Below are 72,089 nucleotides of genomic sequence, written 5' to 3' on the forward strand. Positions count from 1 at the left end.
AAAATTTTAATAAATACTTTTTTTAATTTATATTTATTTATTTATAGTTGCAGTAACATTGGGTTATAAAAAATTTTAATAAATACTTTTAAGTTTATAGTCATTCATTATTTAAAGCTTAAAATAAATCCATAGCAAAATCAATCTACTCTGAGTCACCAAAGAATCATACAAAATTCCATTTCTTCGCATCCTGCCATGACATCTAAACTCTTGCTGCATAGTTTCCCTGCCTTGGAAAATACAAAGGAGACAGTTTTCCTCACTGGGTTGGATCAGTTACACATCCTCCAGGAATTATAGAAAGGGCATATTACTATCATGGTCAGAAATGAAGACCTGAACCATCCATGCTAAGATGTAAAAATAGTTTACGGTTATTTTCTTCCATGTGGAAGCCTTCATGGAGAAATCATGGAAATGACAATGCGGCTATGCATTTTGAGAGTTACTTACCAGGACGGTAAGTCATCTTATGATATAGTAAACTATCATTATTTTACTTCACTGTTATTTTTATCTAATTAAGTCAGTTAACCTCCTGTTCTCTCACATAGTGATTAAAACTTTGAAGCTGCATGTTATTACATTAGACAAGATCAAGCTGCCAATCTTGTGATCTGCCTGCGCCCTGCCCCCTTTCGCAGGCAGAGAGCCTATGCTGGGCAGTGAGGACGACAGTCTGGATCCAGACCTACCCATGAAACAGTGGGCATCTTGCTTATCCTCTCTGTGCCTCTGATCTCTGAAATGAGGATAACAATGTTATTCACTTCACAAGGTGGTAGCAAGGACTTAATGAGTTAAGGTCGGTAAAGCTCAGCGCCCTGCCCTGCACGCTTTGCGCGTTGCATCAGCGTTTACAGACATCCTCCTCGGCTCCACGCTCCAGAGGCACTCGGCTTCTTTAATTCCTCAAATGCCGTGAGCACTCTCTTGCCCTCGGACTCTACATGGGAGCTCTCCTTCACAGCGCTTCCCACAGTAAGTAATCATTTTCACACGTGTGACTATGTGCTTTGTGTCCGCCTTCCCCCAGGTGTAACTTCCATGCCATCAGGGACTCAGTTTGTCCCCCACTGCGTCCCTGGAAACTATGTCATCGTTCACAGCAGATGCTCAACAGATGTGTTAGACACTGAGTCTAAATAAAGAAAATACCCAGGAGAAGAAAAAGCATCTAAATGTTTAAAACCATCGTCGGAAGGTGGGTTTCTTAAGTCTGCATGTTTCAAGTCTGTTCCTTGTCTGCTGTATCATATTACCACATCAAATCGCAATTGAGCTTAAAACCTTAGAGGTATGCTTTTACACGTTTCCCTTCAAAGTGCTTCTTCAGAAACCATATTGCAGAAGTTAATCACGTCTTTTAGAAAACTGCATAAACGTATGATAGAAACTCTGAGATTACTTATTTCTTCTTTGGAAGTGTAGATACAATGAATGAAGAGCTCATCAAATCGAATCCATCAGTAGTATATACAGTGCTCTCAGAACAAAACGTCTGAGCAGACGATGCAGGACTTTGAAATTCACTGTTTGTCCCTTTAGGAAGTAGAAACAAAACTGCAATAGGTTCAGTGTGCCCTGATGATACCATTATTTGGGGTTAGAGAATGCCATTTGTAATGAGGATGTACTTGCAGAACAAGAAAATGATGTCCTGTGGGGAGCATGTGTTTGATTTTTCACATTACTCGTGTATTATTACTCTCTTCCTATAAGGAAATTAGTACCCTCAGAAGGCAATGACCAGATGGCTAACATTATAAAAAACACTTTCAATCGCTCTGGGAGAAGGATTTATACAACAATATTATTCAAACCATCATTCAAAATACACTTAGAGGGTCTTATAAACCTTCAGGCCACAAAGAAAGCAAGTAAGTTTGACAATGGTTCTGTTTGAAGTGAGTTAGAAACCTCAAGCTGAGTGGCTGCACTTTGCTTTTCCTCAGTTCATTCAAATATACAACCTCGTGATGGCTTTTCCTTTAGATTCTTACCTTACTTCCTTGCTACTCAAAGTGTGGTCTGCAGCCCAGAAGCATTGGTGTCACCTGGGAGCTCGTTAGGAATGCAGACTAGAAGACCACACCTCCATGCCCTGAATCAAAATCCGCATTTTAACAAGATCCCCCGGTGATTTGCATGCTCTTTAAATTTTGAGAAGCACTACTGTAAACAGTTTTACTAAAAGCAATGAGAATGAAGTGGAGAATTTCAAGGCAAAGAAGAAACGCACACTTCTATGAACAGCTAATTTTTGACAAGGGAGCCAAGAGCACACAATGGAGAAAGGAATAAATGGTGTTGGGAAAACTGGACAGCCACATGCAAAGAATGAAAGTAGACAATTATCTTACACCATGCACAAAAATCAACTCCAAATGGATTAAAGACTTGACTGTAAGACCTGAAACCATAAACTTCTAGAAGAAAATATAGGCAATATGCACTTCGACATTGGTCTTCACAGCATATTTTCAAATACCATGTCTAACTGGGCAAGGGAAACAATAGAAAAAATAAACAAATGGGACTACATCAAACGAAAAAGCTTCTGCACAGCAAAAGAAACCATCAACAAAATGAGAAGACAATCTAACAATGAAGGAAGATATTTGCAAACCATATATCTGATAAGGGGTTAATATCCAAAATATATTAAAATTCATACATCTCAACAACGAAAAAACTAACAACCTAATTAAAATATGGGCAAAAGATCTGAACAGACATTTTTCCAAAGAAGATATACAGATGGCCAACAGGCACATGAAGAGATGTTCAACGTCATTAACTATCAGGGAAATACAAATCAAAACTATAATGAGATATCGCCTCATGCCTATCAGAATGGCTATAATTAACAATATAGGAAATAAGTGTTGGAGAGGATGTGGAGAAAAGGGAACTCTCATATACTGCTGGTGGGAGTGCAAACTGGTGCAGCCATTATGGAAAACAGTATGCAGAGTCCTCAGAAAATTAAGAATAGATTTACCATACGAGCCAGCTATTCCACTGCTGAGTATTTATCCAAAGAACATGAAAACAAGAATATGTAAAGATATATGCACCCATTATGAAAACAAGAATAAGTAAAGATATATGCATCCATATGTTCATTGCAGCATTATTCACAATTGCCAAGACCTGGAAGCAACATGGGTACCCATCAAGGGATGAATGGGTAAAGAAGATGTGGTATATACACAGTGGAATACTACTTAGCCATAAAAAAGGATGAAATCTGGCCATTTGTGACAACATGGATGGATCTTGAGTGTATTATGCTAAGCAAAATAAGTCAGGAGGAGAAAGTCAAATACCATGTGATCTCACTCATAAATAGAAGATAAAAACAATAAACAAACACATAAAGACAGAGATTGGATTGGTGGTTACCAGAGGGGAAGGGGGGAGGGGGGGAGGACAAAAGCAGTAACTAGGCTCATGTGTGTGGTGATGGATTGTAATTAGTCTTTGGGTGGTGAACATGATGTAATCTATACAGAAATCGAAATCTAATGATGTACCCCTGAAATTTTTAGACTGTTATAAACCTATGTCACTGAAGAAATGCAGTGTTTATGAAAATGGTGTATTTGTTAAACAAAGTGCAGGAGATGGTGATTCAGCAACTGGGGGGAGTAGAGTCAGAAAGACTTCACCACCAGCTCTGCCTCTCACCAGCTGTGTGGGTCAAACACGTCTCCCCAACTCACACCTTCTGGACCCACCTTCTTACTCCAGACATTGCTGTGGTAACCAGCATTGCCTATCTGTAACCTGACAACACCTCACCTCAGCTGCTCCAGGTGGCTATCACTTTACACCCAATAGAGATTCCTCTGGGACCCATTTAGTCATTCTTAAATGTCTACACCCATTGAAGTGAGAATTCTCCCCACACAGGACAACCCTTGACCAACCCTGAACTATAGCTGCAGTCAATTCTGAGGTGGATTCTACAGGGCCCCTCCGAGTGTTCCCAGCCAGATAAGCCCCAGTAGCCAGCAGCAATGATTAGCTGCTTCTAGGAACTGTGGCTTTCTTCTACCCAATAGGATATGCAAAGGTGATGGGATTGTGTTACTTATATACAACTCCGTCTTGCTAACGGACTCACTCTAGAGATCCTCTTTCCTTAATTAGCTCTGAAGAAGTAAGTGGCCATGTTAGGAGACCAACATAGCAAGGAGCTGAGGGTAGCCTCTAGGAATTGAGCATGGCCTCTGGCCAGCAGCCAGAAAAAGCCAGGGCCCTCAATCGTACAGCTGCAAGGAATTAAATTCCATCAATAAACTGAGTGAGCTTGAAAGGAATCTTTCCCAGTTGAGCCTCTAGATGAGAATGTATCCTGCCCAACACCTCGATTGCAGCCTCATGAGACCCCGAGGAGAGGACTCAGCTAGGCTGTGCCTAGTGTTTTAACCACAGAAACAGTGAGATCAGAAATGTGTGCTGCTTTAAGCCACTAAGCTCATTGTAATTTCTTATGCAGCCATAGAAAACTAGCACACCCCCCATCAGACTGCGAGTTCCATGAGGTTAGGGTCTGTGTCTATATATCCAATGACTAATAGAGTATGTGGCACACAACAGTTGTTCCATAAATATATGTTATATGTATAAACCTGTATCCTTGGGTTTCCTGAAATGGAATTCATAGTGCTTATATCTAAAAGTGTATCCTGCCATCATTAATATAGTACTGGAAACAATAACCATATATTAAATCTCTAACATCAGGCTACATATGCACAGATTATAACACAAACTATGTAGTCAAAAAGGACATAAACCCAGAAATTTTTACTTTCGGTACCCCTAAGTGTCTGACCAAGATTTGCCCCAATATTTTGTCTTTAAGCTTTAATGCTTCAGGCCCCAATCATACAGAGACAAATACTGTTAACATACATTTCCTTCTAGCCTTTTTTCCTATGCCTTTTAAAAAACAGTTGAGAGCCTACTAGACGTAAAATTGCTCTCTGGGTTATTTCACTTAGCATCCTATCATAAGTGTGTTTTTGTCATTATAAAATTAGCTATTTCCAAAGACACATTTGAAACACTTGGCTGTGCATGGTTTCAACAATGTTCTCCCAGCGTTCTCTGCCTGATATTGTCTCATATAAACAGCCCATCACTCCGTGTGTGGCACACCTGACCTCTGCTTTGGTGTAGCCAACTAGACCCAGAATCCTAATTTCAGTCATATCTCTTCCCCTCATCAGAGGGGCTGCCTCAGTGTTCCAGATGAAATCCCAACAGGTTGAACAAAACATCCCAACACTCTGGATTATAATAAACTCGAATCCTCTTCTAACATAAAATTCCTTGCCAAGGCCTGTTACAACTACTGCAACAAACTCATTGATGCTAAGTTGTTATATATGTACATAAACATTGGTAATTTGGCCATGGACAGTCACTTCCTGGATGAATTTTTCATTTTCTTGCTGCATTGCCTTAATCGCACTCATTATGGATTTCCCATACAGATGCCATGTAAAACATGGGCCAATAACTAGCTGGAGTTGGGCTCAGAAACCCCCTGCTTATATTTTTATCTCATTACTTGGTGCCCTCTTAAAAGACTACTGACAAAAAGTGATTAAATATGCTGGGTGGGGTGCACATAAAAGAGTAACGAAGTCACAAAGAGTTATTAGTTACTTGTAAAACAATCAGACTCAGTAGGCATTTGGATGGTCGAATCTACTTACTTACTTTTCTTTACTTAAGGGTTTATAACCCTTTCTGACCCAAGAGAATCTACTTTCTTATGAAAGATCAGCAGGAAGAGAAATCATCCAACATTCTTCACGAATAAAATTTTATGGTTGTTTGTTGTTGTTGTTGTTACTATTTCTTTTGGTTCTAAATGGCCAGGAATATCTTTTCTCAAATACCTCGAGGGTCGGGGGACAGCAATTGGTGGGTTGGTTGGATGGTTTGCTTTTATTAAAACCCACTCCTCTTACTTGATTTCCTACAAACATCGGGAATAAATAATATACTTTAAAATGAATATCAAGTCATCATTCCCAAGTCTAGTTGAATCCAACTCTTCATCTGCTCCACAGCTGCACACACACAGTTGAATGTGTCTAGAGAAAAAAACGTATACCTGTATTGGTTGATTTCACTTTAAATTCATGACCACCAAGTTCCAACAAGGTCCATCCCTCCATTTGAGCACTAGATCCAGTTCCATCTCTCCTGCTCAAAGATAGCACTCCCACAATCCCTCCCTCCTACATCATTAATTTTCCCATCTGCACTTGTCATGCCGTATTTCTGTCATCTTATGTTAAAAAAAAAAGCACTCATTATCCCACTTACTCCTCCTGCTATGGCCCCATTTCAACACCTTAAAACAGATAACTATACTTGCGCTGTCCAATTTCTCTCTTCCTGTTCTCACTTAAACCCACCTCAGATCACACTTTTGCCAGACCTCTCCCTCAAAACTGTTCTTGCCAAGCTCTCCAATGATCTCCACAATGTAAATGCTTGTTCCTCGTCTTACTCAACTTTGCAACCTTTGACAATGGTTGAGCGTTATTTCCTCCTTGAAATACTTTCCTCATTGACTTTCAGGACCCCACATCTGCCCAAATGATTCTTCTCAGTCCTTGGGCTGCTTCCTCCTCATCTCTCAGCCTTTTAATATTGGAGCGCTCCTATGCTTACCTGCCTAGAACTCTGCTTTCCTAACTACTTTATGTCTAAATCCATATCCATCTACATCTGTCTATCTATCATGATTTCTGTTCAAGTCAAAATAGGGTAGGTCATGCTGTGGTAACAACCCACCCCTAAATCTCAGTAGCTTAATAAAATGTTCTCATTCATGTTACCACGATTGTGGGTTGCCTGGGGGCTCTTCCCCACATTGTCCTCTCTCTGGGACACACGCAGATGGAGCAGCTACCATTTGGAGCATTGCCGGTTGCTGTGGCAAATTGTGTGTTGATTGCTAGCTTCTACCCAGAAGTAACACATATAATTTCCGCTCTAATTTAATTCACAGAGCAAGTCGTATGACCACCATGAACGGAAAAGTACAGTCCTAACGTGAAACCATATTAGAAGGAGAAATGGAAATATTTGGTGAACAGCACTAATGATTACCAAAACTCCCAAGTTTGTATCTTCTGCCTAGGCTTTCCACTAAACTCTAGATTCATATATCCAACCCTCCACTCAACATCTCCACTTAGATATCTAATTGAAACTTCAAACTAAGCATCTTCAAAACTGAGCTCCTAATCTTCTTCTCACTCCAAACCACACCTTCTCTTCCCACAGTTTTCCCATCTCAGTTCATGGCAACTCCATGAACTCCATATATAAGTGCCATACAGGTTTACTGCTGTATCCCCAAAACCAAACACAATGTGTGGCAAAAAGTAGGTTGAACAAATGAAATAATGAATAAATCTTGTATTTTTTGTCTCAGCTCACTTTCTGATTTCTTTACATCTTTTAAAAGTGGTAAAATACTGTGAGTAGCTCACTCAAAAAAACATTCTGACTAATTGAATATTGTGGCTCTTGAACACTCTCATAGCCTTTGAACATCCAGGACCTCTAACTATAATCAAATATTGTGTTGACTTCCTCCCTCTCCTGCCCCACAATTAGCCCGCATCAGGGGAAAATGCTATATTAGTGGTTCTCTGACATTCTGCTAGCCTTATAACTGAGCTGAAGCCTTCGTTACCTGCATCTCCTCTCCCTCTTCATTCATGTGTCCATTCTCTTTCCATATATGTATACAAACCTTTCAGGGAGCCACAGAATATGTCACACTTTTTCTAACAGGTTATCCTGTGATCCTCGTTAGACATGTCCAAGGCTACTTACTACAAGGCAGGTTTTTCCCATTTCAGTGCTAATTGTACTTGCTTTTGCACTTCACCCATTTTTTTCTTGTCAAGCCGCTCAAGTCCTCTTCTCCTTACTCATTAGACAAATGCCATTCCAGGTGTGAAAGTTCGCTTCCTGAAGCATACCTGATTTTTTTAATGAACTCTGCAATTTATGTTATTTTCTGGATCTGACTGACGTACCAGGTGAGACAGTTGTCAGCTGTAAACTGACAGTTGCAAACCCAGGGGAGCTTAAATCAAGACTCTAAATAAGGAAATACAACAGCCCAAACTAAAGGTGCTATTCCCAAATATATATCTAGGTATTTGCTTCTCTTTTTCTAAGTAAGACTGGATTATATCTAAATTCTATCCTTCTACGGTATCTTCTTCATAGGTTTGCTGTGGTAATTAAATCAGTAAATATATGTAAAGTGCTTACAATAGTACCTGGCATGTAGCTAACTAAATTTAAGTATGCGTTTCTCTTATTATTATCTTCTTTGCTTTAGGATTAATAATTATTTAATAGCTCAAGTGGATATACTGTCTTAAATTATAATCGGAAGTACAATATTCACATGCTGTTATCAACATTTTAAATCTTTGGTTGATTAAAAAAATAATAATATAAGATTTAAGTAAATTAAATTCACAGTGAAACTGTAATTAAACATGTTAGGCAACCTGGGTATATCAATGTAGCCTGTGAGACAGGAAAATAATTAGGTGCCAAGGACCAAACAGATCCAATAATTCTGCTCTGTGTTGGAGTGAGCTCATAACAGAAGAAAACCAGGAGAGGTGGTGCTGAGTCACCCAATAAAAACAAGCAAAAGAAAGTTGCCCCACCTGAGTCGGGGAGAGTCAGAAGCAGCAGTTTTAGCCCCAAAACTGATTGGCTGAACAACCTGAATGCAGTCAGGGAGGAGTATTTCACTCAAATGGGGACAAAGATGACCTCCCCAAATTTCTTAGTTATCATAGTGTGAAAGCATTCATTTTGCAATGTCAGTCAACCAGAAAATATGACTTTTCTCTTAGATGTGCCTCCAGACACGATTCCAGCCATGACTGGAGAAAGCTCCGATTCCCTCCAGACTGGGGATGTGGCCAACTCATTTACCCACACTGCACTCTGGCCATCCGAACGTGGGCTCCAGGAGGCAACAGCTCTTCATTTTAACTGAGTTCCCTAGTTCTGCCTCTTTCTCAATATTCGTATCTTCTGTCTTTATTCTCCCTAGAAACCTTTTGAGTCCAAGAAAAATTATTCTGTAACTCTATCCCTCCCACTGGCCCATCCATCAGAGAACAGTACATTATGATGTTGATAGGTAAGGTGCCTTGGTTCAAAAGTCATACGCAGGCACTTGCTTTCGGGAAAGCTAGAGGAAAATGGGCCAAAATTCTGAGAGTGAAAGGGCAGAAACAAAAAAGGAGAACTTGGAGGAAGATGTGATTCTAAAAAGAGTGCAGAAAAAAAAATTCTTGGCCCTCTTATGTACGTAAAGCTACATATGCTGCAACCCATACATTGACCAAAATTCCTATTCAGACCTCAAGTGGACCATTTGTCACTGTTTCCCCACTAAAAGTGCTTTTGATGTTCATTTCCACTGGATGTGATGCTAGCTATTGCTACCATCAAAAACCCTACAACAGTGGGTATAAGCTTTCCTTGGGTAATGGGTTTCTTTGAGATGTTTATGAGAATGAGGGACTTCTAGTATGTGTATTTGCTTAATCTGCACATATGTATATATGCTTAGGCTTTGCTGGCAATTAATTTCGAGGATTTCATAGACTTCTCCCAGTAACGTCTTCCAGGTGAAGAAGAGGGCCCCTCACAGCTCTCCCACCCTAAGTCCTAAGTCAATTGGTTTAGTCTGATCATCAGTGGGTTTTTGTGAACCAGTGACTATATTTACAGCCAAATATCAACAATTCACGGACATTTTCTTTGCCTTCTTTACATAGAAATACTCTATAGAAAGTCAACTTTTAATTACCTCACATGACTGATGTTTTAACTTGTAGTTTGATCACCAAACACCTCCTTCATTCAAGCATTTTATTGATTTTACTCTCCTTACATTGCTTTACATATAATATTTTATGGTTACTGCCATCAGGACACTTCGCACACTTTAACCAACTCTCCCTTATAACACTCCGGAGAGCCAGATAGGCTTATTATCTCTTGATGGGTAATCAAGCCAGAATAGAACACTTAAATAGCTTTCCCAGTGTGGTAGTGAAAGTTGATATCAATGCTAAACTGATGACTCCCTGCCCTGGAGTCACCGTACTACACCTTTCCCCTTTATGAAAGTTAGCAATATTTCCAATTTGCTGATTTGGGGAATGATTAGAATTGTCAACTAATACAAAGTATTTGTATAACATCTGAAAAAGAATTATTTTTGAACAAAAATCTTCATCAAGCCTGATGTCCCAAATTTAGGATGTTAAATTCACACAAACTGCCTCCATTTTACCATCAATAATCTATTGATATCAATTCCACCGTAATTGTTGCAATTGTCATTAGCTGGTTTATGCTTTAAGATCAGAGTGGCCCCTAGTGGTGCGCTTTTCTGCTAGGCTTCAAGTTTTCAACAGGTACAAGTTGAAAACTCATTAAGCATTCATTATGAGGAAAACCTGTTGAATGAGAAAGCTGACTACCAGCACCTCCCTAAACCTATGTCTAGGAAATCAATTCTTTTGGAATTTGAAATCTCATATTTTGAAAATGTGTAACACAAAAATGTTGTTGACAGAATAGAAGCTTGTTGCTAATACTATTTACTGACAATGAAAGTTCTAAAAGGAGATGTAAAGGTGAGATGCATCTTCCCAAAGAATCAGGGATTATAAAAGCCATGCTAATAATATGGTAATGGCCATCCCAAGACAATAACTCAAGAGTTAACTGTCTGCAAACAGTCACCTGTGTAAGCAGTACCTTGACTTTAAGGTTCTTAAACATGCAAGCATGGAGACGAGGGAGCTAATCACGCTAATGAACTCACTGTGCCTTATAGCAAATTAATTTTAAGTAAAGGAACAGGCATCCAGAGAAAAAGGCCAAAATCTCAATTAGTTAATCCGAACAGAATATAAATACTCTCAGAACTCATTTGCCCTTTAGAATGAAAGCGTAGAGCCGGGATGGCGGGAGCGGCCATCACTCTGCTCTCACAGGCTGGAATTGTCATTCATGGCACTGTTTTTAAGTTCTGCATTCCCATGGGAGTGGTCGCTATATTTGGGCAGAAGGATGTGACAAGTTGATGCAAATTATCCTCAACCAGCCCCACCCTCAGAGAACTAATATAACCCAGGACTGGGACAAGTTCTATTAGCTCAGATGCTGCTTAAAAAGCGTTTCTGGCCAGAAAGCTTTGTAGGCTAGATCATGTTCAGGACTGTCAGCTTTAATTTCTAGTCATAAGTGTGGATGAGAGTCCTCTGAATACCTGACATTATTTTGCAAAGCCTGTACCACCATTTTAATAAATGCTGATACTATTTTCAATGTTGAGGAAGCAAAAGGATAAAACGTGATTCAGTCCTTCCTCCTAGAGGATCTAGTTCTTAAATCTATCCATTCCTTTGTCAGACTCGGCAGCCTCTTCTTCCACAGGCTTGAGCCTCCATGTTTACAAAAACACTCAGGTGCGACTAGCCTAAAGGCCGTGTTTCCTTTCCAGCTGCCATCCTCAATGCAGCCTTCCTTTCACAGGGTTCTTTAAAGGCTGTTCTACATACAGGGCTTCCGTTCTCACTCACACACCTTAAAATTCCCGTCATAACCAGTCACCACCACCCCACATTCATTAAAAAAAAATATCAGACTTCTCAAACTACTTTTCTTCTGAAATCTCTCAAGGGTCACCAATGACCTCACCAAATCCAGCAGCTCTTTCTCACCAGTTACTTTCCAAGGCCGGTCTGCTCTCTTTGGCATTATTGACTACCTCCTCCTTCTCAAAACACTTTCTCCTCTGGGATTCCAGGACACTGCATTTCTCTCATTGTCCTCCTCCCTGTGCAATTCTGGGGATGTATATTCTCTATCTGAATACAATCTACTTCTATTACGTGAAGCAGCACACTAGACTTGACCACAGTGAAGTATTTCTTTTCTTTAGTAAAAGAAAATGAGATATTGCAAGGGCTACAGGATTCCCAGGGGGAGGGAAAACAGTGAACTTTTTGGCCAATCACACTTTTCTTTGTGTGATCTCTGTAAGCACACCCCGTTCTGAGTAGCTGGGCGTGTGCTTTAAATAGAAACATGAAGATGCGGAGGACACAAGAGTGGCCTGGCCTTCTGAGACCGTATGGGTATGGCCTACATCCCTCCTGAGGCTCCAGCAGACCCACCAGCAAGGATGGCCTTGGGCGGACCACATTGATTCACAGCCTCTTTCAACAACCTAAACTATTTGTTTTTAACATTATCATCTGCTGTGTCTAAGACTTCTACTCAACAGGGTTTTTAGTTTTTCAGTTTTAAACTGTGACACCATAAGGAAATGTTCTGACAGTTTTTGAAATTATCAAATATCAGTTTGACCAAAAGTGCATACTATAACTAAATGTATTCTTCATATTATTACAATTATAAATGATCAGTCCTTTATTTAGATGTTCAAGTAATCAGGGGACACCTCTTTTTTTTTTAATCACTACGAGGAAGCTTGTTGAAAACATCAGTTTGATTTTGCTCGATCCTGTTAGCCAGATATGGCAGAACTCAAACTCAGAGGACCTTTAAATTAAATGCGTGAGCTGATTATGGAAATAAGACACTCTGCACAGTGCACTGAAGGCTTCTGTTTAGTGTTGTTTCATTGTGTTTTGTTTTTAGTAACGGGGGCTGATTAAGCCTTAAAATGATAGTCCTAAAGAATCCCCATGGAACATTCTTGGGAGACCCAGAAGAGATGAGACTTCGATTGAAAGGGAAGAGCTCTGATGGCCATCTAGAGTAAGGGAGAAAGGGAAGGGAAGCATATCCCGAACCCATTCACTGTTTGCCTGCATGCCTCTCCTCTTCAGTACTCTTTTAAGATGCTTAGCTGATATCACTCACTTCCTGTATTGTTTCCTCTGTAATAACTTGTATTATTCCTTGACGTAAACTTTTACAATCTCATTTGGAGAATGGGGTACAAGTAGGTAATAAAAACTGAAATTCTTCCTCTTCCACAAATGTCTTGTGTAATTCTAATAATTGCTATCACTTCTGAACACTCACTCCGCATCAGGCACGGTGTGAAGCACTCTGTAGACATCAACTCACGTGATCCTTACAATAGCCCTCTGTGGTACTATTGTCCTCAGTTGACCACCGAGAAAACTGAGACTTGGAGAGGTGAAGAAACTTGCCTAGGAAGTCAGGAAGTAGCAGAGCCAAGACTCCAATGCACATCTTTTTTACTCTAAAAGAACATTCTTTTCACATCTAAATTAATCTAGTTTCACCATATCTTTGATGTAGGAATGCTGGACATTGAGGTGAATGCTTATTCTTAGTGCATTAATCCAGATGGGGAATTTTAAATGCTCCCCAGTCCAGGATGTGTATCCCAGCGTGGTAAGTACCCAGGAGAGGAAGTTAAGACCGCTAAAAATGACAGCTGAGGACAAACCTACAGGTGACTTCTCTCCGTCGACAGAAGGTGGCCACCACTATTATAAGATGTGAGTTGAGTTGCCATGGTAATCAGAGAAGGCTGACTTGGAAGAGAACGGGAAGCAACGTTATATTGTGGAGAGACGTTTTATCTGTGTAACATTCTGTGAATGCCTTTTCCTGTAAGTGGGACATGAAATGTGTTGCCTACTCCCGTAATGCCACCAACACCATGAGATAAATCCAGCTTTTATAATCCTGCAGACCACGTCAGCCCCATCTTCAATTCTGGGGAGTCCCACTAACACCAGGAAAGACAAAAACATTAATTCACATCTTGTTTAGGTCAAACTTGATTCTAATGAGTCTCTTCAGGTAAATCTCACGTTGAGATTTATATATATGTGTGTAAATTTTCTTTTCTCAAATGTGCACTTCTCTGTCACAAGCAAGTCTACCAGAAGCCTCTTGAGAACCTAGCTTAGTAGATTATACAATTATTAAAGGTTGACCTTTTCTGTGGAGTTTAATGAACCGGAAATTGCATTTTTAACCTTGGCTGATGTGTGATCAGATGTCAGTCATCATTTCTTTAATCTGTCTCAACTAGACTATAAATTAAGTGGATCCAAAATCGAATTTATTAGACCAGCAGAGGGGTGAAAATAGCCAGTGGCTATGGAGAAAGACTTCAGAGAAGACCTACTCTGAAGTCACCTTAAACAGATGGCAGTGACAGGAAGAATGACACTGCTCTACAGACACAGTCATGAGAACTATTGGGGGAGGGGAATTCCCATGTGGAGGCTTGAAGCTGCCGTCACTTGAACAGAGTGTAGACAAGCCTGGTGAAGACTACCACACACCAGGCACAAGGCACGCAGTGTGAAATGCATATTTTCAAGCCAAATTATACCTGAAGCAAGTCCAACGTTTAGCTTAAAACTTACTTTTTACAATTTACTGTTTTTCCATTGTACAATTTTCAACATAAAAATTTTGTACATCTCCTTTAATCAATTGACTGTTTCTATTTTAAGCGGAATCTATTCGCTGCATAGAATTTCATGCACTAGAAAAAGTAACTATCCTCCCAAATTTGATGTAAACAAACATCTCTATAATGCCTTTGTTTCCTCCACAGCATTTTTTCTATTTTCCTAATTAAGAACATTGTTCAGCTTATAAAAGATTTTCCAGTGTACAAACTTCTGACCTCACCTTTCCCACAAGCTTCCGAAAACATTGCAGGTGAGACTTGTATAGACTGAGGCTTCTTGTGTGCATTGTCAGAATAATGAGTAAGTTCATTCAATCCTGCAAAATAACTGGTCAGGTCTGAGAGGAGGAAAATAATCAGTTTAACAAACTGGACACTCATTCTGCTCTGGACACTGTGCAAGGTGTTCCATTGACTCAAGAACACACAGAAGCCTGCCTCTAACCTCAAGGACCTTAGAGTCCTGGGCTAGGAGCAAAACATGTGCAAATGAATATAAGGGGTGCCATTTGGGGTTAAGCCAAGAAGACAAACTAACCCCTTTTTGTCAGAAAGTTTATGAAACATGTTTTCTCAAATAAAGTCATCATATTTACTGGTTGATTTTAAAGGAAAGAATGAAGTTTACATATATCTAGATCTGTATGTATTTGTATTAATATGTATATGTATATATATATATGAAAAGAGTAGAGGAGAGAGACATTTTATAGTATGTCAATATGTGATTTTTTTTAAAAAAACGCCTCATTTTTTTACACATTTACACACACATAGACACGTACTCAAAAGGAGATGAGCCTGCCCCCTCTCCTCCTCCCTGGCAGGAAGGCAGCCTAGTGAATGCCAGAGTCCGCACAACAAGAGTGTCAGAGCTGAGTGGCAGCCCAGTGAGGTCAGAAGATTGGGGAATTGAGTAAATATAGGAATGTGCGGAGGATAATGAGAGCCTAGCTTTTCATTGTTAGAGATGGAAGGTACAACTATGAAAAGGAGGAAGCAGGAATAAATCCTGCAGTGTTAGAATTTAGGGTATTGGGGGAACTCACAGTTTTTAATGTATATCTAGAAAGATAGATGGAGAAATATAGAGAGATGTAGATGTGTATATATACCTGTGTGATACATACGTGTATGCAGATAGATGTGTATTATGTGTGTCTGTATGTATATACTTACATGGATTTCCTTGCTTTGTCCACTAAGAGGGCCTGGGAGCTGCAACATCTGAGTAGCAATAGCACACACGGCACAGATCTCGACTTTTAAACACCACTGCTCCATTAGAACAGACAAACGGACAAAACAGGACTTGGGCAAATGACTGATTCCAGGAGACTAGGACAAGGAAGGAAGATGTGCCTGTGGGCTTTTGGTGCGCCAGCTTTAGGAAACTGCCACTAGCCAAATCTGCAACAAAATAAGTAATGAATGTAATGAATTATAACTCATCGAATAAAATGTAAGTCTCTGGGTACACACTGATATAAATACATACATACACAAATACGTACTTACACACTATAGAATGCCAGCTGGTAAATAGTGGAATTAGAAAATTATCATTCAGCAACCATTAGAGTAATAATTAAGTCAGGCAAGAAACATCAATGGATGCTAAAATTGGTAGATAAATGTAGGATGAGTAACTAGATTTCACACAGTCTCCAAGTGTCTTTCCACAAGATACTTATTATTACAAAGAAGAAAGAAGACTTTACAGTGGAGAAACCTGGAAGCCGTCATCTTAACTAAGGGATCAAACTTAATACCACCAGCAGTGAGACAAGTAGAAAGCAACTGCCACCAGATAGGCTGAAGTGAGAACACGGCATCATTTCTGTAAAATTCTGGCCCCTGATTCTGGGTCTTATCATGGGGAAACATCAAACAAACCCAAACTGACCTGCAATCTTCTAAACTCTTCAAGGTCATGGAAAGTCAAAGAAAGACTGAAGAATTGTTCCAGGTTGGATATTTGAGCAACACGACAACTAGGTGTGAAGTGCGGTCTTAAATTATATCCTATTGCTATAAAGGAAACTAAAATGGAGTCTCTGGGTGAAGGATATATGTGAGCCATTTATACTATTTAACTTTCTTGTAAATTTGAAATTGTTCCTAAATAAAAATTATGAAAAGAGGAGATGAGTAAAAGCACTTGGTTCAGAAGACAGAGAATTACATCTGTGTGCTAATAGAAACCAGGTCTGTCTTCATTATTGCTGTGTCGTGAGGGCCCAACCTAGTCTTTCACACAATAAGCATTCAACTCTCACATGCTGAGTACATTCATTGGTTAATTGAGCAGAAGAAAGAGACGGTGTCAGTTGGGAAAGTCTTCATAAAAGAGACAGCTGGACAGGGGGCATTCTAAATTTGGGGCCAGCATGAGGAAGACCATAAAGGGGAGACAGCGTGTAGCACACGAAGCAGCAGGTAGTTGAAGCAGAGAGAATGTTCAGGAACACAGGAAGCATGATGGTTGGAAAAGTAATTAGTACAACGTGATAAATGACCCACCACATCATAGTGAGGGGAAAAGTGAATCCCAAATTTAGAAGAGAATTGAAAAATCTCGTTAGCCCTTTCTACCAAAGTCAGATTAACCTTTCTTCTTCTGTCCTTCCTCTAACAGAGGAACAAATGACTAGCAGTGGATCCAAAAAGGGAAGAATACAAGTAACAATTATGGTTAATTTACCAGTTAAATGACAAAATCCCTTGGTTCTTCAGCTGCATTTCCCAGAGAATTCTACAGGATTATGTTCCGTAGAACCCTATGTTAGTAAGTGTTTCATGATGGAATAACTGTGGATTAAGCTAAATTAACCGTATTTCTCTCCTAAATGACTCTTCACAGGGATGTTCTGAAGGAAGAGTATGCAATGTGTCCCAAGTTGGCCTCACTACCCTTCCCCGGGCAGCCCCCATCCACCAAGAGAGCCTAAACGGACTGTAAGAGCACAGTCTAGGACATGCTGTTTATGTTGTTGAGCACATAGAAAAAGGCCAGCGCCCCTGTTTGTGAACAGCCAGCTCAACCCTACAAGGCATGAGGGTTTTGAGTGAAACCAGAGATGAAGGGATTGAACCCAAATGATGATAGATGAAAACAGCCCTGTACAACATAATTTGCCTACTTCTCTCTTGATGGCTCTGGCACTTTTTCTATAAACAGCCACATGCAGAGATTATAAGAAGATAGAAAGTCAAGTCCTTCCAAGAGCCCTCATGGGCTGACCTCTTTGTGGCGCTTGTTCTAGCTATAGCCTGGTTACCATGGATATCCGAAGAGTTAGAGGAAGCATGCAAGAAGGGAGTTATTCAAGGATGAGTAAGAGTAGTGCCTATGGGAGTTGGGGAGTAAAAGAAAGGGGGAAAAAATGAGTAGAGAAAGGTCGAGAGGTCAGTTTCATTGAGGCTAAAAGTGCTGCAGATATGTACTCCATCTAGCAACACTGACGGGAACACTTTCTTCCTTGAATGTTCACATTCAAGGTCTGATGACTCTCACTGACAGAGATGCAAACGTCCAGCCCAGAAGGGGGAATGACTGATGATTTCCACGGAATTGAAATTCAGCCACGTGTGGAGTATGCACGGAACCTCTTCAACAGCCGTAGTGGACAATTACCAAGTTTAAAGACACATAAGGGCTGTGTAAACTTTGCCAATATTCAAGGAGCAAATAGCTCTTTCCTGCATAACTGTGGTTCTTCCTAATATGAGAGGCAGAAAGGAGGCAGCAAGAAGTGATAGCAGCGAAAAGCAAGAGAGAAACAGAGAAAAGGGGAAGGAGGGCCTTAAGATTTCCCCTCCAGGTAGAAAATAGGGGAGATGTGAAATGGAGGAAAAGAAAAGAGCATGCACCCTGCGTGCAATTAGTTCTTTGAAAAGGCATAAGATGCCCTTCGGTGATTCTTAAGTTTCAGTGCTCTCAGGAATCCCCTGGGCAGTTTGTTAAGAATTCAGATTCCAGAATTCCAGCTTCCCAAATTCATTAGGTTGAGGTGTAGTACTCAGAAATCAACAATAAAAAGATCTTCAGGTGACTATGATGCAGGTGTCCATTGACCACGTTGTTGGAATCTCTGGGCTGTAGGGATCTAGTGCATGTTATCTGGCCTGAAGATTTCCCGACGCTCTAATTAGTCCATCCTTGGGTAAGCCAAAACTGATGAGCATGCTAAGAGAAGGCCCCACCTGCCTAGGAGAGAAATAGAATATAATCTTGTCATCTACGCATCGATTCATGTCAAGGTCTTGCATATCGATGGTATGTATGTAAAGTCGTGTGTGTGCAGGGAAGAGGCTTGCTCTAGTTAGAAGCAGTGGAAAAGAAAGGAAGGAATATAGTAGGGTCCAGGTCCTGCTGACGTCAGATCCATGTAAACTCGTGTGTAATCCACCCTAATTGTAAAGAGATCAAGGTCAAATGAACTCTTAAAATGAAGGCCTCTTTGTTAAAGTGTCGGCCACAGTGTCCCGTCACAGCCATGCCCTGGAGACAGTGAAGTACCGTGATGAAATGCCCTGCATGGCAGTCAGCCTGCCGGGCTTCCACGTGGTTCTAAAACTCGTTTGCTGTGTAACTCTGGGCAAATCCCGTTGCACAACTATCGGAACTGCAACTTCTATGAAAAGAACACGCAAAACAGCCCCTTCTTGGGTGTGTTGAAATGATTAACTCAGTAATGCATGTGAGGTGCTCACACAGTAGGACCACAGTAAGCACTCAATTCACATTAAAGAAGCAGGAAATTGGGACTCATATTTTCACTCTTTCAGGCTTTTGCCAAAAAAGTCAAATTAGTTCTTCAGCAGAAAAGAAATTAAATGAAGACTTATCCTAAAACCAAGAATTGCCTCCTCAGGGAACCATCAATGTGCCATCACTACTGAAGTTTTTTACAGCAGGTGGTGACGAGTTTGTGGCTTTATCCGTGCCATTTTCATTCTTTATTAAGAATTTTAAGATTTAGAGATGGTTTGCCTTAACTCCTGCCATGATGGATAAGGAAATCCATGTCCACAGAGCATGTGATTTCCCCAAAATCATGCAGGGCATTCCAATCCAGCCCTCCCTACTCAGAGATCCTTACATTGTTCACTTCCGCGCTTTCTCCCACAGACAAGCCTCAAACCAAATGCCTATTAATATTAACAATCATACTGCACTGGAGACCAGAAAACTCTGGTTCAGGAACATTCCTTCCACTTACTAGCTAATGACCTTGAACAAGTCATCTTAAGTCTTTGAGCATCCCTTCTACTGCTATAAAATGGAGATAACACTACCCCTCTCAAAGGCAGTTACGGAGATCAAGCGAGAACACAGATGTCGAAGTCTTCTCTAGACTGTAACACTGTAGATATTTAAAGCGCTACCTTTATTATTGCTATTGCTATTATAGTTATTGGGAGCGATTCAAATTCTGGTGGAGATGGGCTTTTGAAAGTTGACCAGGAGAATACATTCACACTCAAAGCTACACCCAGTTTCAGCTTGGATACAACTCAATTGTTCAAATTAATTTAGGAAGATTCATTTTCTGTCACACACCAAAAGAAATCCACCAATACATTTGTCCTACTAAACCATTTTCTAATCCAATGAACCAAAGAGGGACTTTGAATAGAGTGAAGCCAGAGCCCAGTCAGCCATTTCCTCTGTTCACAACACAGAACACATAACTGTCCGCTGGAGAGGCAAGAGCCTGTGGGAGCTCCGGGCCATCGCTGGAGTGGAACGTGCGAGCAGAAGCAAGGGCGTCAGACCAGAGGACAGGAGGTTAGGATGCTCTTCCAGGAACAAGCTGCCCACAGCCTTGGCTGACCAGCAGAACAGAGTCAGGGCAGCAGCCAACTACAGATCACCCCAGCCCGCCCAGAAATTGCTGCGTCTGAAGGAAGCTGGCAGCTGTGGCAACAGGCAGAGATCAAAGCTGGCTACCGCCACTGGCTGCTACCCGCCAGAGCAGAGAGCAGTGCCAAGTCAGAGGGCTGGGGACAGGGGACAAAGCCTCCAACAGCAAGAGCATGACCTTTTCAAGTCACCCTCTTTCTGCACTCACTATCCAGATGTAGAAGCTGGAGCATTCATGGCGGACACACGCAAAGCACTTGGAATTCTGCGGAAAAGGGGCACAGAGGCACTTCTGGAAAGTGTTCGTTGTTGTGGTGTCCAAGAACAAACTTTGTGGTCCTTTTTCTCTAACTGATATTTTTAATAATCCCTTTACCCACAAGCAACTCAGAGATGATATTAGGTTTTCTTCTGTGTTTCCAGGGGTTGCTAGGCAACGTTTCTAGGCAGCTGGAGATATTTCCATAGTAAGCAAGTCATCTTCTACCACAAAGACCATGGTGTGAAAAATACATTTTTCATATCTCATCTATAAACCCAGTGTTTTAATACTAGGGGCCTTTTATCATCGCTCAAATGAGATTCAGCATTTGATAATAGTAACTACAGAGCACTTTAGCATCAGGCCCCGATATAATTCTGCTCTGGGGACACATGGTACCAAAGCACACATCAGTTTTTATAGGTACCATAAGTCAAGCATTGTCAACAAAACAAATCAAAGAAAATTCAGCTAGGCAGATTTTTTTTTTAAGTAAATAATAGGATTTTTTAAGAGATTTTAGAGGTTGATGTTTTGGGTTTGGCTTTTAACTTCAAACTGAAGAGAACAGTTCGATTTTCCTTATTTTTTCCCCTGATTTTTCTTTATTGTTATTTCAAAAAAATGGGGAGCAAACTGTGATAACGTATTTACTTGGGGGGGGTCTCCATTTTTTAAGTTTAAAATATGCCAGTGGTCTATTTTTGCCAAATTCTCATTTTGATTCTGTTTAGTTGGATGCTTATGAATATCCTCAGTGTGTGGGATGCTTTAAAAAATTTAAATGTTGGCTGTGCCTGGAGGTTTTAAAAAAACACATCTCCAGAAACCCTACACTGCATCTCCATCTCTGCTGTTACAGAAAGTCGGCTTTAATGATGAACATGTTAATAAACAGCAGATGAAATTGGTTCTCATTCTGGCTCATTGCCAGAAGCAAGCTATTCGTAATGCAGAGCCCTCTTCCCTTCTGAAGGGCGTGCAGCACAAAACTTCTAACACCCAGGTGTTCAAGGAGTTACATATTCTGGGTTCCAAGTATTTTTTTCAGAATTGGCATCCATACAAGAGCTTTTCTAGAGTTTTCTTAAGCACAAATTCACCACTCACTTTCACCAGCAAAAAACATCTTCTAAGCCAACAATACAATGCTAGTTCCTCAAGTGCTAAGAATACTTGTTAAATTTACCATATGAAAACCAGGCTCTTTTTGGACTCAATTCCCTAATGTGCCTCCATACATGTAGTTCCAGAAGGTGAGCTGATCATTTCCAAAATAACACATATATATTTGATTCTTTTTTGACTGGGTTCTACATAGATAAAAGAGAAAGAAAGAAGAGAGGAAGGAAGGGAGGGAGGGCGGAAGAGAGAGGGAGGGGGAAAGAGAGAAGAAAGAAAGAAAGAAAAGAAAGAAAGAAGGAAAGACAGAAGGAAGAAAGGAAAAAAGGAAAGAAAGGGAAGGAGGGAGGAAGAAAGGAAGGAGAAAGGGAGGGAGAAAAGGAATAAAATAGAATAAAATACTATTTCACATTTATATGCTACTGTGAATTTTTCTTGCAGCAGTAGATACTTTGCAGAACAAAGAGGTCTGAGAAATTTACCGACAGAAGTAGGCAAAGAGGCACGTTTATACTCTAAGAGTAAGTATCTTTTGTAATGGACAATTTTCGAAATCAGATCTGAAGATTTAAAGGAACTTAAATATTTGTATTCTCATCCAGTGTTGTTAAGCTAACCATCAGAATTAGGAAAATGGTTTTCTCTTCTGCTAAGCGATAAACTCTCATTCATTCTTTCAACAAATCTTGAGACCCTTCTGTATGCCAGGTAGTCTGCCAGTCTCTGGGGATACAAGTGAAGGGAATGCTTTCCCTCTGGGGACAGGCAGGGGGGACACAGGAAGAAGTGGTCTCCAAGCTGACACCTGAGGACCCACAGAGTTAGGCAGGAGAAGGGGTGGGGAAGGGAGGAGGGGGAGCAGGAGTGTGTCAGACGAAGGAGCCCGGAGTGCCTAGGAAAGCAGTGCAATGTGGCTGGAGCACTAAGATGGAAGGCACATGATAAGATGGGGAAAACAGAGCCCAGGTCAGGAAGGCCAGGCGAGCTGTTGAAAGCACACTGATATTGATCTGTAGCTCTAGATCTGTAGAATGGTTAGAGTTTTCAGCTGGGATGTGACACAATCAGATTCACTGTCTGGAAAGTCACTGCCTTAGTCTGCTAGGGCTGTCATAACAAAGTACCACAGACTAGGCGGCTTAAATATCAAAACTTTATTTTCTTATTTTCTTAGAGTTCTGGAAGCTAGAAGCCCAAGAACAAGGTGTCAGCAGGGTTGACTTCTTGAGAGGCCTCTCTGCTTGGATGGCCACGTTCTCCGTGTGTTTTCACATGGTCCTCCTTCTATGCTTGTCTGTGTCCTAATCTCCTCTTCCCATGAGGACGCTGGTCAGATTGGATTGGGGCCCACTTTTATGACCTCATTTTAGCTTATTTACCTCGTAAAGACTCTATTTCCAAATAGGCACATTCTGAGGAACTGTGGGTTAGGACTTCAACACACGAATTTTGGAGGAACATGATTCATCTCATAATAGTCACCTCGATTGTAAAATAGAGAAGACCCTGGAGAAGGTAAGATTGAAGGAAGGAGAGGTGACAGGAGAATCTAGAGTGCAGATTTCCAGGAGAAGTGGGGTTGGGGGTGGGGGATGTTAACAGCACCCAAGTGCCTCCAAGGTCAATAAGAAGGTAAAGACTTTTGAAAGTGTCCTTCAGAGTTAGGGGCAAGGAAGTCATGATGACCTTGGTAAGCGCTGTTTAGAGAAGAAGTGGGCACCAAAGTTCAATCACAGTGGTTTATGGAGCATCCGGGGGTCCAAAGGTGCAGGTAACCCCTCAGGAAGTAGACCTGTGAAGGCAGGAGAGAGCTAAAGGTAACTAAGGAAAGACAGAGTCAGGAGAGGACTTACTTCATCAACAAATAGTTACTAAATTCTCACTGTGCACAAGGGGCATAGGAAGTACATTAGACGAAAGCTTGTCATCAACAAGATCAACATTTTGAGTTAAGGGAGAAATTATAATTATGTTATTTAAGAAATAACTTATCTATATAGTCAGAGACTGAAATACACCCAAATGATATCAATTGCTGAGTTTGGAAGTTAGATTTATGGGGCGATCTATTTTTAAGAATTTCTTCAATGTTATTATTAATAACAATAATTAAAGCTATCACTGTTTTTATCATGTATTAGGAGTGTGCTAAGTGCTTTACATTATCAGCACTAATCCTCACAAAAACTCTATGAGGTAACTGCCATTATTTTCTTCATTTCACAAATAAGGAAGCCGCGGCTTAGTGAAGTAATTCAGCCATGTCAGTGACGTGTATGCATGACCCTTGACTGCAAATAGTGTAAGTCAACCGTGTTCTGTTAGCAATTTTAGCAGCAAAGCAAAGATGTGTAATCGGTTGTTGGTGTTGATTGAATAGTTCAGTTTCCAAAGTGATAGAAATAGCCTCCTTTTAACGTTGCCACAGAAGAGCAGGGGAGAAGAGAACCAAGAGACCAAGAGCTGATGAAAGACAGAAATTGGACCCAAACCCCATGCATGCTCATACTCCTAAAAACCATGCCACAGACTCTTTTCAAATTGCGTATTTGCATATGAGAAAGGATGTGGTGAGGGAGGGTATTTTGTTTAACTTGGAGAAAAAACAAGACAGAAAGTATTTTCTATGCTAATAACAGAAGAAAAAGCATTGTTTCTAGATTCTGATAGCACCTGTCACCTGCATTACAGAGTACAGAGCTTGCTTAAATTCTATCTGGAGTCAAAGAAGCGTAGGAGTTTCGTGTTGTAGGTGGGTCGTGATCTACCATAAACTCCTCAAGGGTATACCCCCACAAAACCCAGCTCAGTGGTCTCACCATAGGAGTGTAACTAATGCTTGATAAATGATTGCATGCTGAATTACTGAATTTTTAAAAATATATTGAAACAGATCAAAACAGGGCTATAAGGTAGAGGGACCTTTTTGGAAAACGCATTCCCTTTCTGAAACACGGTTTCCACTCTTGCTTGCATACTCTGGGTCCTTGGCAATACTGGACACCATTTTCTAGTACTGTTTACTGGCCCCGGGAGGCAAGAGTGGTTCTCTTCTCCCCTGCTCTTCTGTGACAATGTTAAAAGGAGGCTATTTCTATCACTTTAGAACCTGAACTAGTCAATCAACACCAACAACCGATTATACATCTTTGCTTTGCTCCTAAAATTGCCACTGGAATGCAGTTGACTTATACTATTTGCAGCCAAGGGTCATGCATAAATGTTACTGTAACCTGTAACTGCCTAATTCCAAAATTACTTCTTTGAACTGACATTAGATGGAAGCTACTGTAACCCTTCACTCACCAAACTGATCTGGTTCAGCTTTAATAAATCCTTAACTCAATGGCATTAGCTCAATGGCATTTCTTCAGTCCATTAGTAGACTCCTGTTTTCATGTGCCATAAAGCATACAAGTCGAACAATAATTTGGGTGATTGTGGTGGTGTGAAACAATAGCGTTTTTAAAATAAAAGTTCTCATGTATGAGAAAAATTTTATGTCTCTAGATAACTACAAGATTGATCAAAGTTTCGATTTCCTTTCTACTTACATAGTTTCAGCCACGAAAATTGCCATCTTGGAAGGAAGGGTTGAATAGTGCTCACGTGGACAGTCTGTAGAATTACATTCCTTGGGGTCAAACCCTATGTTTACTATTTGTGTGATCTTGGGAAAATTAACCTCTTTTGCCTCAATTTCCTCAACTCCAAAAAGAGGCTAATAAAAAGAATTAAAAATAATAATATAAATATGAATATTAATAAGTTAAAAGATAATATAGTTAACTTTCTAACTAGAGAGGCATCTAATTTTTTTGAGGTAAAATTCACATAACATAAAGTTCACTATTTTGATCATTTTAAATTGTACAGTTCAGTAGCTTTAACACATTCAAAATGTTGTGCAATGATCACACTATCTAGTTTCAGAACATTTTCATCACCCCAAAGAGAAACCCATACCCGTTAAACAATCAGGCAGTCACCCTCCGTTCTCCCCCACCCAGCCCCTGGCAGCCACTCGTCTGTTTTCTGTCCCTATGGATTTGACTCTTCTGGACATTTCATATAAATGGAATAATACAATATAGAACCCACTAAATTTATTAAACAGAAGAACTGGAATATATCTAAAGTTTTGAAGATAAATACCCAAAGAATTAAAAACAATTCAAAGAAGTCGCCTCTGGGGAGGGAGAGTGGAATTTGGAGGAGAGAAAAACAGTATACGAGATTGCTTCCCATTTTTAGTTCTTTACTATTCAACATATGCATTAATTGCTGTGATAATTTTTATTTTTAAAAGAGAATTTTTAAAATCTGATTATTGGTATTTATCTCATCAGGTTATTTGAAGATTAAGTGAGATGATACTTGTGAAATATTTGGCCCGGGGCCTGGGACACAGGAGGTATTTGACAAACACTAGTTACCATTATTAGTAGTAACAATTATTAACCAGATGTGATGGGTTGCATGTTTGTGTCCACTTCAAATTCATATGTTGAAACCCTAACCCCAAGTGGATGGTATTAGGATGTGGGGCCTTTGGGAGATGATTAGATCATGAGGGTGAGCCCTCATGATAAGATTAGTGCCCTTAGAAGAAGAGACAAAGAGAGTTGCTGGTCTCTGTTCTCTGCCAGGTGAGGTACAAGAAGACAGTCACCTGCAAACCAGGAAGCAGCCTCTCACCGCACTCAGCATCTGCCAGCACCTTGATGTTGGACTTCCCAACCTCCAGAACTATGAGAAATAAATTTCTGTTCTTTAAGCCACCCAGTCTTCTATTAGAGCAGCCCGAACTGACCAGCACACCAGGTTATCAGGGATACGCAGCAATGGAGTCAGAGCTCCTTTGGAGACAAATCCCAAGGTTCTTCAATTGAGATGAACAGTGAAATATCATGTATTTTATGGACATGCCACTAATATAATATCAAAATAGCTATGTGAATATAACTCTCAAATTCCCTCTATTCTTTCATATGATTAGATACATTTTGATTGAGAAGAAAAAAGCCTTTCAAATAAAACTGAAAGCTATAACTGAATCTGCTATTTAAGTGTTATGCTGTCTACTGAATCATTGTGAGACAAAGTGGAGAGAAAGGTACTTCGAAGAGCCAACAAAACATGGCAGCAGCATGATATTGAGCTACTGACCAAACCAAGGTCATAAGCAGTGGTGTCCCTAATCTCATTGTGACAGAGAACCATGGTCCTTCTACAGAAGTTACACATCAACACGTTTGATTTTTGAACATGCTTTATCAATGCCACCTATTAACTGTTAAACATCAAAGTGACAGGTCAGGGGTGTCACAATGAGATGAGGCTAAGTGCCAGCACTAAAGTAGTGATCACAACCCAAACGTATGCTATGAGTTGCAGGTGTGTTGAAGACACTCAGAACTAGAATGGACCTGGGCAGCCAACCCCCTAATTCTTAAACCTCTTCTACAACAAAACTGCCAAGTGCCCTGCCTGGAAAGTTAAGAAGCTATTGAGGTGGTGCTGCAGGCAACGGGAGTAATAACAAGCAGGGAAGACAAAGGAAATCTCTCAGAATTGTCTGCAACTTTTAGGTCTCTTCTAGGAGACGTGGAATTACGGGTGCTCAGCGGACTTCAAGCCCCCCGTAACCTTAGATACAGCACCAGGAGGAGCAGCGAACACTTTGAAAGCATGCCAGAGGTTTGAATTCCAACTCCACCCTTAACTTAGTCGAGGGCCCTAAACTCTCTAAGTTCTAGTTTCCTCATCTAATAGATGAGGCTATTAAGAGCTCAACGTCATGGAATTTTTGTGAGAATTAACTATAATATACTAATAATCCTTCTACAGCACTTAGCCTTATGCCTGTCAAATGCTGTTCCTAAATGTTAGTTACTATCATTATGCGCAATAGTAGAAATAACTCTGATCAAAGCCACATACTCATTGAGGAAAGGATTCTTATGACAGCAACTGGACTCTTCATGTCGCAATTGCAGAGAAATTTTATTCTGTTAAATAGTTTTACCTTAGTGCAACTGAAACCATTGACATAAAGAAATCTGAAAGTAACATCACTCCTTCTAATTGAACTCAAGAGAGTGTTCAATGCTCCCAGATGAGCTGAGATGGGAATCTCTCCCTCTCTCCTTCCCCGGATTCCCACAGTACCTGTGTAGAATTGAGACTTCCAGGAAAAAATAAACACAGCAGTCATCTACTTACCTGGGACGGATATCCACATAGGAGGCCAATAGGGCAGCCTGCACAACTTGTAAATATAAAATCATCCCAGTATATTTGTTTATAGGTTGTTTTCATTTGGAAATAGGAGTTTCAGTTGCTCCAGTGAAAGACACTTACTTTTAGCCTACCTCTCCTCCCGTTCCAGAGCTGCTACTGGCCATGAATCTGCACAGTCCCATAAAATCTCAAATCTGGAAAGGATCTTAGAGAATTTCTAGTTCAGCCTTTTCGTATTACAGATGACAAAACTGAGGCATGCAGAGATTAAACGCGTTGCTCATTTCATTTATTAGAGATGGAGGAAATCGAAGCCCATGAAGAGCGATTTTACCCAAGGTACAAAAGGACTAAATGCTTTGCTAGTTTTTAGTATCCAGAATTACTGACTGTCAGTTTGTGCTCTAAAGACAGAATAAAACCCCATTCCTAACTACAAAGAGCAAGTAATTCAATGACAAACAAACTATGCCAAAATAGTTATGATCATTTTGCTTACCTTCAACCACCATAGGATGCTGGGTAATACCAACATGCTATCAGTCCTGTCCATCTGGCTAGTGCAGTCTTCATAATTTATCATCCAAAGCCTTTGGGTACAAAGACCTATTAACATGCTAATACACCTTCTTACTATTCTAGCTGCTTTTCAATTAATAATTATCTATAGACTGAGCCAATGAGAAGCAATTTTTCCAAGTGATTAGCACCTTGGAAATCATAGTCACGCTGGTCACTGATTAACATTCTTCAGTTTTGGCAGCTAGTATTTCTCATTCCAGCAAATTACTCTAGTGGGTTCAGTTGGCAGCTTGGGGCCATGGAAACCCAAGCCTATTCGATGGCCAATGACTATTTTGAGAAAATATAATTATGACATATGGATATGAGAACTGGATTCACTTGACAAAATATTATAGCAAAGATTTGTTTCAGTTCTACAAGGCATTCTGGGGACAAATGCATAAATTTGAATATAAATGTATATGAAATGATATTGAATTACTATTGATCCTCATGGTGTGACAATGGCATTATGGTGTGTAAGATGGATGCTGAAGTATTTGAGAGTGAAGCATCATGATGTCTACAGCTTACATCCAAATGGTCCAGCAACAAATGATTGATAGACAGATAATAGCAGTTTTGGAAAAAGTTTAAAATATTTTTTGTTTCAAATAGATCTATTACTTTATCATCATGAGGGAAGATTTATACTACAAATATTCATCTCCAGAAAACTATGTATATACATGAAAGACCATATTAATAACCAATATTTGAATTGTGTCACTCCTTTCATTTGCCAAACTTTTTCTCTTTCTCCCTAAATTGTCCAGAATTGGGGATTAAAATGAAAAAGCTGAGAAACTTCTAAACATAATGTCATCTATATCTCGGTACAAGTATCTATTGGACTATAGAGAGATTCAAAAGTGGTGAGGAAGACAGGGTTCCCACAACCAAGATGCACATATTCTGGTCATGTAGTTCCAGTCTTCAGCTGCCTCGAAAATGCCCCCTGACGAAGATACAAATGCTTTTGAGACAGCTACAGCTACAGGTAGCAACTTAGCCACTCACAGAGCCTCTGACGCTGTTGCTCAGCATTGCCCTCACCTTTATTTCGTGTTAGTCCCTCAGCAACAACATGCTTGAAACTGTGCCTTCACATAGGTGGAAACAGAGCTAAATTTAGACTCTTTTTTTTAAAGATTGGCACCTGGGCTAACAATTGTTGCCAATCTTCCTTTTTTTTTTCCCCAAAGATTGGCACCTGGGCTAACATCTGTTTCCAATCGTTTTTTTTTTTCTCTGCTTTTATCTCCCCAAACCCCCACTGTACACAGTTGTATATCTTAGTTGCAAGTCTTTCTAGCTGTGGGATGTGGGACGCCGCCTCAACGTGGCCTGACGAGCAGTGCCATGTCTGCGCCCAGGATCAGAACCCTGGGCCACCACAGCGGAGCTCACAAACTTAACCACTCGGCCACGGAGCCGGCCCCTAGACTCTTTTTAAAAATTCGTTTTAAAATTAACATAATTGACTGGTTTGAATAAAATGGTCAAACTAATAGTAGCAGTCAATTTATCTGCCATAAAAATTTTAAATGTGGACCGTTAGACAAGTATACAAATAAATCAAACCCCACAGCTCCAAAGAACCATAAAGAGTTACTGTCAGATTTGTCAAGTTTTTGTCTAAAGTTTTCTGGGGACGTTAAAGATGTAATCCTAAACTAAAAGCAACCATTGAATAATGCCTAGAGTTGTAAGTGTTCATGGAGACACTGGAACACCAAAGCTGACACTGCCACATGCAGATAAATCCTCTTAATATCTCAGTCTTGATAAGACAAGCACGAGGCCATATCAGTGCAATACGACGGTGTCGCTGTTTAGGAAACAGCCCATTTTTCATTTAGTAGCAAATGAAGCAGGCTTTTCAGGGGACTAAATGTCAATAAATAAAACGTAAAATGTCACATTATATATTCACCCACATATTTGATGACACAGACTTTTTTTCCTAAAGGAAAATGAATTACAAGTTTGTAGTCAAAGATTGAGAAATACATTATTCTCTATTAAAGTATTCAATTAACAATAATGCAAAGCATTCTATAATTGCCTCCATAAAGTCAGAAATTTTATGTTTCATCAAGAATAAACTCTAAACCTTCATTATAGCAAGATGTTGGTGCAAGTAATGCTGAAAGCAGTAATACACGTGTGCATGTACATATATACAGAGACACATACACATACATTCCCTAGCCATTTGAACCTGATTCTCATGTTCCTTTCATTTTAAATAGAAACAATGTCTCCAACCCCTCTCCCCAAAAAATAGACTCTAGTTGACAGGAAAGCCTAAATCTGGAATTTCCAACAATATTATGTCTACATGTTAACATAATGAATATGTTAAAAAAAAAAAAAAAAAAAAAAAAAAACCAGGCTGTGAAGGTCCTAACCCAAACCATGCCTGATCTAAAATAGTCATTGAATCAACTGAGAAAAAAATGTGATAAATATGTTTTTTCTTTGACATTCATGCAAATCTACATTTCTGAGAGAATTTTGACTGTCTAGGACTTTTTATTTATGACTTCTTTTAGTAGGGGAAATGAGCCAGAAAAGAACAAGGGAAACCAGAATGGAGAGAGAAATAGTACGTGAAAAAACTGGGAACAGAAGAGTACAGAATTGGTGAAGTCCAGGGAATTTTGACTCAGTGATTTTTGACATTTAATTCCTGACAATCCGAATGATCGGAAAGACCCAAGATCCGTTTGCTTGGATAGGATTTTTATCTGCTGCATTTTCTGAACGGTTTCTTTTGTTTCTCCTTGAAAGAGTCTTCTTTAAAACAAAAGCAACCTTCTGAGTTCAAGATGAAATCTCTCCGTATCAAATGCTAATTTATTAGATGGCTACAAAATTACAATACCGTCAACCCTAGCAATAATGAATCCCCATGGTCTCTGATTTCACAAGCACCTGACATATCATCAGAAAAAATGAAGAAACATAATCAAATGTCATTGTTAATGATATTCAACTATTCCACCTGTGACCTGAGCTATTAAAACCATCGCCTTATAATTGCAACGCATCCATTGGGAAAGCCAACTTCAAACATTATCATAGCTTAAAGGTCACTTGGAAAGTATGCAATTATAACAAAATTTTGTGATAGTTATGGAAATGAATTCATTTTTTTATACCTGGTCCCAGATGATATTTGTTCTTTAAAGACTAAAACATAGACTACGAGTTAAATGCATTATATGTACAGTGTGTTTTCTATCCCTCACACATTTTTGAAAAGAAAATCAAAAACAAATTTTCATCACATAATTGTCTCCTCCAGCAACGTTTTTTCTTCTCAAGACAGCAGCTGCCATCAGTGACTCTCCTCATCACCAGACCTGCTCTGTATCTGCAGAGATGCAGTCTGCTGCCTTCCCCACCTTCGCCCCTCCTCTCACCTGCTCTGTCCTCTTAGACTTAGGGTTGCTGTGCCCTGGGGCCTCTTGCTCACCTCCAACAATAAGGGAAGAAAGGGCAGTGACTTGGAAAGCAGTTCCCTGTTCTTTTTCAGGCCAAACAATGGAAATTTCCTGGGCTTTATTTATTAGCCTAAATCCAAGCTGGAATATAAAAAGAAACAAAACTTGAAAACGAACTCTACCTATTCCTTATATTTAGGTCCTCATAACAGCGGCCATTTCTTAAGGGCTTCCTATGTGCCAAGCACGGGGTTAGGTGCTTTACAAACATCTACTTTAGGTCATCTGCTTCTTTCTTTCTCTTGGCTTGATTTTCACACACAAAAAATGTTCACTTAGAGTTGTCTTACACTGAAGAATCGATAAGAAAGAGAGAAATCTCAGGCTACCCGAATCCAGATCACTTGGCCGGCAATTATTGCATGACTCTCGGAGGCTAGTACTTACACATTGGGGTAAGAATTCAAAAAGGGGAATACGTGGGAATGGATGGGTCAGAGGAAGCCCAGGAGTCCCCGAGCCTCCCCTGAGTCCTAAATGTGGGCACAGAATAGGAAGAGGAAGAACTCTTGCCATGGGGATGAGACTAAAGCTAATCTAAAACAAACCACCAGTCAAAGAAGAGGGGAAACCAACAGGCTTGGAGATAACAAGTGGTGAGTTATGGAGCCAAAGAGGAGGTTAGAAGAACAAGAGAACTCAAGATCCCGGAGGAGGGGGCAGGCAGGAGGGCGCAGACTCGCCCTGAGCACAGAATGCCAAGGCGGCTGCAACTTTGTATCTGCTTCTTCCAACCGGTTAGACTGTGTTCCCCAAAGGAACTAACTGAACTCGCCAATTGTTTGCTTTACTACATAGATGACGAGAAAATCACTGCTAGACTGAGGTAGGAATTTTGCCGCCTCAGTCTCCAGAAAAGAAGTACTGATTCCTCTTTTTTTAAGTCTTTAAGAAAGAGTAAAAGTAATATATATCAACAGGGATAAATCTTAAAACTTAATATTGTTGAAAAAAGTAAGTATGTACACCCTTTTTGTACATTCAAAACACAGGCAAAACAATTCCATATGTTGTTTATAAATGTGTTAAAATAGACTGGAGTGACAAGATTTTCCCTCCAATATTAACTTTCCCATAGACCATGTCTGCATGGCAAAGCAACTGTTCAAGTTTAGCCAAATTGCTGGGACGGGGAAGTGGGGAGGGGGTAATCAATCAAACAAGTTGGTTGTTAGGTATTATGTAGAAAATGTATCAATAGATAAACATTTTTATTTTGTAAGTTTTCTTATAGATATGGTCTATTACTGTCTTCTTCCTTTTCCAGCTTTATATTCCTGCTTTACCCCATCTATGAATAATCAGAAAGAGGCTCACCATAGGATTAGAGGAAAAATCAGCCCAGCTTTCAGGAAAAAGTGATGGCCTTTATTTATTTATTTATTTTTTGCTGAGGAAGATGTGCTCTGAGCTAACATCTGTTGCCAATCTTCCTCTTTTTTTGTTTGCTTGAGGAAGATTTGCCCTGAGCTAACACTGTCACAGCACAGGCACTGACGAGCGGTGTAGGTCAGCGCCTGGGAACCCTCCCTGGGCTGCTGAAGCAGAGCTCACGGAACTTAACCACCAGGCCACAGCACCAGCGCCTGCTTTTATTTATTTAACCCCCTTCTCACAGTTTAGCTAAATCAGACAAATGGACAGTGTCTTGTTTCAGGTGATTTTAATTTTGCCATGAGTAATAGCAGGTTACATTGGGACATAGATCTTTTTATGACAATGTTTACCCATTTCCATTATCTCTGACTAAAATTCTTAATTTAAGCTTAATTAAAGGTAACATTATTGAACAATGGTTGAATCAAATTGCACCAGATCTATAAAACAAAATATCTACAAAACATTTTATGCAAAGACTGCTTTAAGGAAATGCGAACAGTGTTTGATATCATTGGTAGGCCAAGACTCTGTCTAAACACACAAAGAAAGCAATCTTTCTGGACTTTTTCAAAAGGGGTATTTTTTTTTTCTTAAGGTCTTTGGATAAGGGTGAATTTCCACTTTCACTGGACAAGTTAATCAAAATAGGCAGACCAGTCTGAGCATGTAGACACAGCCTGAATCCACCACCAGTTCTGTGATGGAGTGGAAGTGTCTGCATTTGTTAAACTGCTCTGCCACAACGTCCTCATCCTTCTCAGAGTGTCTCTCAGTGTCATTGTGATCCATCAAAGAAAGTACAGCGCCTACATAAATGAGGGTAGCCATTAAGGTGAACTATTTCCGAGAACAATGCCTTGAGGAAAGAACTATTTGCGTTATACACAGCCTCACGCTCAGTTCTCTCCCCGGACCACAAAGGGAAGACGGGTATTCTTTGGTCAGATGAACAGTTTATGAGATTTTGGACTATATAAAGAGACATCTTCAGGGCCTTATGTATGTACATTGTAAAACCTTGAGATATTTTATGTTACAACATACATATTTAATGTGATAATAAAAAAGCTTATTTGTTTCAAAGTCTCTTTTACCCTTGCTTATATAACCAAACAGCTTGATGCTATTGGCTAAATTTTCAAAACTTACATTATTCACAACTGCAGTGGGAACATGCCCAACTTCCATAGATAAATAAATCAGATTCAAGAGGCAAATAACACATTCAGGATGAGTAATATGACATCCATATGGAAGCACAGCGTCAGAGATTGAAGAAACCATGTGTTTTTAAGGCCCAGCGGGTTTCTTTAGTTCCAAATTATTTCTACAGTAAGATAGTCTTATTTTTTATAATTCCAAACATAGTTAAACTACGAGCCAAAAACTATTTAGTACATTGAACACAACATAAAAGAGCACAAGACCCTTTTAGCAAAAGACAGAAATAGTCCTAAGCTAGGAAGATGAATTAATCAAATGTTTAAAAATCAGATCTCCAAAGGAAATTCACTTGAATAACACCAAATGGCATTTTACTACACAACCAATGTAGGCTACTTAAAGATACAAATTCATCTTCGTGATATGTTACTGACAGCAGAGTTACTAGTCAGCAGAAACTACTGCTGTAAATAATGTTTTAGGATTAGTGTGAGGAAGTTCTAGAGAAATGAGAGTCATTGATGAATCTTCCTGGATCATGAAGATTGAAACGTAAATAGTTCGCTGAATATTAAGCAGTGTATTATTTGACATCCAAAGTACAGCAAAGAAGTAAACCTACGCATCAGTCTTGCTTAGTTTTATCCTAAAGGTAGCCCACAGTGATGTCTAAAAACAAGTGTTCCTGAGTTGTAACATTGAGTGGGCCACTTAAGACATGTACAGTATCAGAAAAGATAAGAGTCTCAAGTGTTGTTTATACTGTTGGGAAAAAAATGCTCCAAATATCATTAGAGTAACTGGCTTAAGGAAAATATTTATCCACTTTGATCTTAGGCTGTCTCCATAACCCAAAAGATATGAGGATTTGAATCAAGTTTGGTAATTACTAGTCTAATCAACATAGGAATCAAAATTTATAACTCAAACCCTTAGGCTAAATTTTACTATATTAATCATATAAAGATCACAGATACAGTTCTAATTCATTTTATTATGGGAAACACAATTTTATTCTCATGTGTGTTCTTGATCTAGTCCTTTTATGTAAGTAATACCAATAGGTCAGGTTTGCATGACATTCTGTGAACACTTTCTAAAAAAATTTTAGTTTATATCTCATTGCATGTCACAGTAGTGTCTCCTGGTTTTGATCCAGGTGAGATGTTTTAAATAAAGCTCACTTTTGCCACTTGATAGACAAGCATTAAATAATGTCATCAGAGAACAAGAACTTTTCAACTGAAAGAAAGAATCTTTATACTAATCACACATTTGTAATAAATTTTAGGAGGTCAATGTCTTCTGTGGTCTGACATTATTGCACACTTCAGGATGCTGGAAATGGCTGTTCTGCATTAAAAATAGCCTCAATGTTAAGTTGAGGTCATCTCGTGCAGCTTACTGAGGATCTCTATTCAACCAAATTTTTAAATTTATATTCTTCTCTGATAGCCAAAAGGCACTGTAGGAGTTAATTTCAGTGATTGTTTCTTGTGTCCTCTTTTTGGTTGTAGTAGTTTAAGAAAGACCCCAATGAGTAATTTTAGGAAAAAAAGGAAAGAAATATTTAATTATGTTGTTTACAGGAGGAGAACAGAATGAAAGTATAAATTTTCACAGATTGTAGGGTGGCTTCTATTGTGGAGGCACTGGGCTCCATTCTCTAGAGAGATTTTCTTACAGTAATTAGTAAGCAAGCACTGTGGCCAAGTCAAGCAGATCACGGATATTTGCCCTAAAGATCCTAGTGTAAGATAGTGTTATTTCAGGTGCCCTGTAAATGCCTTGGGAAAGTGACAGCCATCCTAAAAGACAAGGCAGGGATAATGGAAAAGAAGTCTTTATCTATGAACCTCTTCATTTTTAGAGATTCTGATCCACCACATCCAGATGTGCACAACAGATATTTATTCAAGGTGGTTATGACACGAATATAGAGAGTGAAGATCATGCCCCATAAACTAAGGTACTTTGCTGTTGTGGTTGGATTTCAAAATGTATATTTCAATACTTAAGACTTCAGAAAATATTCCATTCTGCTAGATATTCTGCCAGATATTCATTTACATACTCCACAAGCAACTATTAAGTACATTTTCATTTGCAAGAGAGAGATCAGAATTTGTCATGGAAAAGAATATGTAAACCAATTATCACAGCGATGTGATAAAATCGATATATTAACTCTATGGGAATGCAGAAAAGGAAGTATTTAAATTTCAAGGAAACTGTTGCATTTGAGCTGTGTCTAAAGATAAGTAAAAGTTTTCTGGACAAGGGCGGAAATGGCAAAGGAGAGGACAAAGAGAGGAAGACAAAGAACATTATAGGCAGAGGGAAAATAATTTGTGGAGGAACAGAGACAAGAAGAAAACATGGCAGCAGCTTCCCGCAAGAAGGTTGGTGTTGACTAGAGCAAAAGCAACATGTGAGGGAAGGGCATATCTTCACTGTACCCACAAATTTGGAAAGAAGAGAGCTGAATGGAGATCCCTATCTGGTTCATTTTCCTGAGATATGATGGAAACCATTGCTGAGGAAAAATAAGTGAAACTGGGAAAGTTAGAAATGGTGTTAACATTCTTTCAGAAGTGAAGGCTCCAGGGTTATTCACTAAATTGTAAAAGTGACCCAAAACCTCTAGTATAGGACATCCTCTACCAAGTAAGGAAGACAAACTCTGTTTCATGCATTTAACACTCTTTTAGGAGAAAAAGCAGAACCTGGGTATTCTAAGGTTGTTGAGTTCTCTCCCTTCCTTGCCATTTCCTCAGATGACAGAAAAGTGGAGAGAACAAAATATTATCCCTTTCACTACAGTTTGGAGAGAAAAAAGAAAGAATTGCTTTCAAGATGTTCTGGAAAGAGGATCAAGTCACCCATACCATTTTGGAGTAAATAGACTGTTTAGTCAGAGCCACCTAAGTTTGAGCAAGGTAAAAAGAAATGGCATGGACACCATGCAAACATATTACAGCAAAGAACTTGTATGCAAAAGCCAGAAGAAGAAACCAAGCTATAGGAAAAACAGAACTCAAAGAACAGAAGGAAAACCGTACATCTAATTGCCTCATGCCATAAAACAACTTAAGAACATCAAGTCAAAAGAAAATAAAGATCCCAAAGACTAGTTGATTAAACAGAATGAAATGAGATGATTAAATTTGAAACAAGGAACAGAATAGATGCTGCTGAAAATCATATTAGTTAACATGGAAAAAGACATAAGATAATCACAGTGGCTTCTAAGAAAAAAAAAGAATAAAGCTGTTAGGAAAACCAAAAGAAATGGAGTACAAAAATGATGCAACACAAGGAAAATGTGTTGGAAAGCAATTCAGCACATGAAATAGAATATGCATCCAAAGGTATAACTTAAGAAAAATTCCTAGAAATGGAGAAACAACTGAGTCTGCTGATCAAAAAGAGCACACTGCATTCCAGGAAATTTTGAAACAAAATACTCCACTCTAAAACAAATCCGGTTAAGATTTTGAACTTCAAAAGAAAAACTCCTTCAGGATCAGGCAAACAGAAGGAGGGGAGTGGATCATCTTCACAGGGAAAAAGATGCGAAGTTGCTGCAGGAACATTAAATGCCAGAAGATAAGGAAGCACTGTGCATAAGTTCAGAAGGAAAGTGTAACCCAAAAACATATTCAAATAATACAGTAGGCATAAGCATTTCTTTAAAAGTTTGCCTGGCAGTGAAATCCAGCCAATTAGGAGATGGCTAGATAGCAGACCTCCAGAATAAAGAAGGTGTAATAAAGAGACGGGCAGTGAGATTGAATCAACTTAAACATAAAACTAATCCTAAACAAATGTAGGAATTACAATTACCGTATCTGTTCAATGCAAAAATAGCAGTGTAACTAACAAAACTCAGGAAGGAGGGAAAGGCATGGCAGAAATTATTAGAGTGCTAATTTTTTCATCTTTCAAAGCAGAAAATCAAAACATAACATTTTTTAAATGTCTCCAACTGCTTACTGCTTTGAAAATTCCCTTTTTCCGCCTTTAGCTAAGAAATAAATATTTCTATGTTAACGAAATATTTATTAGAATTTCAACAATTTTACTCATTTATTTTTTACCTTTAAATTCAAGCAAGATTAGCAAAATACCATTAATTTGAAAAACATCCTCAACAATATGACTTCATTTTTATTAAAGTTCTTCTATTTTTCTATCTCCTATCCATCCATCTATCTGCATGGAAGATTTCTAGAATGACGTTTACTGAATGGAAATTCTAGGAGACGTGATTTAGGGGGTTTTGGGGTGTTTTCCAGTATTGATTTTGATAATGGGTGCTTAACATTTTTACATAAATGAAAACTAATATGCCAAGATGTTAGCAGTGGCTAATTCTGGATGTGAGAACGTGGATTTATTCATTCATTTATTTAAAAATCTTTGAGCACCCATTATATGGTAGGTACTGTCCAAGGTGCTGAATATACAACAGCAAGGAAAACAAAGTCCCTTTCTTCAAGGAGCTAGCAAGGAGGGGAGAATAGAAAAAAAAAAAAACATAGAAAGTAAAGGTGTGTTATGTCAGAAAGTGATAAGATGAGCTATGAGGAAAAAAAATCTAAGAACAGGATGACCATATGTCCTAATTTGCCAGGGCCAGTCCCCATTTATGGCTCTTGTTCCAACTTTCTATCTGATTGAGGCTCCTTTTCACTCTCAAAAGTATCCTGTTTTGGATGACAAATTATTTGTTCACCCCTAGGTAAGGGTTATATGAAATTCTTTAGAGTGGGAGTCAGACAGGGTGGCCAGAGAAGTCCTCATAATAAGGTAACATTTGAGCAGAGACTTGAAGGAAGAGAGGGAGCAAACCACGGAGGTATCTAAGGGAAGAGGTACTCCAGGCAAAAGGAGCAGCAAAGACAAAAACCTTAAGGTAGGACATGGTTGGCATCTTCCAAGGCTGTGAAGAAAGTCCAGAGAGATGGAGGTAGGAAGTAAGGTCAGAAGTGCTGAGTAAAGGGGAGAGAGAGAGTGGGGCCATCATAAGGGGCCCTGTAGGCTCTTGTAAGCAGTTTGGTTTTTACTCTGAATGAGATAAGAAGCCAAGAGAGGATTTTGAGCAAGGAATGATTTGACCTGACATATTTTAAAATAATCTGGCTCTGTGTAGAGACTAGACGATACAGAAGCAAGAGTATAAACTGAAAGAATGAGGAGGCTACAGGAATAATCCAGGTGAAGGAGGATGGGAGCAGGGTGGTGGTGGTGGAGGTGGGCTGAATAGGAACACCATAGGATGGATGATGGTTACTTTTCTTCCTTGTACTTTCCTGTATTTTTTAAATTTAACAAAATTAACATTTTTAAAGAAATAATAATGGTAATGGATTTAAGACACATTTGAGTAGAACGTAACAGAAGCTAATGGCCATTTGAAGGAGGTGAAGTCCTTTAAAATTATCGAGTTTTTGGCTTAAGCAGCAAGAATTTTGCAACCCTTAATCAAAACAGGGAATGCAGAAGATATGACAAGCTTTGGGTGTTAGAACATTGAATTCAAATGCCTACAAAACAGAGCTAACTAGTCATTAATGGGGCAGCAGTTATACATATGGGCTTAAGAAAGTGATCTAGGTATGGGAGATAGAGTTTGGGAGTCATCAACACAAAAGCTATCGTTGAAGTTACGTGGAAATAACTGAAGGAGAATGTGGACACAGAGAAAGGAGAATGATGCCATGGAAGAGGAGCCTATATATTGGACAGGAGCAAGGGATCTGGGAGGAGATGCAGAAGAGAATGGTGTCCTTGAAGGCCCAGGACTAAAGATCTATAGGAGCACCAAACCTCACGTCTACTATCATTGTCAGCTTGTCTGACTCAGGATCCATCCAGGCCAGAAAGAGGTTTACAAGTGATTTTTTTAAGTCCTTATTTAAAAATAGAAGTTTGCTGTTGCAAGGTCTTTTTCATGGTAAACTTGACAAAGAGATAAAATGTGACTGCACTTGTGATTCCACTGTGGTATCTGTTTTACAATTTGCATAGCCTTCTTTTTGTCTTAAGTCTGTCTTCAAAAAGGTTTTTTGAACATTATAGACTATATAATCTATATTACAATTCCTGCCATATAATATAATATGTTCTCCATTTATATCAAGCTATCCCCAGTCTTCTTAATAACAGCCTTGCCTTAAACAGTGTCATGTTGAACTAATATGATTCAGGTCCAGAAAGACTGCAGACATTCCACCTGTCCAACTCTAAATGGAGAAACAAGAGTCTACAAAGTCTCACTTAGACTTTGCCTATTCCACTGCAATACAAGGGCAAGTTCATATATTGCTGCTTGTATTTTTTCATGTATAAAACTAAGTTTATCAGATATAAAATTTTTCTACTGAAATTTTCCTTTATTTTGACTTCAATAGGCATTTAAAACCCCCTTTTCTCCCAGTCAATCTGTGATTGGTGAGGCATAACAAGAAAAAGGATGCCGTAGCAAAAAGCCTCCTGTCTTTCACTCATAAAATAAACGTATGATGGGAAAAAGGGGATAAAATAAAATAGGACAGTAAGAGCTATTCCCAGTCACTCATGTTATTCCATCCGCATATCTGCAAAACCTCAGCTCTCAACTCTCCACCCTCAGGAAGAAATCGGCAAGGCAAATTTCTCATTTTCCTAATTTCAAGGTGACTGAAGCCTTAGAGTCTCCTATAACTGCTGTTCATGGACATTGAGGATTTACAATCTTTGGATAATAGACGATTCATACATTTTAACACTCAAATCCACCTTGAGCGCCCTTCTAGCCTTCTTCCAGTAATGGAGACACAATGATCAATTTTGCACATTTTCTCACTGGCATCTTACATAGGCTGTGAAAGTTTAATAGGGTTCTATTTCTGAAAATTATGCTATGTTGCTTTAGCTATTCTGATGCCCAAGGATTTGGAAAGGTGAATCATTCATTCTGTTGCTTAGGGAGATGTTTTCAGAGAAAAGGATTCTGAGTTCCCTTCCAAATCTAAAACTTTCTCTCAAAATCTGCTTCATTGAACACATCATTGCTTACCAGGTGTCTCCGAAACAATGCCTTCCCCAGGTAGAGGATCATTTCAAACTAGCATATTTGTGAGCGAGCAGTCTTTGCATGAAGACATTTTTCCATTGGCAAGTTTATCTCTTCAATCAAGTGATATTGTGTTCATCTGGCTACACAGGGTTGTCTTGCCCAGATGTGGGACTATTCCTACCACTTGACCAAAGGGTGGACTTTTCTGTCCACTCGCTTTCTTCAGCTAGAAAAAATAAATATGTGGACTGCATACACAGCATTAATAGTAAAATCAAATGCATGTCCTGGCTCTGAAGCATGATCTGCAGACAATCAGTATGACCTGAGGAATTGTGAGAACTATACATTCTTGCCCGTGCCCAGATCTAGGGAATCAGAATATCTCAAGGAGGGACCCAGCAAGCTGAGGTTTAATGAGCCCTCCAGGTGATTCTAATGAAGTTAAAGTTTGAGAAACACTGAATTTTAAAAACACCTGGGGTACCTTTTATGAGAGTGTGCACAGGCAAGGGGTGCGGCATACTGGACTAAACAAGTCAAATCTCTGGGACTCAAGCCTAGGGGTTGGTATGTTTTGAAAGCTCCCAGGTAATTCTAATGCACCAGAGTTGGGAGCCACTGCTCTAGAGACATCCTGTCTTAAATGGTGAAAATCACTCTTTAACTTACATAAAATAATTTACTGGTTTCGCGACCTACTAGTAGTATTTATTTAGGTGCTTATTTTATCTACCTGATTAGCTTGAGGTGAAAGTCCACATATTATTCACGTTCCATCCCCTGAAGTGTGCAATCTTGTGCACACTGAATTTAATGAGAATATATTTCAATTCCCACTTCCCAAAGTACCATCCCATTTAGTCCTCACAACAAAACTCTGAAATAGGCAAATCATTATCACTTTTTTTTGGTAATAGAGCTCACAGAGGGTAACTGACATATTCTCACAGCTAATTACAACAAAACCTGAATCACCAACCCAGAGATCTTTCCACCACTAAGTGTTTCTCCTCCCCTTCAACTTCCGCCTGGGATGCAGTTTCCCTACGGAGTCTTCCCACTTTGTTTTAAATTATCCCCTCCTACCCCATCTCCCCACCACCACTTCTGGGCCAGAATTTATGCCTTTCAAAAGGGGTCCTTTAGCTTCAGAGAGTTACAACTCTGTTCACCCTGCAGAGAGAGGAGGCATCATTGATTTCAAGTTGCTGAAATGCTGAGGCTGCAGAACACAATCTTCACAAAAGATCTAAAGAGGAGGGAAGTTGATAGTAAAATAAGCATGTCTCAGCCCACTGATCTTTACCATGGATAATTCTCAAAGCAAAAGAAATCATCAAGTGGATGTGACGGTACACATTTTTTTTCTAAATGAATTTGCTATTGTTTTAGTCCGAGCCTTCAGATGGCTCAATGCCTACTGTCAAGAAAACCTGAACCCAACGAAGTTGTAGCCTGAAAAGCATGCAAATACATCCGTACGCCGGCCATGCACCACCTGCAAGAAAGGCCTGAAAATAATCCTTCCTTTCCTTCCAAATCCAAATGATTGTATTGTACACAAGCCATATTTACAGATGGATCACCAGACACACCTACCCTAGAGACTTCCAAGTGCTATTTCCTTTTTCCCAGCATATAAACGTTGAATAGTTCATCTGCGTTCTTCAGAGCGTGGGTGGGCCATGTGAAACGTTTTAACTTTTGATCATAACTGTATTCTGGGTGCAGCTTTTGCCCTTGGAAAGAATCAGCATCTGTCTTGAGTGTCAGCTGCCCTAAGGAGGTACTCTTAAGGCATATTTTACTTTTACTCCCAGAAGCTGTACGATCCCAAATACCTTACACATTTTATTTACTGCCCTCCCATAATAAAATTTAAACCTTGATAATCTGAATAGGGAATAAAGATGAAGGAACGGGATTATCTAGGATCATAGGCACATCCTTGATTCAGATGAGAAGGTCACATTACTATTCATGAGGGAGGAGCCGTGGACTTGCCAGTGAAGATGCTGTTATGCTACGCTGCCCTGTGAAGTCTGCTCGGGTCGGATCACACTCCCCAAAGGGCCACGAAAGCCCACACCTTCTCCCTGATGGTTGGCAGGCAGGAAAAAGGAGAGGAACTGGTAAGTAAGAAGAAAAGGACATGGCAATAAAAATAAACGTCAAGACTTGAAACAGAAACCATAAGAAGCTGTTAATTGGGTCACCTTTACATAAGGAGCACTGAGCAGAGAAGCTAATATGAAAATTTTTTTTCTTCATAGTTAACAAGAGGTTACAGACACAAGTTGCAGAATCAATACCCTAAATTCTAATAGTGGATTCACTAATTTGTGTGATCTTCGTAGTTTACTTTTCTGTGCCTCAGTTTCTTCATCTGTGAAGTGGAGATAATAATGGTTCCTACATTATGTGTACAATTGGTAAAGGGCTTAGAAAGATGCCTGGCACAGAAAACACAGCCAATATTTGCTATTATTATTCTTTGATGTCTCCTCTTCAACTAAGAAGAGTTCCAATATAAAACATACGGGATGGAGATTGTGCATGATTCTTTTGGCGCTCTGTAGCTTTAAGCCTGTGCTCCTGGCCAAGATAATGACAGTTTCCTCTTCAATAACCCGTAACTCTGGTCTCTTCACTTCCCATGACTGTCTTCAAATATCTCCAGTTCTTTCCCTCCCTATTCTCATACAAGTTACAAAGACTTCCAAGTTATACAAGTTGCAAGTTTACATAAGTTACAAAGTCTTCCAAGTCTAAAATTTTCCAATTATATAAAAACTCTATCCTGTAGGAACATGGTAAAAAATGAGTAGATTTTGCTCATGTGGGTTATAAAAAGTATATTTAACTTTCAAAACTGTAGAAAAATCGAGAGCTTCTCTGTCTGGAGAGACTGCAAGCAAGGATGACCTAATTTGACTCACATTCATCATTTTGTAGAGTAAACATTCAGACCAAAATAACTAATATTTGAGGTGAAAACAAAAACTATCTGTAGGTTAAGGACAAGATTTCAATACTAAAACTACATATATATATGTATGTATGTATATATACACACACACATACATATATTCCACAACAAGCACCTTCCAAACTCCACTGTGTTATTTATACTCCAATTTTTTCCTCTTCTGCAGTGTAAATCCACTCAGCAAGTGTTAAAAAGAATAGTTGATGCAAACCTGATGTATGAGTCTGACAACTAGTCATGGTCTAATCAACTCTCTTCAACTTGACAAAAATCAATATTTTTTAAAGCCATGATTCCAGTCACGTTTTTCAGAATTTTTGCTAACTCTCCCAATTTAAAACCAATACCTCATGGTCCCATGCATCAGTTAAGCCTTTTCCAGAATGTTCATGTATCTACTGTCAAGTAAACAAGACTGGATTATTTATTAAGGCAACTTCCTGATGTCTTTCTCAGTGCTGAATTGATAATTAATCTAACTTTGAGACAGAAGAGAGGAAAAATGTTAATATAGAGTGGGCTTCCAAATGGCTTTCATTTTTTAAATGATCTCAAAGGGCTCAGTCACATGTTGGTTGTTGGTAGGGCAATTTCTGCGGGACCCGTTAGACTAGTAACAACCCAACACATGAGGTACCCTGCTAACGAAGAGAGAAAGGAGTGGTTAGAGAGACCTGAGGTGACTCCCATTTATTTTCATCCTTTGAAATAACAAAGGCCAGTGTTCCTTTGCATAGCCAACCTGCTAGATAAACATTTCCAGTGCCATTCCACAAAACCAAATAAATTCTATGTGGTGGCAGATGAGAGGGTCAAAAAGACAACCTTTCCACATTTGCCACTTGCAGAACTGAAGGGTTATTCTGTCTCTGTTGGAGACATGTTGAAAGAAGCAAAATGATAATGTTACTGAAAGTTCGATATCTGAACTCAGTGCCAATCCAAATAACGAGAACAGAGTTTTGGGTGAAAAGAAGAGAAAGCTTTATTCTTTTTGCCAGGCAAAGGGAACAGCAGTAGGCTAGTGCCTTAGGAACTGCTGGCTCCTTGTGAAGAAGTGGGTAAGGGACTTAATAGGGGAAGTCCAAGAGTCTGGTTCGGGGTTCCATGCCAGAAGGCACATTTTTCTTTCCTGCTGGTGGTCTCAAGATTGCTGGGCGGGCACCAGACCTTGTCTGCTGATGCAGATATTTTTCTTCCTTATGGCCAGTGAGATGCAGGACATGGTGACCAGACCTCTTTATTGCAAGATGTTATCCAGATTCCCTGGAACCTGGGTTATTCTTAAATCCTAAGGGATGGGGAGCATAAGCAGAGAAATAGGAGGAAGGAAAAATAATATACACTTTGAATTGCCAGCCTCAGTTGCTGGGAAAGTTTCATCTCAGATAAGGAAGACATTGCTGGTCAGGTTGTTATTTAACCTGTGTACTTCTAAGTTTAGATAGAAAAAGCCCGTAACAATTACAGAACAGAAACCTCTCAAGACAATGGTTATATAAGAGCAACTCCACAAGCTACATTTTTAAATCATTACTTCTCATAAGTTCAAAAGCCTGCTTGGAGCATAACCTAGTGTTTGAGAGTTCAGAGTGTCAAGACAAAGTGGGTCATAGATTCAATGCATGTTCTGAGAGTGTCAGCACTTTCAATATAAAATGGCAAGAGTGACGCCTCTCTCCTGGAGTCGCTGTGAATATTATTTTGGATAATTTAGCTAAAAAGCCCTGCCCATAATAGGTGCTCAGTGAAGAGTATATATTATCACACTTTCTGTGGTTTTTTTCCCCTTTAAAGGAGGGCTTTTTCATTTAAATTTATTTACTGCTTAAATGAGATAAGTGTGTGAAATATCAAATTAATCCCTGAGATAGCTGAATAAGATTAATGTGAGGTTTAGGCCAAGAAGAATTCAGTAAATATTTTCAGAAAGAATCTAAGATCTGTGGGAAAACCCACAGCATCTTAGGCTTATAATGACCTACATTCCGAGAGGAGGTAAAGATGGTCGGAAAGCAATGAATGAGATTTGAAAGCAAGATTAAAGCAAGCCATTGAGTGAGCATTATAGCTGCACCTATGCACGCCAAGCAAAATGGAAGATTAACAAGAATCATTTAGATAATCACGTCAACAGAAAAGGGCTTATTTTTCTTCCAATACCCAGATATTTCAGGAAGAGTGTTTATTATCTTCAATTATTCAGTAATTGCTTCAATTCCACAGTCCATGTGTCGCATATATTGATACAGCCTATTTCTTCGAGATCCCACCAAAAACAAAATGGCTGCTTAGTTGTACTGTCATTGTGAAAAAGCAGTTTAAAAAGCAATCAAGCCATTTGGTTAAAGGCAGATCAGAAGGGTACAAATCTAAGGTTATAGTACACTTTTATGAGCCATCCAGGGCTCGAAGGGTATTACAGCTTTAGGATCAACCTAAAGAACATTTCCAAACTTAATGGCCTCTGAGTAGTTAAGGAAATAGTTTCACTCTTTCCTGCTGCCCACGCGTTATATGGGGCTGTTTATCAGGTGGGAGGCAGAGGGAATAGACAAAATCCTAAGGCCTCTCCCATCAAAATTTGTTTTATTCAGAGGTCCATTTCCTTTTATTAGCCTGTACTCTTAGGCTGTGGCTGTATACAAAATAAACTGGAGAACTGAGGCTACTATCCAACTAGTTTGGACCCAAAACTCCTGCTTTCATCCAAAACATCTAAGTGCTTTCCACTCAGAATTACACAGATACCACAATTCTCAACACTCCTCTTCACTTTCCATGTGTAGATAGACAGACATAGGTTAACTAAGGGATTCATTTAGGAACATAATTTATTGTTTCTCATGCTGGTGATGAAGAACAAGACATCGAAATATAAAGTTTCTTAAGTCATAGTCGTGGCAAGATGAATTCTGTTCTGGTTGATAAAAATAAAGTTTATTTTTCTAAACTCAAATTCAAGCTAAGTTTGTACAATTCTTGAAGCTTTGTTTAAAGCTAAATTATTATTTTTGTGTGCATGTGAAGAAGATTGGCCCTGAGCACACATCAGCTGCCAATCTTCCTCTTTTTGCTTGAGGAAGATTGTCACTGAGCTAACATCTGGGCCAATCTTCCTTTATCCCGTATGTGGGACACTGCCACAGTGTGGCTCAATCAGCAGGGCCAGGTCCTCACCTGGCGTCCAAACCTGCAAACCTCAGGCCACCAAAGCAGAGCATGTGAACTTAACCACTACGCCACTGGGCCAGCCCCCTAAATCTAAATTATTTTTAAAAGCAGAATTATACGCAGGTCAAGAGCTAACAGAAATTCTTTTTGAAACATATTTTACATACTATCCTTTAATGTGTAGCTTTATTCCTCTTGTCACTATCTTGGTTCAGACCCTAATTTTTTCATAATGTGCCTGTTGTGACAGCCTTTTAATTGATCCCCATGTCTCCAAGCTTATACACTTTCAATCTAACTTCCATGCTGCCCCCTCATTTTTTAATGCAAACCTCAGGATGATATTCTCTGAACTAAAGCATTTCAATGACCCCCCACGACCACTACCCTCATTGCTTGCAAGATAAAGCCCCAGGTCCATTGCAGGTATGCAAACGCTCAAGGCCTGGTCTCTGACCACTTCATCAGGTTCATTTCTCACCACTTACCCACTAATACCCACTGCCAGCACTTCTCTAGGTGTGACATGCATTTCTTATCCTTGTGCTTTTTTGATGTGGTTTCCTTCACATTGCCCACAGATGAATACCTAACCATCTTTAACACTCAGCACCAGCAACACTTTCGTTGGCATTTTCCCTGATATCCATCCCTCTCCAGATACAAACTAATCAATCCATCTTTGGTGTCCCCACAGTATGGAGCTCCATTTTTTGATATCCTATCCAATCTTCAAAGCCAATCTTAAATGCTGCTTTCTCCATAAATAGAATGACCATATGATTTGTCTTCCAAATTGGAATGCTTTTGAGAATGGAGGGGGTTCTTATTAATAGTTACCCCAGAACAATAGATATAAACCAGGACCATCCCAGGCAAACCAGGACATACGCTCACCTTATCCAGAAAGGCCTTCATGATTAGCAAAACTGGATATGAGCCATTCTATCTTCTACTCCTCTTCTGCCACTGTGTCCTTGCAATACTCTGCTCGTGTGTTTGCCTCATCCCTGTTACTCAGTTGTACTCTCTTTAAGGACAGGAATTCTATTTTACTCATCTTTGTATTCTCTGCTACACTTGCCACATTGCTTCAAATATAAAAAGTATTTTAAAATACTTGTTCACTTAGAACAGTTGGTAAGTGTGGTGCTATCTTATGGCAGCGTGAAGAAACAAAACTATCTTTTAAATGACACAACTTGCGGATTTTAGTCTAATTAGCAACATGTTCTCAACTAAACTAACCAATCTGTATCAATTGTGTCTTGAAATGCCAAGAATTTACTTCACATGTAAGAGTCTGAGAAAAGCTTTCTTCCTGCTGGGTTGCATTTCTCATATATCATGCTGATGAAGAAGAAATAGACATCTAAACTTCCAATTTTTCCTAAATATAAACACCTTAGAGGAAATTATCCCCTGAAACTCTTTGGCTTATTTAAAAATAAATTATGCTTCTACTTGTTTTGAGAAATATTGCTCCATTTAATATCGTTTATGTGCCAAACTACTGAGAAACTCAAGAATTAGCTAAATTCTTTGATTCCAAATGGAAACAAGTTTATAAGGATATAACAAAGAGAAATTCTATTTGCTGATGATTTTGGAAATGTCACATTCATTGAACAGATTGTAACTGATAATTAGCAAATTTTTTACAAATATCTTTTTTCTAGAAATTTATAAATTTCTCAAAGAATGCAAATACAATATTGCTTATTAGTATCTTTATATCCAAAATGCTTTTTAAAAATAGTGTGATGGGATGTGTAAGTTCTCTTAATTTTGTCCAAAGTGGCTCTGAGTCTAGAATGTTAAACACCTTTTTGGGGGAACCATGAAAACAAACCAACCCCGGACAACACAGTTTTCTGATCAGATTATGCCTCCTATGTGCAAAGTTTCCTCTTTCTACCTAGTCAAGTCTATTGTCAATGGACCGGAAATTCAGACTCAAGGAAACATTAGCTCCAATAACCTGGATCTGGGTTTTTTCAATGACCATAAGCCTTCCCTGGGAAGAGAATTCCACTTCTCAACCTGTGCTGGCTCTTCAAATCTTGAATGTGTCCCATCATTTTCTGAGGTTAGAGTTTAATTGGTTCTGCTTAACTTAAAACCTATTTAACTAGGTAGGTACAGCTAAGATATAACTTCCATAGAATGATGGACATTCTAGGAACTACTTAAAATTATTAAGAAAATCTGTCTTTGAGTAGAGTCCAACTAGCACATTTCCCCAGATTGATCCTAACAAATATGCCCTCTTCCTTTCGTACAAACTGCAAAACACAACAACACAATACCTGTAGAATAATGTACAATCCATTGCCAGACGTCACCCTCATCCTCAAGCAATAGATATTGGAGACTGTCCAATAAGAGGCAAATCTGTTTTCATTCACTTCTATACTCTGCCTAGGTAAAGGGAATTTATGGAGCCTCATATAAATACATACAACATATGGTATTTTTTAATAGACAAAAAATCAAAACCAAGAGAAGCAAGGTAAGATAAGACAAAATCGGGATTCAGGTTAGAGAGAAATGCATACCATAAGCTCCTCTACAAGTACTGAAAGTAGTCTATAAATTTGAGTTTTCTAGCAGCCAAAGAAAAGAGGTACACACAATCTGTAAGAAAATTCTTAGAGTTAATATGGTAGAAAAACAGCAATTTTTCACGAGAAGCTCAGATTTTCTCAGATTTGAGGGAAAAAAATCTTCCCACAGGTCCTTGTTAAGAGGATTCTATGAGTGATGCTGGATTTTATTCTTTGTCCTCACTTCCAGTTAGTTGGTTAGTTTCAATAATGCAGTAAGCATCTGTGAATGTACCACTCACAAGCAGAGATGGGATTTTGACATTAACCTCAATCTAGCCCAACCCCCAGATTCCTCCCGCCATCTCCGGAATCACATGTGCTTATGCCCTGGGTTCCTTCTTACATAAATGAATTGCATTTATATGTTTTCCTAAAAATTTTAATTTTTCTTATTTTAGGTGTTTTCAACTTTATAAAAATGGGTTTGTTGAGGAAGATTGGACCTGAGCTAACATCCATTGTCAATCTTCCTCTTTTTTTCCTCCCCAAAGTCCCAGTATGTAGTTGTATATCCTAGTTGTAAGTCCTTCTAGTTCTTCTATGTGGGATGCTGCCACAGCGTAGGTCCGCACCCAGGATCTAAACCGGTGAACCTTGGGCCAACGAAGCAGAGCACACGAACTTAACCACTATGACACAAGAACAGCCTCTCTTATTTTCTCACTTAATATTATGTTGCTAAGATTCATCCATATTAAAGCAAAACTATGGAGACAGTAAAAAGATCATTGGTTGCCAAAGGTGGGGAAGGAAAGGACGAATATGCATAGCACAGAGAATTTTTAGATCAGTGAAAATACTCTGTGTGATATTATAATGACGGATATATATCATTATACATTTGTGCAGACCCATAGAATATATAACAACAAGAGTGAACCTTAAGGCAAACTGTGAACTCTGGATGATGATGATGTTTCAGTGTAGGTTCATCCTTGGTAACAAATGCACGATTCTGGAGAGCGATGCTAATAACAGAGGAGGCTACACACATGTGCAGACAGGGGGTATGGGAAATCACTGTACTTTCCACTCAATTCTGTTCTGAATCTTAAACTGCTCTAAAAAAATAAAATATTTTTTTAAAATTTTAAAGCATGGGGGCTGGCCCCATGGCCGAGTGGTTAAGTTCTCATGCTCTGCTTCAGTGGCCCAGGGTTTCGCTGGTTCAGATCTTGGGTGTGGACATGGCACCGCTCATCAAGCCATGCTGAGGCGGCATCTCACATGCCACAACTAGAAGGACTCACAACTAAAAATACACTACTATGTACCAGGGGGCTTTGGTGAGAAAAAAGAAAAATAAAATCTTTTAAAAAAATAAGCAAAAAAAGATTCATCCATATTATTGTATGTTGCTATAATTCATTTGTTTTGATAGCCTTATAACCTCCCATTGTGTGATATAACACAGTTTGTTCATTTACTCTCTCACTGATGGATGTTTGAGTTATTTTGGGGGTTTTGCTGTCATGAACAGTGGTACTATAAATGCTGTGTTCACGTATCCTGTTGAAAATGTACAGGAGTTTCGTTTGGTTGTATATCTAAGAGTGAAATTGCTGGGTCAAGTATGGATCATATTTAACAACGTCCCCTTAATAAACATGGCCACTTACATATAAGTCCTTCATAAAGGGTGGAATTTCACATGGTGCATAAAGAGCAGGACATCACAGTATAATTCACTTAAAGCTATTCACTGCTCTCTGCAGTTCGCCGTTGTTCCTTGAAGGTTCTCTCTTTTTCAAAGTGCTTTAAATGTTCCTAATAATATCAAGTAGAGAAGCTCAGTTGAATGCTAAAGCATCTTCCACCTTTCTCCTTAGCGCAGTTGGCTCTCTCTGTTCAACAATGTGCTTCTCCCCTGAGCTGGAGCAATCAGCCAGACAGAGGGCGTGGGTGAAGCTCAGTGGTGAAAGAGAGCAAGCGTCTGAGGAAATGGATGAAGTTCACTGGTCTAGAGTTAGAACAGGAACCAAAGAGAAAAAAGCTGGAGACGAAGGCAGAAGCCAGAGGAAGGATGGCTTTGTAAGAAATATTAATCAGCATCTGCTTGACCCAAAAGTAACTGGGAGCATTGTTGGGTCCCAGCCTAAACCTTACCTTGTGTTAACTGTGCCCTTCTGATTTGAATAACGTCCTTGTGCATGACCCTGACTTGTTTCACAAGCGCCTGGTGTTCCTGGCAGTGATATTACCTCTACTCACTGCTGGGTAAATACTGCTGATTAGGTCCTGCCTGGTGTCCTCCTTCCCCAGCTTATCTGTCTCAGCAAGTAGAAACCAGCAAAAGTGGCATGAGGTATCAGAGACACCCAAACCTTTATCAAAGCCAAGGGTGAAGATTTTTTACTAAAAACATGTGCAAAGTTTACTGGACCTCTTGCTCGAGTTCTTTCTAAAAGCCTTCAGCAGGAATGGCTTGATCATGATGAGGCTCCAACCTCAATCATCTCCTAGCAGAGGATGCAGTCTGCGGGGAAGTACCAGGCATACTCCCTGGCTTTGCATCTGAATGTGTTGCATGTGTACAGCCTCCCTGGAGCTGAAAGGGTAAACAACTTGAGAAATCTGTCAACTTTTTGCATATCCAGATCAAACCACCAAGAAAAACCTTTGCAATCAAAATGTTAGTCCCACCTCCTCCTTCCCAAACTACACACACACTAAACAACCAGTGAGTCCAGGGTGAACGAAAAGCTCAGCCTAAGCAGAATAAATCCGATATTCTCCACTTTGTGGAGGAGGAGCTGGGGAGTCAGAGGGAAGAATTAGAAAATGAGACAATTTCCATGTTCTTCTGATTTCCATAATGTGACTTTATTATTTTATTAGAAACATTATATACCCCCAAATAGTTAATAAGACAAATACACAAAATGCAGATTCAGCCAAGTATAGTTCCTCTTTAATTACCCACCATATGTTTTAATTTCCACTGCTAATAGGGACTGAGTCTAGGCTTTTCCGACATTCTTCCTCCATCACTAGGGGATACTACTGCAAAAGAAAAAGTTTAAAGTTTAGATTAGAAATGTCAAAGAATATAAATATTATCTATCTGCAGACGACCAGTGATCTACCTAAACATGAAAGGGGTTTCCCAAAGGGTACAGCAAATATCAGACGCAGTGCCAAAGAAAAAAGCAAATGGCTGTGTATTCAGGGTGTATACAAAATCACAATATCCCCAGAGGAAATTAGGTAGCGGTCTGAATAATAAGACATAAATCCAAAACAAATCTAAGTCGCAAACACATATTTCCATTCCTTTTATGTTTCACCCAAAATTTGCATTTGTGCAAAAAGCTCAGGGAAAAAAGTATAATGATGAATTGAAGAAATTTTCTGCATAATTCATGACCTAAAATATATGTTTGCCTACACCATCCAGAAAATTCAAGTAAACGGGGAGGATTGTTCTTTTTGGTTTAAATTATCTGCGTAAGTACCTGGATATTCCACTTCAAGGTGAGTAAATGGATGCAGCCTTCATGTATATGATACAGTGGGAAGATGTACTTCCTTAATTGTGTGGCCTCACGGACCCCCGTTCTGGACCATCTTGATTTCACCTTCATGTCCTTGATTGCTCTCATCCGCTCCACAACACTTCCAAGTCCTTGCCTCTGTTAAAAGAAAACTTTTCCACAGACTATTTAAGGACCTAGTAGACTTTTATTCAATGATTCATGAATCGGGCAGCATCCAATCTAGCAGATAGAAAGGAGCTCTGAAAAGCCATACAAGGCGAGAGATTTTTATAGACCAAAATGAACAGAAACAAGCAAGTTATTCTGGGCATTCACTGACTGGTTAAAGCAGGGTTACTTTCCTTATATGGAGCAAAGGGAAGCCTTGGAGCTGGGTCAGGTAACTTGTGCTGAGAGTCAAGCCCTGACTGGTCGACCCAGACCTTCCTTTTCCGGGATTGCTGAGCATAGAAACTGAGTTAAATTTTGGTCTGCTGACATGAGGCTTAGCATCAGCAACTCCATTTTGGCCCTAATCTGGTCACTTTAACACCTCTCTTCCTCACTTCTGTATGTGTGTGTATGATAAGGGCTAGAAGAACCCTATTGTGAGCACTAAGACATGCCTAGGCTAGTCCAGCTGGTCCCTACCTACCCCCTCCACTTGTCTGCAACATTGAAGTACATTGAATTGCATTCTTGTAAGTCACATCAGTGATTGAGGAAGAATGAAAATAAAGCAACAGCTCAGGAAAACCTTGTATTGTAGGAGGATGGAAGAAAGCTGGAGAGAGGAATAAGTGGAGAGCAAGAGCTGAGATCATCACTAGGAGACCCTTGAGATGATGCCCCGAGATGGTAACTACAAATGACAGGTGTGGCAGAAGACCATACTGTGTAGCCTACCTGGAAGCTATCAAAACAAACTGATGTATTTTGCAGAGTAAAATCTCAAGAGGAAATCCAATTTTGATATTTTAACATAAATTGATGACAATTTCATCCTTATGTGTGCGTGTATGTGTGCACACATACACACACACAGAGAAATATACATTATTTGGTAGTCACTACTGATGGTCAGTTCTTGTGAAAGTATACGGAACACACTCGATTGCTAGCTGATGAAACAATTCTGAAAAATATCATTTTCCCAAGTCCTCTAAGAAGAATCCAAAAAGTCTAGGTAATAGTGGCAGACTGTCTGAAGTCTCAAACACGACACTGAAGGTGCCAGTAACGCAGCATTGGGTGCCTCTTGGGCCACTGATGTTTTGCAATTTTCAAGAGCTTTGGGGTTGCTTTTTGTCCACTGATTAATCAAAATCTAAAAATTTTTGTAGTCAGGATAAATAGGGAAGCAGAAATCAGGTACACTACTCATTCAATCATCTTTTATTTTACATCCTTCATAGCTATCCGGTCACAATTTTATATTTCAGTTTCTTTCTGAAACTTGACATAAAATTACCTTTTAATATTTCTTGTTATTATACAATAGTCAATGCACTTCCCATCTATTAACTCATAACTATTACAAGCATCACCAACATAATTATTGTTAACAAAATAGAATAACTCACTGAGATTAGTATCATTAATATTGATGTACTGACATTAGAACGATAATAACACAATTGCTGCCTCTGTGTCTCATCTCAAAGGGCCATGTTTTCCCTTCCACTCCAAACAATAGTTCTTAGCAGCTTTAATCTCAACACCTGGAACCTGAAATCTAAGCATACATCTTCAGGCTACCCAAAGCATAGCAAAGAAATAGGTCATATTTTGCAATATATACATACATGTAAACAGTTGCAAAATTGCAAGTTTATACTTCTTCATTCCCACTAGCAAAGGCTCAAACTTGAGTACTGGATGTGTACACTGCAGGTTTCAAGGAGCCTTCTGGGAAGCAGCTACTCCTAAAGGCCCAGAAAGTTGAAGCACACAACACTATTAGAGATCCAGGGGCTGATACTGCCAAAGAGGGATGCGCTGCGTGTGGAGCCCACGGTCTACCATGCGGATTGTCTTCTGAGCCATCCCCTATTGACCACACTTTAATTTCATCAAATAAAATGATTTTTCATGGAATTTGAGACTTCAGGATACAACAGATAAAATCCAAACTCTATACAAGAATGATCAATTATATGTTGCATATAACTGAAAAATTACAAAATAAGTTTAATTGTGGTTCCAATTCTAATACTCTGACTTAAAACTTTAAAAATCCATACACTGTGCTCTCAAAGGTCATCCAGGATATATGCTAAACATACAGAGATCCACAGTGACCATGGGCCACCACCACTGATCACTCATCCCTCAGTTGTTACCTAAGTAATATAGAAAGTCTATGTATATATAGGCATAAATAGCTTTCATTTATGTAATAAATATTGGTGATCACTTACATATTATATAAGTTGTTTCACCATATAAAGTTGACATTAAAAAGATACTGGCCTTTCTGTACTGAAATGTGCAGAACACAAGTGACAATCTAATACTAAATTTTCATGACAAGAAGTTCTTACAGTCTCCCCTCACACTTCCCCCTTCATAATGGAGACTCATATTCTAGTCATGTTGTGGGTCACCTTGTCCACTTATATTAAAATTCTAATTTGCTCTGGGCCTACGAGCCTATAGACCTAAGGAGGGAGATGAAATACTTCTCAGTAAAACAATTTCATTAGAAAGACAATATTCTTTCTAGACCTATGCTCTGGAGTGCTTTGAAAATGGGCTATGTCCCGGTGGTGGTCATTAGAGATGTTCACACACGTCCTGTTTTCCCTTATTTGGGGCATATGATGGCATAGCCCTTCCCTGAAGGTAGGCAGAGTCAGGACATTTCCTTTGGCCAACAAAATGTGACTAAAAATTACAAGTCTCCCTCTAGGTTTAAGAGACAGTATGTAATTTGCCGAGATCCTTTCTCCTTCCTTGGCTGGTGTGGAAACACATGGTGAGATCAGGGCTCCAAGTGACTGAAATGAGTCACTGCAATGACTCACAATAGACATTCAGCATAAATAAACATTTACCGGAATAAACCTTCATGGGGTTAAGCCACTGAGACTTGGTGGTTGTTTGTTACTTCAGCAAACTTAGCCTATTCTGACATACAATTTCCTAATAGCTCCAAAGTGTAAGCCATCTATTTAAGATTCTTTAAAATAAAGAACACTGGTAAACCCATAAATATGATGTTAAAAAGGTAATAAGTACAGAGTATTGTCAATCAACTTTGGCAATTACTATAGACAATCTCAAGCAATAATCAAAGCAAAAAGTCCAGTCATCACACTCTGAAATATCCAAGCTTAATTAATATCTCTACCCTCAATAAAGTTGAATATACAATGCACCAAATGGCAAATCAGGACACCTTAGGAAGACCGTTAAATAGATGAACAATGATTTTTGAAATTTCACTCTGCCTCTGCATTCTCCCTCTATAAATTATCTCTACATATCACTGTCATATAAATCTTTCTAAAGCCATTATGTCATCTCCCTCATTCAGAAACTATAATACATTGCTACTATTTTAAAATCAAAACCAAACTCTTCGACCCTGGCACTGAAGACCTCATCAACTCTCCACATATTTCCCCAGCAACCCAATGTACATGCCTACCATCCTCACCCCACGCTAACCAACCAGTTTCTTCACCCTACATGCCATATTCTTTCCAATCTGCTCCACCACTCTACAATCTCTAAATTCCTCTGGTACTTAAGGCGTACACATAATCCAGAGTTTCCAGTTGGTATTGTGGATACACATATGTTATTCTTTTCTACCCGCATTAATTAGATCACCAGCTTTCCAAAAGAGGCAACCCGCATTCCAATGTCTAGCAAATTCTGGATATGTTATACACACTTAGAAATTTATGTTAATCTCATATGCCCTTTGACAATAGCAGCAATGAATGCAAAATAACAAGGAGCCACCAAAGCAGAAAGTAGAAAACAACGTTAAAAGATTCTCAATTATTTAAAAACAACAAAATCTTGTTTATGCCTCCCTTAGAAACAGAGGATTTATTTTCTTTCAAACAAAAGCTTCCTCTTCCAAATAAAACAGCAGCTTGATGCCCACAAGAAAGGATCAATGTCTAGAACAAAGTTAAACTAATGTGTGGATTTGCCCAGATGTGAAACCCCAGACTTTACTGGAGAAAGTAGAACTCACTGAGAGAGGACAGGCATACTTCTTCAGAACTAGGTAAACCATCAACTCACATGCATCAGTATTAATTGCCAAGCAGACCTGAAGTGTGAAAATAAAATTCTTACATACAGCTCTCTGGAGGAACAGGAACAGACCAACGGTTCATTGAGTTGAAATCGCCAGGTTCAGTAACAACCCTTGTTGCAAAGACAAGTCACCAAAACTCTGTTGTTAATGTTCTCTGGGCATGGATGTCCTGTAGCTGGCTTTTCAGCCACATGATAATGAGCCATGCTCTACTGAGCTCATGCACTGAAACCACTGGGCTGTATATTCCCACTGGGAAGCTCTCCAATAAGTTCACATTTAGAGAAATATCATATTTAATTTATATATGACCAAAGAGATATTCCAGGTGGATTTTTACATTCTCATATGCTGATAGTTTTGTGTTAAAAAACTACATGAAAATGTATTGTTGCAATTAAATTTATATAGATAACAGACCCTCCCCCTTGTCTGATTGGAATAAATTTGCATAGAGGACTAAGAGAAAAACTGCACCCTGAAGGACTTCTACAACGGAACCAATTATAGTCCAAATTCTATAGATGGCAACATGTTTTATTTCAAGGTGATAAATTTCTGATGGACCGAGACTCTTTTCGGTTCACATTTTCACCTTTAAGATCAGACTCCTCATCCACAGCCTCACTTTTCCCAAAAAACATTTAATATTCTCATTTTCAAAGCCTTTTGTGATCAGCAGCAGCAGAAGTGAACTTCACTATTTACCGCTCTTGACTCCTGAGCAGAATTCTCGGGAATTCTGCACCACTCCTGTCCTGGAGAACCAGGAGGATCTCATGCGAAGGAACCCCCCGCTGTGAAGCAGCCTCTGGCAAAGAACCAAAGACAACGTTATAGGCCAACTTCAGGGCATTGCTCCTTCACAAGTTTCATTACATCCAAGGAGCAAAATGTTTCTTTCAGTATGTGCCTTCACATAAAACTGAAATGAAACTTGCGGAAGTCTATGAAATACATTAATGCAAGGGACTAAATAGTGTTTGCTGTGATAATGCAATGTTTGAGGTGAAAATGTTTATTTAGCTGAATCATTCTTGCATTTGCCTTATTTCACCATTTCTCTTTAGAAGGATTATCACCACCTGGGCTGGCGTGATGACGCTTCCATCATTGCCGCCGCTCCACAATTTGCTTGAAATGTGCTACGAGCCTTTCAGGAGCCTTGGCAGAGCTTGCTGCTGTTGTTGTCACATTGATAATTTATTGTGCAGACAAATTCATATCTCTGTTAAGCAACCCTATTCTCTCAAGGGGTGCTTTAAAATCCATCTATAACTTTACGATATAGAAGCCAAGATGTTAATAATAAAAAAGAACACCAAAACAAGTCACCTAGCCATTAGATGATTTTCACATGAGAAGAGAACAATTTTTAAAATACTACTGCGGTATCTACTCACGCAGAATGAGGGAGAAAAGCAAAGCATGGCTCGATTCAGGCAAAAATACACATGCACTCTGAGGGCTGGCCAGGTGGTTTAGTGGTTAAGTTCACCCGCTCTGCTTCTGCAGCTGAGGGTTTGCCAGTTCGGGTCCTGGGCAAGGACCTAGACACTGCTTACCAAGCCATGCTGAGGCAGGCATCCCACACATAAAATAGAGGAACATGGGCATAGATGTTAGCTCAGGGCTAATCTTCCACAAGAAAAAAAATACACACGCACTTTGCATGACTTTAGGCAAGTCATCTGTTCTCATGTAGGTTTTCTCTTCTGTAAAAAAAAAATCTGGCTTTACCGATTAATACATTTGACTATTATAACAATAAAATAAACTCCCAAATACACAAGCATAAATAAGTAAATACATATACATATATAAGCACAGTTTTATGCAGATATATTTTAAGTTTGGTAATGATTTTAAAATGTTTATATTTTTTAATTTAATAATTACACATCTAGAAAGTCTATCTTAAGGAAATAATCAGAGGTTATCCAAAGCGTTATGCATAAGAATGTTTACTGAAGCACACTTTTAATTAGGAAAAAATAGAAACAACCAAACTGACTATAAAAGTTTACAATATGCAACTACTTCAAGTTTTCAAAGAATGGTAATCACTTGGGGAAAAAGACACAATGTTATATTTGAAAGAATGCAAAATTATACGTACAGTCTGATCTCAATTTTGAAACACATATATGTACATATATAATGTACAAACAAAAAACTGGAAGAAAATCTATGAATATACTAACGATTTTTATTTCTGCGTGATTTTTATCTTCTTTATACTTTTTTTATACTTTTACCTTTCTAAATGTTCTAAAATAACCATGTATTACTTTTAAAATTTCAAAAAGAGAGGAATAAGTGTTATTTTGAAAGAAATCTTCACCTAAAATAATAAAAGGAAATTGAAGCAAAATGATTATTTTATCATTTAAGTTTGTTACAAAATAGCAGACCGGGCCGTCCACCTGCGGGGCTGCTATCTCCTCTCAGTACTCAGCAGAAGCCTCTCTTTTAGGAAGCCCTGCGAGACCACAGCTCACAAGCAGAGGTGAAGCCCTTCCCCACACGCACAGCCCAAGTTCTGGTGGCCTCGGGACACTGGACCCCTCAGACACGCGCTCATCACACCGCACATGCGCTGTGCAGATCCGGTATGTGTGTTAGCAGGACGCCTTCCGCCCGTATTAGGGATAACTTAAGAAACCGGTCTATGAAACGAATCCCTGAATTTAACACTAGGATATTTTTGAAGGTGAAATGTTGTTCCCTAATTATGTAGCGTCCTCTCATGAGAACCATTCGGGTAAAATTCTCTCTGGTCTCGGTTCCAGGAAGAGTCACGCTTCTCCAGGGCAACATGTTTGATTTTCATCTTGTGAACGTTGTGAATCCGGTAACTAATTATGTTTCCCTCAACCTGTTCGCTGCTAAAAAGTTTAGTGCTCAGTCTGTGACCCACGTCTGGCAAAAAAACTGCACAGCCTGCTTTGAACGTGCAGCTCTCGTGGGCGGTTTCATTTTGCTTCCAGACATTCTTTTTCCCCATCACCCCTATCTCCTGGCTTTTAAACAGCCATCTTATCGGTATTTGATTATATCATTGAAAACTCTTAAACCTTTTTTCAAACCAGAGATGTTCTATATAAATCAGCTAATTAACGAAACAAACAACTTGGGCTCATTTTTGTACTATTATTTTCTGTACTATTACAAGTTTATAGTTTCTGTTACAGCCAATGTTACTTGATTAGCGAATTTATTTATTATTCTTTGTGGAGACAAAATATTTCTACATTGTGTGTGTGTTTTTTTTAAACAGCTAAATAATTAATTGGAGAGAGGTGTTTGTTTTTTCTCCACATTGTTGGTGACTTGTCAAGAGGGCCGCCTTGTGAAATGATTAGGTAGAATTTTTAACTTATTTTAATGACCAAAATCTTAATTTACAACATCAACCATGTTTTAAAATATTCAGCCATCTGTTCCAGTCACACTGCAATGGCAAGGATGCATTTCTTTCATATTTGGCAAGCACTACAAATATATCTGTTATTTACAAGCGCGTCTCCTCATCTATCAAGGTTGCTTAGAGCAGACAGCATTTAGTGACTAAGTAAGGCATGGCGAAGAATGATAAAAAAGAAAAACGATTCCAGCCATAGTGATGCTAATTCAGGAATGTCGACTACAAATGTTAACTCTCCCATCAAGTAAGTATTTCCCAAAAGGAAGCTTGACCACGGTCCTAACACGGCCTCAATAAATATAATTAGTGCAGTCGGAGCGGTCATTGTGCTGGGCTTTCTCTTTTGCTAGATGGTCCACAGCAAAGTCTCAAATTAAACTGAGACCTCCAGAAACCCCAACAGACCAGCCCACAGTGAAATGGGGAATGGCAACGGGGAGAGAGAAAGACTTAATGGAACATTTGATTTCATGGATTTAGGTTCTCTCTCTGACTTGTTTTCCACAGCATGTTTGGTGTTTTTGGTTTTGTTTTTCTTTCTCCTCATGTTGTTCATACTTTATCATGTATCTCTCTAGGGCGTCTCTCTAGAGGATATCTGGAGAGGCAGAGAAAATGCCATCAGTTATCAGTGACCTTAGAGCACATTCCTTCTCAAGAAAACTCTCTCCTGGTTATTTATGGGTAAATGCAATTCTGCTTTCTCGTGGGTATTCCCCAAGTGATTAAATAAAATATACTAAGGATATTTTTAGATGTGGAGAAACCATGTGTAATGAAAGACCTATGGGACAGAAAAAATTGATGAAATGGCATCTCTATTGACTCTCCATCTAGACAGCTCATAGGCAACTGCAGCCCATAATTCTCTGGAAGAATCAGGTCTGAAAATTCTGTTGGGCAGTAGGAAACTGTTACGCCGTAACGTGGTTGACCGGAGGTCAAAGTATGAGGAACCAGCACCTTGGAAGATTGAGGCAGATACTCTAAGACCAGGTAACAGGGAGCTGAAAGGTTTATACAATCCTTTATCTTACAACAAACATTGAGGAACTAAGGCACTTCCGCTCTTTACTAGTATCCCAGGCACTCCATTAGGCCCCAAGATTCCAAAGATTCGTGAAATATGGTTACCACCCCCAGAAAGGACAGTCTAAGACAGAGATAAAGTAACAACAGCTATAGGAGCTACCATCTGTCAGCACTTACTCTGTCCTGGTCTCTGTGCTGTGCACTTTACATACCTTTCTTGTTTACTCCTTACCACAATCCCAGGAAGAAAATTTTTTTTTCCTTTACAACCAACTCTCCTGGGCCATGCTGAGGGTAAGGAGAGCTCTATAAGCAGGAGGCTGCCCCAGCCTGGATCCCTTGCCACCTTGCACAGGGCAGACCCAACGAGGCAGGCACCATAATTTTTCCCACATTATAGTTAGGAAATTGAAGTTCGAGAAGCTAAGTAACTTATGAAAACAAGACAGCTAGTGAACGGCAGAACCAGGCCTCATCTCTCTGCTTTAACCCCATCTGAACTATCAATGGACAAGAACAGGTGATTCATCAAAGAAGTAGTACAAAGGGCTAATAAATCTATGATAAAATGTAACTTCTCTGGTAACAAAAGAATGCAAACTAAAATGAGATCATGTTTGTCATGGATTGAGTTGGGGAGGTTTTACTTTGTTGAATATTTTTTGACAAAGCAGGAGGCCCTCATATGTTGCCACTGGAAAGATAAAGTAACCACTTTCAAGAGGAAAATTTTACAGTGTGGATTGGTTTGACAAAATGAACATATAAAAATAACAATTCAACTTCTAAGTTTTTACCTTAGGAAATAATAAAAATGAGTCAAATATTTTCTACGTATTTATGCACTCAATTAATAAAAATTTGTTGGGCACTTGGGATAAAATGGTGAGAAAGATATACTTGGTGGATGTCCCCATTGACTTTAAGGGTAATGACGCTCATTATAACATTAGTCACATAATAGGCAAAAAATCGGAAATAATAGGGGTTAAGTAAACTATGGTGTCCATAAAATGCAATAAATCTCAGCCGTAAAATGGCATACTATGCAGTCACAGAATGCTAAAGTGTTAGAAAACGTTCATGATATATTACACAAAATATAATATAAAATATAATACTATGAAGCAGAATACATGTTCAGTATAGTCCAAATTTTGTACATTTAAAAATTATATTTATTCATTTACTCAACAAATATTTATTGAAAACCTGTTACAGGACAGGCCCTAGGGAAACAGCTATAAATAAAACAGATAAATGCTTTGCCCTCATAGGTCATATGTTATAATTAGGAGAAATAGACAATAAACAAAAATGATAAATATATAATATATTCTATGGTATTGAATATTATAGAGAAAGTGAAGTAGTATAAGCTGCCCAGAGAAGGATGCTCTGATCATGTACCATTTGAGCAGATACCTGAAGTGAGCCTCAGGAATACTGAGAAACGAACTTTCTAAAAGAGGCAACAGGAAGTATGGAGGCCCTGAGGCGGGAATGGGCCTGTTTCTTGGAAGAGCAGAGTGAACGAGAGAGAGTGCAGAGGATCCTGTGAGGGAGCTAGCAGGGGGTCAGCTCATGGAGAGGTTTGAAGGTCATGCTAGAGAATTTGGACCAAATTTTGAGTGAGACAGGAAGCCATGCCAGTGTTTTGAGCAGCTGAGTGACAAGAACTGATTTATATTTTAAAGGAACACTAGCTTTTTTGTGGAGAACAGATGTTAGGGACAGCAAAAGCAAGATGGTAGGCTAGGTGGTCATGGAGCTGATGAGTAGATGCTAGAGTTGAGCCTACAGTGATCAAAATGGGGAAACTAGAGGAGAACTTTTAGAGTAATAGATGTGAGAAACAATCAAAAGTTTTTCTAGAGACATGTGGCAGCCACAAAATCATGCCTCTTGGCTCTCCAACTGCAGGGAGTGTGCTGACCAATAGCCCGGCTGCTGGAGCAAGTTCGAGCCAAGTTCACGCTTCCTCTGGACTGCTCCCAGCTGATGACTGCTAGGGATACTAGCCCATTTACAACAGATGCAGGACTCCTCTGATGGTGACTTTGGCTCAAGGACTCTGTGCCAACCTTGCAGAATCTTTCCTGGAACTGCACCAAACCTCCTTCCTTTCCTCTGTCCCCCGCCTGGGTCCGCCCTGCATCACAGTCTGACAACTCTCCCAGCCTCCCACACTCCCCCATTCTTCTCCAGCTCCCTCCCCATTTTTTCTCACAGGCACTTTCCCCAGTAAATGGGACAGCCCCTCTAATCTCATCTGGGTATCTGCTTCTTGGCTTCTTGTTTACTGATAAGCAAACACCCAAATGAAGATGTCTAGGAGGCCATCTAGAGTTCAGGATTGAGAGCAGAGATAAAAAATGGAAGCCATCAGCACACAGGTGGCATTTAAAGCCACGGGGCTAGATGAGATTGCTTTATCCAAACCTTCATTTCCCTCAGTGCCCAGATCCTAACCATCTACCTATGAGAAATAACCCTAATACACTACTTCATGCTAAATTGTATTTTATGATGGATGCTTTCCCAGTAAGGGCCAGCCCCTGTAAGAATTCTGCATTTTAAATTAGGATGCCCATGGAGTGAACCCACAGAATCAATCTGTCTTGGTGGAATGTCAAGTCCTATGGCAACTGAGTGAGGGAAATTATTTTGAGCTTTCTCTATGCCCTTTAGTGTTGGACTCCCTGTCACTGTGACTACCTCAGACTTCTAGAATTTCTTGTTTATTTTCCTCTCATTTCTATTGTCCAGTTTCTGCTCTCCAGTCCAAGTCATCCCTTTATCTTCTTGCCATCTCTTTTTCATCTTCCTTAAATGATCACTATTTTATTCCTAGAAGAGGTTTCTGAGAAATTTCTATACGATACTCAGGACATGTAGTTAAGACCCCTCAATCTTCCCAAAACAAAATACAGAAAAGTACAAGATCCCCAACTTAACCCAAACAAGCCCTAAGGAAGACCATAAGTCACGGAAGTTAGGTATGTGGCAGAGAACAGGAAAACCGAAAAATGTGGTGAATAACGAGAAAATAACATGGATGTGGAACAGGAAAAGTCAGACAAGGAGAGAGGAATGTGACTAGAAAGCTATTTATAGAAAAGTAACAGCCACTTTGGTTTTCTTATCTCCATTTAGCGCTCCCAGCAAGAAAGTTCTCTAAATTCAGTATTTCCTCTCACTCCAGTCAGTTGTTATGTTTAGCTCCCATCTGCTTCCCTGCTACGCCTGCATGTATAGTTATTTCTTCCCTTTTCACACACACACAAGAGAAAGAAGCATTCTCTTGGTAACAAAAATCAATCGACTAGATATAAAATTGACTAAAACTACCTTAATAAACTTAGGGGAAAATCATGTCTATATTCTCTAGACTGATGAATAAACATTGTTTACTTCTCAGTGGTGTCATCTTCCATTTATGTTGTTAGCATCTCTCAGAACCCAGTAGTAGAAAGATAGTAGAAAGCCTGAGTATTCCCATACAGGCAATGGAACAAGATATTTAAGATCCAGCTGTCCTCAAAAATCCAAAATGTATAGTCACCTGTGCCTAACTGGCATAAGCAAAAAAAGCTGAGGTCCTTGGGACCATGTGCCCTGGACCAAAGGCCAAAGATTGCTGGCAACTAGCCCTTGGCTCAGCCCATGTACTGAAAATAGCTTAGAAAGGCAGACAGAACCTTTCTGCTGTGCCAAACGGCCAGCAGAATGTTAGAAACACCCTCGTTTTATTGTGGAACTTCAAAATAAACCACCACTGAGACTAATAATCCCAGGAAACCTCACAATACAATAACACAAGGCTAGCTTTGATGTTCACCCTTTCTCTAACAAAAGTTTTAATTAAGACCCTTATGGGATTTCCTTCCACTCCCAGGGAAAGACATTTCCAATTTTATAACTCAATCAATGGAACAGTAGGATTCAGTCTGAGAATTTTAAACACAATCTTCAGCCAAACGTTTATTTTGTAAAATTGAAGTACACCTCAATCTACACAGATTGCCTCAAGCTCCAAGACAACCTCCAAAGTAATCTGGAAAAGAGAAGTGATGTTTGTGGGAGAAATAACATCATTTAACACATTTAGCTTGCCTGAGGAAAGAACAGCTCACAAGTACTCTTTCTGTGAACTGTAAACACCACAGACTTTAAATAGAGACAATGAGAAGAAATTAAGAAAATTAAATGCAGATCGGCTATCAGGAAAAAGAAAAACTGTCTCCATCTCATCAACATCTCCCCCCTGGGATTCATTAGGGCACTAAATGGACTTTCTCGAGAACTAGTAATGACTCCAACACTGGGGATATGAAATAGCTTTAAATTAGACATAAGGACAGGAACAGCCTAGGTGCCCATTCTCGGGTCTTTACAGTTTTTTCTTCACCCTCAGTTTGAGTAAGCGCAATATTCATGTTGCATGGTGATAAACGGGGAAGGACAAATACAGCCAGCAGAACACAGTGTACAATCCAAGGGCTGCAGTTTCTTAGGAGGGCCTCCAGTGAACGTAGAGCACTCACCCCTACCTGCCCCAGAAAGCAGCTTGCCCCTGTGAATGGAGATGCTTCTTGCCAATTCTGCTTGGACCACTGCGTGGCCCCGACCCAGTGATGGCGGAAGAGAAGATATCTCTGTTCTCCTACTGCAAGGATTAGAGTGGTGGGGAGTGTAAAACAATACTCCTGCCACGGATATTACTTTTCTTAGGAAAGACCATGGGGCAGGGACAATGGTAAAACATTGCTTCAAAGGCCTTCAGACCACCAAATATTGATGAGTGGGAAAACAGAAGGAGACTTGCTCATAAATCCAGGAGCAGTGCTCTGCGGGCACACTCCTAAAAATACTTGAGAAAAGGGGCTGGCCCCGTGGCTGAGTGGTTAAGTTCGCGCCCTCCGCTGCAGGCGGCCCAGTGTTTCGTTGGTTCGAATCCTGGGCGTGGACATGGCACTGCTCATCAGACCACACTGAGGCAGCGTCCCACATGCCACAACTAGAAGAACCCACAGCGAAGAATACACAACTATGTACCGGGGGGCTTTGGGGGAGAAAAAGGAAAAAAATAAAATCTTTAAAAAAAAAAAAAAAACTTCTAACAACAACAACAAAAAAATACTTGAGAAAAGATGCTTTGCATGGAGCTAGACATCCTGTGCAGAAGAGGGCTATACCATCAGCACACAAGTTATTGAAGTGAATTTTATTATTATAGCACGTGCATTTTATTATTGTTATATTATAATATTATGTTAATATTATTTTATTATTGTGAATTATATAATGTGAATTCCATTTGTACCCACAGATAGGTAAGGCCTTGGGAAATTTGGGTTTCATACCAAAATTTCCATTTGAAGGACTGAAAGTTTTCCTTTGATTTCTATAATCTGAACATTTTTATCTGGTTTATTCCATATTAGAGCACAGTGCTATTAAAAGAAGGATGGAGGGGTTCTTTACTTGTTCATAGTCTGTGTTTCTAATGAAAAGGTGATGAGAAAACGTTGGCCAGGCACCACTCCTGCTGCACTCTCCCTGTTAAGCTGTAACCACTCCCATTAAGACCCCAATGATTCCACTCAAAGGAAGCATTTGTCAGCCAGCTCCTGCGTTGTCCCAGAATCTGTGTAGTGCCCTGTGCTGGTGACTGGTCTCTGCCACCTGAGAACTGCATGGCTCCTCTCAAACCACTAGCTCAACAGTAATAGCAAACACATGGTGCTCGCTATGTCCAGACACTGTTCTAATTGCTCTACGCATAGTAATGTATTTAATTCTTACTTGGCCCCATTAAGCAGCTGCTATTTTTAATCCTTGTTTCAAAGAGAAGGAAATCAAGGCACTGAGAGTGAATAACCAGGGTCTGTACCCAGGGTCTTCACCACTATATTTCACTTTCTTAAGGACTGGACCTGAAGACTTAAGCAGCTGGCCGCATGCCACCCCCTGCTCCAGGTTCTGCTAGAGAGAAGGTAGCACTGACAGAGAGGAGAAGGAGGAGCCACTAAATATACCAGAGACATAACAGACAAATTCCAAGAGGAAGGCGTGATGCAAAAGGAAAAGCAAAGATCTAAAGTGGGCCAAGAGAGCAGAGGAAGTCTACCCCTGAATACCTCTATCTCTAATCTCTTCACTTCTATGAAAGGCAACACTTTCTTCCTTAGTGTCCTTGGATTTGTGACCCCCATCAGAGCTCATATTTAGTGGTGGCGAATTAGGGGGTGGTGCATATTTTTTAAATATGAGTTGTTGCAAAACTAAGTCCCAATGCCACCCCACGATATCTATGCTGCTGGCCATGAGGAGCACCAATCCAGAATGCCACTCTACCCTTAAGGATGTCTGTGAAGCAGGGTGATTCTGGCCGGCGGCGCTATTGCTCAAAAATTGTAAACAACATCTCATTTCTCCCTTTTCCTTACCCTCCTCCAACCCATTTGGCTTCACTGACGTGCTTGGAGCTTTGGCTTTGTAAATAAGGAAGGGAAGAGTTTTATTGGAGAGGGGCTGGAGGAAAGGCGAGGGCCCCAGAGGACGTAGAAGGGCACCTCCTCCTTACTAATCTCTTGAGTTGGCTTTGAGCCCCTTTGGAGAAGAAGGTTAGAGACTTTGTGGGGCTCCAGCACAAGCAGAATTGCATTGGGGTCAGTGACCAAGCATGGCCCAGAGTTGGAGATGAGGCCACTCTACACAGCAGTGCTCACCACTCCAAGAAGCAGTGGCTTTGGGAGCACCAAAAGGTAGCACTCTTGGCTTGGGCACTAGTATCTCATGGCTGGCAGTAGCAAAAGCACTTTTGTAGGTAGTAGGCACAAACAAGGGACACCAGGGCAGTGCAAACACATGTCATGTGGCAGCCAGTAGGCTGATTTATGGGCCTACATGAAGCATACATTTGAGGACATCTAATCAAGTTAATGGAGCCCTTTCCCATCCTAATTTTAGGTAGAGAAAAGAAAGGTGGCCTTATTTTATTATCACCCATAGTATGTGACACATGACATTCATTTAAGTGAGGGTCCACTTTAGATCCATAGTGCCTCATACTCGGACTGCTGCAGTGGCCTTCCAACTGGTCTCCTTGCCTCCAGACTCTCCTTCCCGGAGGCTGCGTGATATGGTCCCCAAATGGCATTTCAGGATATCATTTTCCTGCTCAAAACTTGTCTATCCCACAAAATGAGGCATGCCTGTGGGTCATGTAAATGTGATTCTAACTGCTGAGGAGGGCTGGTAGGATCATCAGCCATTCCAATTTGCCCAAGACTGCCCTGGTTTTAGCATTGAAAGTCCCATGGGCTGGGAAACCCCTAAGCCCCAGTTGAACCAGAAAGGCTGGTCATCCTCCCTGACCGTTGACTTCAGTTTGGGATTGGCATAAAGGTGTGTGTGGGGGTGTATTTTACTTCTTTATAATGTGCTCCAACACAGACAAGAACCATTAGCAGCTGCTATTTTTATACCAAGGAGCGATGAAATTTAGTTGCTGATTTCATATAGGCCGCTGGTTGCCATGGCAACAGTGAGTGGCAAACTTGATTGTTCAAACATATAAAATTGACAAATCTTTCAGTGTTTGCTTCATACCTTTAAGTTTTAATATTTGCTACAGCAGGGCTGAGCCCCTTGCATTGTGAAATTGCGTTATAATACTTTAACATAATTATTTACTTTCTAGAATATTATTACCAACAATTAGTTATTTACAACTGCTGCTTAAAACATATTTTCCCTTTGAGAGGATTTTTAGGGCATCAGTTTAATTCTAGGCACATGAATTGTAAGCTCTGAAAACAGCATGTTTGAGCAACCATTAAATTCCCTGGCACAGGCAGTGCCCAACATATCTGCACAGTCACCCTGAGGGGTCTGTACATCTTCATGGGCTGAAGTTAAGACTCTGATATTATTCATTTATGTAGGCCATATGTTGTCCCATAAAGGATTTAGGGAGGCTTTAAAAATACAAGGTAAAGCAAGCAAGAAAGAAATGGAGATAGAGGGAAAATGTGGGTAAGAAAGTAAATTGATGCCATGAGTAAGGTTAGTACAAAAAAAATGCATGCCAAGAAGTTCCATTTTCTTGTAAAATTCTAAAGATGGCTTATACATCTGCTTCTGACCCATATAGCAGGCAAGTCAAAGAAAAAATCATGCTCTATTATAAAATTCAATGTTCATTTGGCAAAAAGAAACCAGTAACTTAGAAACAGCATAAACTTATTGATAGAGAAATGAAAGATATTTATCATGTGGTCTTCACATAAAGGATACTGTCTAAATCAATGGCTAACTATGCCACCTAAGACCTCTTGTGTAGCTAAAGAAGGTTACCTGATTATTTAAAAGGAAAAATGTCTTATTTGTCTAAAAGAAAGAGAAATGGGCAGCTCTGGAAATTGCAAAAATAATTAACTTTGATTGTTCGTTACTTCCTCCAAATATTTTTCTCATAATTGATTCATAAAACAGAAAAAGCACAAGGTAATAGGTTATAACTAACAAGGCTTTAAAAGAAATCATGTAAAGAATTTTATTTAATTTTTCTCTGTTAAAACAATGGGCAAGACATTGTTACCCATGTGGTCCCCAAACACACTGTGAAACACAGCACACGATAATATACCATTAAGAGCAGTCACTTGCACAGGTCTCCACAGTTTACAAAAAGATTTTACATCCAATACTGAACTTGGTCCTTTTATGACACTAATTGTACAAAACAGGAAACTAAAGTGAAGCTTTTCCAACTGGCAAATGGTGGTTTCAGATTCAAGCTTCTTTCTGTCTCCAGCGCCCATAATGACTCTATTGTCGCTAATGAATAAGTTAGCCACATCATGCAAAATGTAGAGATTTTTTTAGCAAGAACGTCATATGCAAGTTATAAAAAGTAATCTTGGCTGTGCTATTGTACTATAGGTACACAGGACGTTGCCATTGTGGAAGACTGGGGGAAGGGTACACGGGACCTCTCTGTACTATTTCTTGCAAATACACATTAATCTGCAATTACCTCAAAATGAAGAGTTTTTGAGACAGTAATCTTTCAACTATATTTGACAATGATTTTTCCTTTGTGAGGTTATAGGTAAAAAAACAAAACTTCTGGCCTCCAGTTTGATCTTCATGTTTTAAGGGAAAGACAGGAAATGGTGAGAGTAACAATGTTGGAAAATAGGACTTGGCGAAAAGAGAAATAGGAGAAAACACGGGGAGTGGAGTAGGCTTTAAAAAAGTTTTCTTCACCTAGAAAATAAATCCAGAGGAAATGCACTTTAAGAAAGATAAAAAACTGTCTAATAATCTTTCTCATAATGGGACTAAATACTTCACCAGTGTTAGGAAAATG

Source organism: Equus przewalskii, chromosome 1 (assembly GCF_037783145.1).
Source record: "Equus przewalskii isolate Varuska chromosome 1, EquPr2, whole genome shotgun sequence".
Classification (NCBI taxonomy): domain Eukaryota; kingdom Metazoa; phylum Chordata; class Mammalia; order Perissodactyla; family Equidae; genus Equus; species Equus przewalskii.